At 35.9% G+C, this 72,089-nt stretch overlaps 11 non-coding genes across 11 annotated transcripts; all 11 read right to left on the bottom strand.

The window, feature by feature from the left end:
• Positions 1-26,387: 26,387 nt before the first annotated feature.
• Positions 26,388-26,461, bottom strand: TRNAN-AUU (transfer RNA asparagine (anticodon AUU)). Its single transcript has one exon. It is a non-coding gene; the product is annotated as a tRNA-Asn (tRNA).
• Positions 26,462-28,724: 2,263 nt separating this feature from the next.
• On the bottom strand, positions 28,725-28,798 carry TRNAN-AUU (transfer RNA asparagine (anticodon AUU)). Its single transcript has one exon. It is a non-coding gene; the product is annotated as a tRNA-Asn (tRNA).
• Positions 28,799-31,063: 2,265 nt separating this feature from the next.
• On the bottom strand, positions 31,064-31,137 carry TRNAN-AUU (transfer RNA asparagine (anticodon AUU)). The gene has a single exon. It is a non-coding gene; the product is annotated as a tRNA-Asn (tRNA).
• Positions 31,138-33,400: 2,263 nt separating this feature from the next.
• TRNAN-AUU (transfer RNA asparagine (anticodon AUU)) lies at positions 33,401-33,474 on the bottom strand. Its single transcript has one exon. It is a non-coding gene; the product is annotated as a tRNA-Asn (tRNA).
• Positions 33,475-39,248: 5,774 nt separating this feature from the next.
• Positions 39,249-39,322, bottom strand: TRNAN-AUU (transfer RNA asparagine (anticodon AUU)). The gene has a single exon. It is a non-coding gene; the product is annotated as a tRNA-Asn (tRNA).
• Positions 39,323-42,755: 3,433 nt separating this feature from the next.
• On the bottom strand, positions 42,756-42,829 carry TRNAN-AUU (transfer RNA asparagine (anticodon AUU)). Its single transcript has one exon. It is a non-coding gene; the product is annotated as a tRNA-Asn (tRNA).
• A 3,433-nt stretch (positions 42,830-46,262) lies between these two features.
• Positions 46,263-46,336, bottom strand: TRNAN-AUU (transfer RNA asparagine (anticodon AUU)). Its single transcript has one exon. It is a non-coding gene; the product is annotated as a tRNA-Asn (tRNA).
• A 12,788-nt stretch (positions 46,337-59,124) lies between these two features.
• On the bottom strand, positions 59,125-59,198 carry TRNAN-AUU (transfer RNA asparagine (anticodon AUU)). The gene has a single exon. It is a non-coding gene; the product is annotated as a tRNA-Asn (tRNA).
• A 2,265-nt stretch (positions 59,199-61,463) lies between these two features.
• Positions 61,464-61,537, bottom strand: TRNAN-AUU (transfer RNA asparagine (anticodon AUU)). The gene has a single exon. It is a non-coding gene; the product is annotated as a tRNA-Asn (tRNA).
• A 2,266-nt stretch (positions 61,538-63,803) lies between these two features.
• Positions 63,804-63,877, bottom strand: TRNAN-AUU (transfer RNA asparagine (anticodon AUU)). The gene has a single exon. It is a non-coding gene; the product is annotated as a tRNA-Asn (tRNA).
• Positions 63,878-67,313: 3,436 nt separating this feature from the next.
• Positions 67,314-67,387, bottom strand: TRNAN-AUU (transfer RNA asparagine (anticodon AUU)). The gene has a single exon. It is a non-coding gene; the product is annotated as a tRNA-Asn (tRNA).
• Positions 67,388-72,089: the final 4,702 nt, after the last annotated feature.

Here is a 72,089-nt window from a genome sequence, read left to right as displayed (position 1 = left end):
AAATGAGGATACATCTTGCTGCCTTTCCAATGAAGCAAGTTTAATTTAGTAATAGGTGAAAAACCATCCCTACAAAGGTGTTAATCAGAGACTTGGCTTTGTGGACACTTTTCAGAGAACAAATTTGTTAGCATAAAAATAAAGCCAGAAAATGAAGAGCTGTTTAATCACGCAATTTGATTTTTTTGCCAGCATATTTCTTTTTCTCTGCAACCCACTGCTAAATTGTGCTTCCTAGATGTTTTTATAAAATCACTGAATCAAATCTAACTCTGATTACATCAGAGAAGGCCAGGTACCCTACACCATAACAGGGGGTATGAAATTTGACTTGTCTACTTAAAGATCACCAAAATTGATAACAAGGTAAAATACGTCCCTGGGTGGGATTGAACCACCAACCTTTTGGTTAATAGCCGTACACACTAACTGATTGCACCACAGAGACACTTTACAAAAGTACATACTGACAAATGCTAATAAGCATTCATCTAAAACGTTTCCTAGAAAAACTTTAAAAAGTCAATAATCTGGAGAGTTTTTGTAAGATGTTTCTTCTATCAACCAACGAAGAAACACATTGGTACTTTCCCATGATGAGTGAGTGCTTCAGGATCTCTTGCACTTACATGTGCAGCAGAGTACAGCAATGGAAGCATGCTGGGCCCATAACCCAGAGGTAGGCAGATAGAAACTATCCTCTGCTATATGCATTTTTTTGTTTGTTAATTAAAGTAATCCAAAACTGGGATTGATATTTTGGCTCTTTTATTTTTACTTAAAGTACAATAACTTTTACCATTTTAATTTGTTTTAATAGTATATTGACAGTATTGTTTTCTTTCAAAAATCCACTTCATTTTCTTTACCCTATTATTAAAATGGTAATTGACAAAAACAAACTACATTGTCACCAGAAGAGCAATACAAAATGTACAAGTGATATATTAAAATCATCTTTCCAGCTTGAATTTCAATGATGCATTGGGGCAACGATTTTGTGAGAAACATCTTCACCCTTAAATAAAGATTTTCTTAATTCCTTACCTGTGTGCTAATTACATATCACCTTGTTTTCACATTAAACAGACTTCCACATGAGAAAGCAGCAAGGATGCAGTGGCGTTAATGTTTCCTGGTGTCAACCTGTATTATTTCAGTAGACATTGAAATGAGGATGCATCTTGCTGCCTTTCCAATGAAGCAAGTTTAATTTAATAATAGGTGAAAAACCATCCTTACAAAGGTGTTAATCAGAGACTTGGCTTTGTGGACACTTTTCAGAAAACAAATTTGTTAGCATAAAAATAAAGCCAGAAAAGAAAGAGCTTTTAATCACTCAATTGGATTTTTCTGCCAGCATATTTTTTTTTCTCTGCAACCCACTGCTAAATTGTGCTTCCTAGCTGTTTTTATAAAATCACTGAATCAAATCTAACTCTGATTACATCAGAGAAGGCCAGGTACCCTACACCATAACAGGGGGTTTGAAATTTTGACTTGTCTACTTAAAGATCACCAAAATCTGACAACAAGGTCAATTATGTCCCTTGGTGGGATTGAACCACCAACCTTTTGGTTAATAGCCGTACACACTAACTGATTGCGCCACAGAGACACTTTGCAAAAGTACATACTGACAAATGCTAATAAGCATTCATCTAAAACGTTTCCTAGAAAAACTTTAAAAAGTCAATAATCTGGAGAGTTTTTGTAAGATGTTTCTTCCATCAACCAACGAAGAAACACATTGGTACTTTCCCATGATGAGTGAGTGCTTCAGGATCTCTTGCACTTACATGTGCAGCAGAGTACTGCAATGGAAGCATGCTGGGCCCATAACCCAGAGGTAGGCAGATTGAAACTATCCTCTGCTATATGCATTTTTTTTGTTAATTAAAGTAATCCAAAACTGGGATTGATATTTTGTCTCTTTTATTTTTACTTAAAGTACAATAACTTTTACCATTTTAATTTGTTTTAATAGTATATTGACAGTATTGTTTTCTTTCAAAAATCCACTTCATTTTCTTTACCCTATTATTAAAATGGTAATTGACAAAAACAAACTACATTGTCACCAGAAGAGCAATACAAAATGTACAAGTGATATATTAAAATCATATTTCCAGCTTGAATTTCAATGATGCATTGGGGCAACGATTTTGTGAGAAACATCTTCACCCTTAAATAAAGATTTTCTTAATTCCTTACCTGTGTGCTAATTAGATATCACCTTGTTTTCATATTAAACAGACTACCACATGAGAAAGCAGCAAGGATGCAGTGGCGTTAATGTTTCCTGGTGTCAACTTGTATTATTTCAGTAGACATTGAAATGAGGATGCATCTTGCTGCCTTTCCAATGAAGCAAGTTTAATTTAGTAATAGGTGAAAAACCATCCTTACAAAGGTGTTAATCAGAGACTTGGCTTTGTGGACACTTTTCAGAGAACAAATTTGTTAGCATAAAAATAAAGCCAGAAATTGAAGAGCTGTTTAATCACTCAATTGGATTTTTCTGCCAGCATATTTTTTTTCTCTGCAACCCACTGCTAAATTGTGCTTCCTAGATGTTTTTATAAAATCACTGAATCAAATCTAACTCTGATTACATCAGAGAAGGCCAGGTACCCTACACCATAACAGGGGGTATGAAATTTGACTTGTCTACTTAAAGATCACCAAAATCTGATAACAAGGTCAGTTACGTCCCTGGGTGGGATTGAACCACCAACCTTTTGGTTAATAGCCGTACACACTAACTGATTGCGCCACAGAGACACTTTGCTAAAAGTACATACTGACAAATGCTAATAAGCATTCATCTAAAACGTTTCCTAGAAAAACTTAAAAAAGTCAATAATCTGGAGAGTTTTTGTAAGATGTTTCTTCTATCAACCAACGAAGAAACACATTGGTACTTTCCCATGATGAGTGAGTGCTTCAGGATCTCTTGCACTTACTTGTGCAGCAGAGTACAGCAATGGAAGCATGCTGGGCCCATAACCCAGAGGTAGGCAGATTGAAACTATCCTCTGCTATATGCATTTTTTTGTTTGTTAATTAAAGTAATCCAAAACTGGGATTGATATTTTGGCTCTTTTATTTTTACTTAAAGTACAATAACTTTTACCATTTTAATTTGTTTTAATAGTATATTGACAGTATTGTTTTCTTTCAAAAATCCACTTCATTTTCTTTACCTTATTATTAAAATGGTAATTGACAAAAACAAACTACATTGTCACCAGAAGAGCAATACAAAATGTACAAGTGATATATTAAAATCATCTTTCCAGCTTGAATTTCAATGATGCATTGGGGCAACGATTTTGTGAGAAACATCTTCACCCTTAAATAAAGATTTTCTTAATTCCTTACCTGTGTGCTAATTAGATATCACCTTGTTTTCATATTAAACAGACTTCCACATGAGAAAGCAGCAAGGATGCAGTGGCGTTAATGTTTCCTGGTGTCAACTTGTATTATTTTAGTAGACATTGAAATGAGGATGCATCTTGCTGCCTTTCCAATGAAGCAAGTTTAATTTAGTAATAGGTGAAAAACCATCCTTACAAAGGTGTTAATCAGAGACTTGGCTTTGTGGACACTTTTCAGAGAACAAATTTGTTAGCATAAAAATAAAGCCAGAAAATGAAGAGCTGTTTAATCACTCAATTGGATTTTTCTGCGAGCATATTTTTTTTCTCTGCAACCCACTGCTAAATTGTGCTTCCTAGCTGTTTTTATAAAATCACTGAATCAAATCTAACTCTGATTACATCAGAGAAGGCCAGGTACCCTACACCATAACAGGGGGTTTGAAATTTTGACTTGTCTACTTAAAGATCACCAAAATCTGATAACAAGGTCAATTAGGTCCCTGGGTGGGATTGAACCACCAACCTTATGGTTAATAGCCGTACATACTAACTGATTGCGCCACAGAGACACTTTGCAAAAGTCCATACTGACAAAGGCTAATAAGCATTCATCTAAAACGTTTCCTAGAAAAACTTTAAAAAGTCAATAATCTGGAGAGTTTTTGTAAGATGTTTCTTCCATCAACCAACGAAGAAACACATTGGTACTTTCCCATGATGAGTGAGTGCTTCAGGATCTCTTGCACTTACATGTGCAGCAGAGTACTGCAATGGAAGCATGCTGGGCCCATAACCCAGAGGTAGGCAGATTGAAACTATCCTCTGCTATATGCATTTTTTTTTGTTAATTAAAGTAATCCAAAACTGGGATTGATATTTTGTCTCTTTTATTTTTACTTAAAGTACAATAACTTTTACCATTTTAATTTGTTTTAATAGTATATTGACAGTATTGTTTTCTTTCAAAAATCCACTTCATTTTCTTTACCCTATTATTAAAATGGTAATTGACAAAAACAAACTACATTGTCACCAGAAGAGCAATACAAAATGTACAAGTGATATATTAAAATCATCTTTCCAGCTTGAATTTCAATGATGCATTGGGGCAACGATTTTGTGAGAAACATCTTCACCCTTAAATAAAGATTTTCTTAATTCCTTACCTGTGTGCTAATTAGATATCACCTTGTTTTCACATTAAACAGACTTCCACATGAGAAAGCAGCAAGGATGCAGTGGCGTTAATGTTTCCTGGTGTCAACCTGTATTATTTCAGTAGACATTGAAATGAGGATACATCTTGCTGCCTTTCCAATGAAGCAAGTTTAATTTAGTAATAGGTGAAAAACCATCCCTACAAAGGTGTTAATCAGAGACTTGGCTTTGTGGACACTTTTCAGAGAACAAATTTGTTAGCATAAAAATAAAGCCAGAAAATGAAGAGCTGTTTAATCACGCAATTTGGTTTTTTTTTTCCAGCATATTTCTTTTTCTCTGCAACCCACTGCTAAATTGTGCTTCCTAGATGTTTTTATAAAATCACTGAATCAAATCTAACTCTGATTACATCAGAGAAGGCCAGGTACCCTACACCATAACAGGGGGTATGAAATTTGACTTGTCTACTTAAAGATCACCAAAATCTGATAACAAGGTCAATTACGTCCCTGGGTGGGATTGAACCACCAACCTTTTGGTTAATAGCCGTACACACTAACTGATTGCGCCACAGAGACACTTTGCTAAAAGTACGTACTGACAAATGCTAATAAGCATTCATCTAAAACGTTTCCTAGAAAAACTTAAAAAAGTCAATAATCTGGAGAGTTTTTGTAAGATGTTTCTTCTATCAACCAACGAAGAAACACATTGGTACTTTCCCATGATGAGTGAGTGCTTCAGGATCTCTTGCACTTACATGTGCAGCAGAGTACAGCAATGGAAGCATGCTGGGCCCATAACCCAGAGGTAGGCAGATTGAAACTATCCTCTGCTATATGCATTTTTTTGTTTGTTAATTAAAGTAATCCAAAACTGGGATTGATATTTTGGCTCTTTTATTTTTACTTAAAGTACAATAACTTTTACCATTTTAATTTGTTTTAATAGTATATTGACAGTATTGTTTTCTTTCAAAAATCCACTTCATTTTCTTTACCCTATTATTAAAATGGTAATTGACAAAAACAAACTACATTGTCACCAGAAGAGCAATACAAAATGTACAAGTGATATATTAAAATCATCTTTCCAGCTTGAATTTCAATGATGCATTGGGGCAACGATTTTGTGAGAAACATCTTCACCCTTAAATAAAGATTTTCTTAATTCCTTACCTGTGTGCTAATTAGATATCACCTTGTTTTCACATTAAACAGACTTCCACATGAGAAAGCAGCAAGGATGCAGTGGCGTTAATGTTTCCTGGTGTCAACTTGTATTATTTCAGTAGACATTGAAATGAGGATGCATCTTGCTGCCTTTCCAATGAAGCAAGTTTAATTTAGTAATAGGTGAAAAACCATCCTTACAAAGGTGTTAATCAGAGACTTGGCTTTGTGGACACTTTTCAGAGAACAAATTTGTTAGCATAAAAATAAAGCCAGAAAATGAAGAGCTGTTTAATCACTCAATTGGATTTTTCTGCCAGCATATTTTTTTTCTCTGCAACCCACTGCTAAATTGTGCTTCCTAGCTGTTTTTATAAAATCACTGAATCAAATCTAACTCTGATTACATCAGAGAAGGCCAGGTACCCTACACCATAACAGGGGGTTTGAAATTTTGACTTGTCTACTTAAAGATCACCAAAATCTGATAACAAGGTCAATTAGGTCCCTGGGTGGGATTGAACCACCAACCTTTTGATTAATAGCCGTACATACTAACTGATTGCGCAACAGAGACACTTTGCAAAAGTCCATACTGACAAAGGCTAAAAAGCATTCATCTAAAACGTTTCCTAGAAAAACTTTATAAAGTCAATAATCTGGAGAGTTTTTGTAAGATGTTTCTTCTATCAACCAACGAAGAAACACATTGGTACTTTCCCATGATGAGTGAGTGCTTCAGGATCTCTTGCACTTACATGTGCAGCAGAGTACAGTAATGGAAGCATGCTGGGCCCATAACCCAGAGGTAGGCAGATTGAAACTATCCTCTGCTATATGCATTTTTTTGTTTGTTAATTAAAGTAATCCAAAACTGGGATTGATATTTTGGCTCTTTTATTTTTACTTAAAGTACAATAACTTTTACCATTTCAATTTGTTTTAATAGTATATTGACAGTATTGATTTCTTTCAAAAATCCACTTCATTTTCTTTACCCTATTATTAAAATGGTAAATGACAAAAACAAACTACATTATCACCAGAAGAGCAATACAAAATGTACAAGTGATATATTAAAATCATCTTTCCAGCTTGAATTTCAATGATGCATTGGGGCAACGATTTTGTGAGAAACATCTTCACCCTTAAATAAAGATTTTCTTAATTCCTTACCTGTGTGCTAATTACATATCACCTTGTTTTCACATTAAACAGACTTCCACATGAGAAAGCAGCAAGGATGCAGTGGCGTTAATGTTTCCTGGTGTCAACCTGTATTATTTCAGTAGACATTGAAATGAGGATGCATCTTGCTGCCTTTCCAATGAAGCAAGTTTAATTTAGTAATAGGTGAAAAACCATCCTTACAAAGGTGTTAATCAGAGACTTGGCTTTGTGGACACTTTTCAGAGAACAAATTTGTTAGCATAAAAATAAAGCCAGAAAATAAAGAGCTGTTTAATCACTCAATTGGATTTTTCTACCAGCATATTTTTTTTCTCTGCAACCCACTGCTAAATTGTGCTTCCTAGCTGTTTTTATAAAATCACTGAATCAAATCTAACTCTGATTACATCAGAGAAGGCCAGGTACCCTACACCATAACAGGGGGTTTGAAATTTTGACTTGTCTACTTAAAGATCACCAAAATCTGATAACATGGTCAATTAGGTCCCTGGGTGGGATTGAACCACCAACCTTTTGGTTAATAGCCGTACATACTAACTGATTGCGCCACAGAGACACTTTGCAAAATTCTATACTGACAAAGGCTAATAAGCATTCATCTAAAACGTTTCCGAGAAAAACTTAAAAAAGTCAATAATCTGGAGAGTTTTTGTAAGATGTTTCTTCTATCAACCAACGAAGAAACACATTGGTACTTTCCCATGATGAGTGAGTGCTTCAGGATCTCTTGCACTTACATGTGCAGCAGAGTACTGCAATGGAAGCATGGTGGGCCCATAACCCAGAGGTAGGCAGATTGAAACTATCCTCTGCTATATGCAATTTTTTTTTTGTAATTAAAGTAATCCAAAACTGGGATTGATATTTTGTCTCTTTTATTTTTACTTAAAGTACAATAACTTTTACCATTTTAATTTGTTTTAATAGTATATTGACAGTATTGTTTTCTTTCAAAAATCCACTTCATTTTCTTTACCCTATTATTAAAATGGTAATTGACAAAAACAAACTACATTGTTACCAGAAGAGCAATACAAAATGTACAAGTGATATATTAAAATCATATTTCCAGCTTGAATTTCAATGATGCATTGGGGCAACGATTTTGTGAGAAACATCTTCACCCTTAAATAAAGATTTTCTTAATTCCTTACCTGTGTGCTAATTAGATATCACCTTGTTTTCATATTAAACAGACTTCCACATGAGAAAGCAGCAAGGATGCAGTGGCGTTAATGTTTCCTGGTGTCAACTTGTATTATTTTAGTAGACATTGAAATGAGGATGCATCTTTCTGCCTTTCCAATGAAGCAAGTTTAATTTAGTAATAGGTGAAAAACCATCCTTACAAAGGTGTTAATCAGAGACTTGGCTTTGTGGATACTTTTCAGAGAACAAATTTGTTAGCATAAAAATAAAGCCAGAAAATGAAGAGCTGTTTAATCACTCAATTGGATTTTTCTGCCAGCATATTTTTTTTTCTCTGCAACCCACTGCTAAATTGTGCTTCCTAGCTGTTTTTATAAAATAACTGAATCAAATCTAACTCTGATTACATCAGAGAAGGCCAGGTACCCTACACCATAACAAGGGGTTTGAAATTTTGACTTGTCTACTTAAAGATCACCAAAATCTGATAACAAGGTCAATTAGGTCCCTGGGTGGGATTGAACCACCAACCTTATGGTTAATAGCCGTACATACTAACTGATTGCGCCACAGAGACACTTTGCAAAAGTCCATACTGACAAAGGCTAATAAGCATTCATCTAAAACGTTTCCTAGAAAAACTTTAAAAAGTCAATAATCTGGAGAGTTTTTGTAAGATGTTTCTTCCATCAACCAACGAAGAAACACATTGGTACTTTCCCATGATGAGTGAGTGCTTCAGGATCTCTTGCACTTACATGTGCAGCAGAGTACTGCAATGGAAGCATGCTGGGCCCATAACCCAGAGGTAGGCAGATTGAAACTATCCTCTGCTATATGCATTTTTTTTTGTTAATTAAAGTAATCCAAAACTGGGATTGATATTTTGTCTCTTTTATTTTTACTTAAAGTACAATAACTTTTACCATTTTAATTTGTTTTAATAGTATATTGACAGTATTGTCTTCTTTCAAAAATCCACTTCATTTTCTTTACCCTATTATTAAAATGGTAATTTACAAAAACAAACTACATTGTCACCAGAAGAGCAATACAAAATGTACAAGTGATATATTAAAATCATATTTCCAGCTTGAATTTCAATGATGCATTGGGGCAACGATTTTGTGAGAAACATCTTCACCCTTAAATAAAGATTTTCTTAATTCCTTACCTGTGTGCTAATTAGATATCACCTTGTTTTCATATTAAACAGACTTCCACATGAGAAAGCAGCAAGGATGCAGTGGCGTTAATGTTTCCTGGTGTCAACTTGTATTATTTTAGTAGACATTGAAATGAGGATGCATCTTGCTGCCTTTCCAATGAAGCAAGTTTAATTTAGTAATAGGTGAAAAACCATCCTTACAAAGGTGTTAATCAGAGACTTGGCTTTGTGGACACTTTTCAGAGAACAAATTTGTTAGCATAAAAATAAAGCCAGAAAATGAAGAGCTGTTTAATCACTCAATTGGATTTTTCTGCCAGCATATTTTTTTTCTCTGCAACCCACTGCTAAATTGTGCTTCCTAGCTGTTTTTATAAAATCACTGAATCAAATCTAACTCTGATTACATCAGAGAAGGCCAGGTACCCTACACCATAACAGGGGGTTTGAAATTTTGACTTGTCTACTTAAAGATCACCAAAATCTGATAACAAGGTCAATTAGGTCGCTGGGTGGGATTGAACCACCAACCTTATGGTTAATAGCCGTACACACTAACTGATTGCGCCACAGAGACACTTTGCGAAAGTACATACTTACAAATGCTAATAAGCATTCATCTAAAACGTTTCCTAGAAAAACTTAAAAAAGTCAATAATCTGGAGAGTTTTTGTAAGATGTTTCTTCTATCAACCAACGAAGAAACACATTGGTACTTTCCCATGATGAGTGAGTGCTTCAGGATCTCTGGAACTTACATGTGCAGCAGAGTACTGCAATGGAAGCATGGTGGGCCCATAACCCAGAGGTAGGCAGATTGAAACTATACTCTGCTATATGCAATTTTTTTTTGGTAATTAAAGTAATCCAAAACTGGGATTGATATTTTGTCTCTTTTATTTTTACTTAAAGTACAATAACTTTTACCATTTTAATTTGTTTTAATAGTATATTGACAGTATTGTTTTCTTTCAAAAATCCACTTCATTTTCTTTACCCTATTATTAAAATGGTAATTGACAAAAACAAACTACATTGTCACCAGAAGAGCAATACAAAATGTACAAGTGATATATTAAAATCATATTTCCAGCTTGAATTTCAATGATGCATTGGGGCAACGATTTTGTGAGAAACATCTTCACCCTTAAATAAAGATTTTCTTAATTCCTTACCTGTGTGCTAATTAGATATCACCTTGTTTTCATATTAAACAGACTTCCACATGAGAAAGCAGCAAGGATGCAGTGGCGTTAATGTTTCCTGGTGTCAACTTGTATTATTTTAGTAGACATTGAAATGAGGATGCATCTTTCTGCCTTTCCAATGAAGCAAGTTTAATTTAGTAATAGGTGAAAAACCATCCTTACAAAGGTGTTAATCAGAGACTTGGCTTTGTGGACACTTTTCAGAGAACAAATTTGTTAGCATAAAAATAAAGCCAGAAAATAAGAGCTGTTTAATCACTCAATTGGATTTTTCTGCCAGCATATTTTTTTCTCTGCAACCCACTGCCAAATTGTGCTTCCTAGCTGTTTTTATAAAATAACTGAATCAAATCTAACTCTGATTACATCAGAGAAGGCCAGGTACCCTACACCATAACAGGGGGTTTGAAATTTTGACTTGTCTACTTAAAGATCACCAAAATCTGATAACAAGGTCAATTAGGTCCCTGGGTGGGATTGAACCACCAACCTTATGGTTAATTGCCGTACATACTAACAGATTGCGCCACAGAGACACTTTGCAAAAGTCCATACTGACAAAGGCTAATAAGCATTCATCTAAAACGTTTCCTAGAAAAACTTTAAAAAGTCAATAATCTGGAGAGTTTTTGTAAGATGTTTCTTCCATCAACCAACGAAGAAACACATTGGTACTTTCCCATGATGAGTGAGTGCTTCAGGATCTCTTGCACTTACATGTGCAGCAGAGTACTGCAATGGAAGCATGCTGGGCCCATAACCCAGAGGTAGGCAGATTGAAACTATCCTCTGCTATATGCATTTTTTTTTGTTAAATAAAGTAATCCAAAACTGGGATTGATATTTTGTCTCTTTTATTTTTACTTAAAGTACAATAACTTTTACCATTTTAATTTGTTTTAATAGTATATTGACAGTATTGTTTTCTTTCAAAAATCCACTTCATTTTCTTTACCCTATTATTAAAATGGTAATTGACAAAAATAAACTACATTGTCACCAGAAGAGCAATACAAAATATACAAGTGATATATTAAAATCATATTTCCAGCTTGAATTTCAATGATGCATTGGGGCAACGATTTTGTGAGAAACATCTTCACCCTTAAATAAAGATTTTCTTAATTCCTTACCTGTGTGCTAATTAGATATCACCTTGTTTTCATATTAAACAGACTTCCACATGAGAAAGCAGCAAGGATGCAGTGGCGTTAATGTTTCCTGGTGTCAACTTGTATTATTTTAGTAGACATTGAAATGAGGATGCATCTTGCTGCCTTTCCAATGAAGCAAGTTTAATTTAGTAATAGGTGAAAAACCATCCTTACAAAGGTGTTAATCAGAGACTTGGCTTTGTGGACACTTTTCAGAGAACAAATTTGTTAGCATAAAAATAAAGCCAGAAAATGAAGAGCTGTTTAATCACTCAATTGGATTTTTCTGCCAGCATATTTTTTTTCTCTGCAACCCACTGCTAAATTGTGCTTCCTAGCTGTTTTTATAAAATCACTGAATCAAATCTAACTCTGATTACATCAGAGAAGGCCAGGTACCCTACACCATAACAGGGGGTTTGAAATTTTGACTTGTCTACTTAAAGATCACCAAAATCTGATAACAAGGTCAATTAGGTCGCTGGGTGGGATTGAACCACCAACCTTATGGTTAATAGCCGTACACACTAACTGATTGCGCCACAGAGACACTTTGCGAAAGTACATACTTACAAATGCTAATAAGCATTCATCTAAAACGTTTCCTAGAAAAACTTAAAAAAGTCAATAATCTGGAGAGTTTTTGTAAGATGTTTCTTCTATCAACCAACGAAGAAACACATTGGTACTTTCCCATGATGAGTGAGTGCTTCAGGATCTCTTGCACTTACATGTGCAGCAGAGTACTGCAATGGAAGCATGGTGGGCCCATAACCCAGAGGTAGGCAGATTGAAACTATCCTCTGCTATATGCAATTTTTTTTTGGTAATTAAAGTAATCCAAAACTGGGATTGATATTTTGTCTCTTTTATTTTTACTTAAAGTACAATAACTTTTACCATTTTAATTTGTTTTAATAGTATATTGACAGTATTGTTTTCTTTCAAAAATCCACTTCATTTTCTTTACCCTATTATTAAAATGGTAATTGACAAAAACAAACTACATTGTCACCAGAAGAGCAATACAAAATGTACAAGTGATATATTAAAATCATATTTCCAGCTTGAATTTCAATGATGCATTGGGGCAACGATTTTGTGAGAAACATCTTCACCCTTAAATAAAGATTTTCTTAATTCCTTACCTGTGTGCTAATTAGATATCACCTTGTTTTCATATTAAACAGACTTCCACATGAGAAAGCAGCAAGGATGCAGTGGCGTTAATGTTTCCTGGTGTCAACTTGTATTATTTTAGTAGACATTGAAATGAGGATGCATCTTTCTGCCTTTCCAATGAAGCAAGTTTAATTTAGTAATAGGTGAAAAACCATCCTTACAAAGGTGTTAATCAGAGACTTGGCTTCGTGGACACTTTTCAGAGAACAAATTTGTTAGCATAAAAATAAAGCCAGAAAATGAAGAGCTGTTTAATCACTCAATTGGATTTTTCTGCCAGCATATTTTTTTCTCTGCAACCCACTGCTAAATTGTGCTTCCTAGCTGTTTTTATAAAATAACTGAATCAAATCTAACTCTGATTACATCAGAGAAGGCCAGGTACCCTACACCATAACAGGGGGTTTGAAATTTTGACTTGTCTACTTAAAGATCACCAAAATCTGATAACAAGGTCAATTAGGTCCTGGGTGGGATTGAACCACCAACCTTATGGTTAATAGCCGTACATACTAACTGATTGCGCCACAGAGACACTTTGCAAAAGTCCATACTGACAAAGGCTAATAAGCATTCATCTAAAACGTTTCCTAGAAAAACTTTAAAAAGTCAATAATCTGGAGAGTTTTTGTAAGATGTTTCTTCCATCAACCAACGAAGAAACACATTGGTACTTTCCCATGATGAGTGAGTGCTTCAGGATCTCTTGCACTTACATGTGCAGCAGAGTACTGCAATGGAAGCATGCTGGGCCCATAACCCAGAGGTAGGCAGATTGAAACTATCCTCTGCTATATGCATTTTTTTTTGTTAATTAAAGTAATCCAAAACTGGGATTGATATTTTGTCTCTTTTATTTTTACTTAAAGTACAATAACTTTTACCATTTTAATTTGTTTTAATAGTATATTGACAGTATTGTTTTCTTTCAAAAATCCACTTCATTTTCTTTACCCTATTATTAAAATGGTAATTGACAAAAACAAACTACATTGTCACCAGAAGAGCAATACAAAATGTACAAGTGATATATTAAAATCATATTTCCAGCTTGAATTTCAATGATGCATTGGGGCAACGATTTTGTGAGAAACATCTTCACCCTTAAATAAAGATTTTCTTAATTCCTTACCTGTGTGCTAATTAGATATCACCTTGTTTTCATATTAAACAGACTTCCACATGAGAAAGCAGCAAGGATGCAGTGGCGTTAATGTTTCCTGGTGTCAACTTGTATTATTTTAGTAGACATTGAAATGAGGATGCATCTTTCTGCCTTTCCAATGAAGCAAGTTTAATTTAGTAATAGGTGAAAAACCATCCTTACAAAGGTGTTAATCAGAGACTTGGCTTTGTGGACACTTTTCAGAGAACAAATTTGTTAGCATAAAAATAAAGCCAGAAAATGAAGAGCTGTTTAATCACTCAATTGGATTTTTCTGCCAGCATATTTTTTTCTCTGCAACCCACTGCTAAATTGTGCTTCCTAGCTGTTTTTATAAAATAACTGAATCAAATCTAACTCTGATTACATCAGAGAAGGCCAGGTACCCTACACCATAACAGGGGGTTTGAAATTTTGACTTGTCTACTTAAAGATCACCAAAATCTGATAACAAGGTCAATTAGGTCCCTCGGTGGGATTGAACCACCAACCTTATGGTTAATAGCCGTACATACTAACTGATTGCGCCACAGAGACACTTTGCAAAAGTCCATACTGACAAAGGCTAATAAGCATTCATCTAAAACGTTTCCTAGAAAAACTTTAAAAAGTCAATAATCTGGAGAGTTTTTGTAAGATGTTTCTTCCATCAACCAACGAAGAAACACATTGGTACTTTCCCATGATGAGTGAGTGCTTCAGGATCTCTTGCACTTACATGTGCAGCAGAGTACTGCAATGGAAGCATGCTGGGCCTATAACCCAGAGGTAGGCAGATTGAAACTATCCTCTGCTATATGCATTTTTTTTTGTTAATTAAAGTAATCCAAAACTGGGATTGATATTTTGTCTCTTTTATTTTTACTTAAAGTACAATAACTTTTACCATTTTAATTTGTTTTAATAGTATATTGACAGTATTGTTTTCTTTCAAAAATCCACTTCATTTTCTTTACCCTATTATTAAAATGGTAATTGACAAAAACAAACTACATTGTCACCAGAAGAGCAATACAAAATGTACAAGTGATATATTAAAATCATATTTCCAGCTTGAATTTCAATGATGCATTGGGGCAACGATTTTGTGAGAAACATCTTCACCCTTAAATAAAGATTTTCTTAATTCCTTACCTGTGTGCTAATTAGATATCACCTTGTTTTCATATTAAACAGACTTCCACATGAGAAAGCAGCAAGGATGCAGTGGCGTTAATGTTTCCTGGTGTCAACTTGTATTATTTTAGTAGACATTGAAATGAGGATGCATCTTGCTGCCTTTCCAATGAAGCAAGTTTAATTTAGTAATAGGTGAAAAACCATCCTTACAAAGGTGTTGTCAGATTGTGTTTGGTCTGTGTCCCCGGAGGGGGCGCTAGTGGGTCAGTGGAGGTAGGAGGAAAGAGACGAGGAGGTTGTATCACGTTCTTGCGCATGAGCGCAATGGTATTTTATTAGCAGATAAGTTTTAAACAGAAATGCAGCAGAAATAATAATATCAGATGAGAAAGTCAAATACTTGGAATGATAACAAATAGTCTATGGCAATGGATGATAGATGACTTGAGAAATCATATCCGGTAATGTAAAACAACAGAATGAATGTTAATGAAATGATACTGGTTTGGAAACCAGAGCAGGGTTTTAAAACAGAGAACTAAGGCAGTAGATGGATATTGCAAACCTGAGCATAAGCAGGAGACCAACTCACAGTGCAGGTGATGAGGCACTGGCAGCAGCAAGCTGTGTCACAGGTGGAGGAATGAACACACCTGGAGTTTAGTCTTCAACTGCAGGCTGAAGCACACAAGGTGGTGATGAGTGTGAAGCCCAATGCAGGTTGCTGGTATTGCTGAGCCTTGAAGTTCCACGGGAGCAAAGCAGAATCACCAGGAGTATAAGTTCTTAGCAGAGAACCAGGAACTCAGGAGAAACAGGAGCCGATCCTTTCATGCAGGTTGTCAGAATGACACAAAGTCCAGGATGCCTGTGAGGTGAAACTGTAGCCTCCTATATACCCCATGGTGTGCAGGGATTGGATGGAGGAAAGGACAGTGGGTGCGGCCACGCACCGGATTGGCCGCAGCATACTAGCTGTTTGGAAACTGTCATGGCGGCGCCCACGCCGCGGCCCAGCGGGGACGCGGCGCGCACACGCCCGCTGGCTCAGGAGTGTTCCCAGGACCTTGATGATGTCCCATGGCAGGGGCATAGGCGACAGGTGACCGCAGGGAGCCAGGACGGAGTCCGCAGCGGCGGACGGATGCCAGTCTGGTAAGTCGATTCCTGACAGTACCCCCTCCTTTAGGGGTGGACACCGAACACCCACGTGGTTTGGAGGGATGAGTGCTGTGGAAGACACGGACCAACCTAGGAGCATGGACATCAGATGAATTCACCCAGCTTCTCTCCTCTGGGCCATAACCGAACCAATCGACCAGGTACTGGAGACGTCCATACCGGCAACGAGAGTCCAGAATCTTGTTGATCTCAAATTCCACGCCCCGCTGAGTTCGAACCTTGGGACCTGCTGGAAGAGTATTCTGAAAGCGGTTTAGGACTAGAGGTCTGAGGAGAGAAATGTGAAAGGCATTAGGAATACGAAGTGAAGGTGGTAATTTCAACTTGTAAGCCACTGGGTTGATGACACTCTCAATAGGGTATGGACCAATGAAGCGTGGTGCAAACTTCATGGATGGGACCCTGAGACGAAGGTTGCGGGTTGATAACCAAACCCTGTCCCCCGGTTTCAAATGGGGAACCGCACGTCTCTTGCGGTCGGCGTAGATCTTGTATCGACTGGAGGCTTTTTTGAGGGAAACATGAATTCTTTTCCAAATGGAGGAAAACTGAGTCAGAGCAGTAGTGGCAGCAGGGACATCCATGTGAGGGAGTTCTTGGAATTCAGGTACCCGGGGATGTTGCCCATAGACTGCAAAGAAAGGTGTCGTGTCTGTAGCAGTGTGGTAACGAAAGTTATGGGCAAACTCGGCCCATGGGAGCAGATTGAACCAATCATCCTGGGAGGATGTTACATATAGCCTTAGGAAAGTCTCAAGTTCTTGATTGACTCTCTCTGTCTGCCCGTTCGTCTGAGGATGGTATGATGACGAGAATTTCAATTTTATCTGCATGGCAGAACAGAGGGCCCTCCAAAACCTTGCTACAAACTGTACCCCCCGATCAGATATTATTTCGGAGGGTAAACCGTGTAAACGGAAGATCTCCTGTAGGAAGATCTGGGCAAGTTTCGGGGCTGAAGGGAGACCCTGGAGAGGAACGAAATGAGCCATCTTGGAAAATCTGTCCACTACAACCCAAATAGTGTTATGTCCCTGAGAAGGTGGAAGATCAGTGATAAAATCCATTGATAGGTGAGACCAAGGACGATTAGGGACAGGTAAGGGTTGTAACTGACCTGCTGGAGACTGACGAGGAGTCTTGTGCTGCACACATTTAGGACAGGATGCCACGAAATCCTGGATGTCCACTTTCATCTTCGGCCACCAATATGACGCAGAAAGGAACTTGAATGTCTTCAGGACACCAGGATGACCAGTGAACTTGGATTGGTGGGCCCAAGCTAGCAACTTGGGACGGAGTTCTGGGGAAACAAAAGTCTTACCCGGAGGTGGAGCTGGAGAGACTTGAGAGGCAGCGAAAACCACGGGACTCAGGATGGAATGTGGCACAGAGTCAGATGTTCCCTCTTCTGATTCCATGGACCGGGATAATGCGTCGGCTTTCACATTCTGTGAACCTGGGCGGAAATGAAGCCTAAAATTAAAACGTGAGAAAAACATAGCCCACCTGGACTGGCGAGGGTTAAGGCACTGAGCTGCTTTTAGGTATAGCAGGTTTTTATGATCCGTGAAGATGTTAAACGGATGTTTAGCCCGTTCTAGGAGATATCTCCATTCCTCGAGAGCCAGTTTGATTGCCAGTAACTCTTGATCTCCCACGGAGTAGTTAGCTTCTGCGGGAAGAAACTTGCGAGAAAAGAATCCACAAGGGTGAACTTTCCCATCAGATCCCTTCTGGGAGAGAACAGCTCCAACCCCAACTGTAGAGGCATCTACCTCCAACTCGAACGGCCTGTTGACATCTGGCTGTGACAGCACTGGAGCAGACATAAAGGCTAGCTTGATCTTCCGGAAGGCTGCCAAGGCTTCTTCTGACCAGTTGGAATGATCTGCCCCTTTCCGAGTCAGGTTGGTAATAGGAGCGATGAGAGTGGAGAATCCTCGAATAAATTTTCTATAATAGTTGGCAAAACCCAGGAACCGCTGGATAGATTTGAGGGAGTTTGGAATGGACCAATTGGCAATGGCTTCCAATTTTGCCGGGTCCATCTGAAGATCCGATCCGGAAATTATATACCCCAGGAAGGGTATAGAGGGAACTTCGAAGGTACATTTAGATAATTTCCCGTAGAGACGGTTCTCACGAAGACGTCGGAGAACTTCACAGACTTGTAGAAGATGAGATGGAAGGTCTTGAGAAAAGATAAGAATATCATCTAAGTAAACAACAAGGTACTTATACAGGACATCACGAAAGATCTCGTTCACGAAGTGTTGGAATACCGCTGGAGCATTACTTAACCCAAATGGCATTACCAGGTATTCATAATGGCCATCTCGAGTGTTGAAGGCTGTCTTCCACTCGTCACCACTCCGGATTCTGATGAGATTATAGGCACCGCGGAGATCTAACTTGGTAAAGATGCGAGCCCCCTTAACTCTATCAAAAAGTTCGGTAATAAGTGGTAGAGGATAACTATTCTTGATGGTAATGTCATTGAGACCCCGATAGTCAATGCATGGACGTAGTCCACCATCCTTCTTTTTGACGAAGAAGAAACCTGCACCAGCGGGTGATGATGACGGACGGATGAATCCTTTCTGAAGATTCTCTCTGATGTAATTACTCATCGCCTCTGTTTCAGGAACAGACAAAGGGTAGGTGCGCCCCCTGGGTGGCTTCTTGCCAGGAAGGAGATCGATGGGACAATCCCATTCCCTATGGGGCGGCAGGATATCAGCAGCCTTTTCACAGAAGACGTCTGCGAAGTCTTGATAAGCTGCTGGGAGTGTTAGCTGTGACTTTACTTCGGTAGACTTGATGGGACACACTCGGGCTAAGCAGGAATGATGACAGTGTGAACTCCATGAGGTAAGCTGCAACGTTGTCCAGTCGAACTGTGGGTTATGTAGTTGAAGCCAAGGCATGCCCAAGACAATCTCCTGGGTGGCTTGAGGGATGACCAGGAACTTGATCACTTCTGAATGGAGAAATCCAACTCCCAGAACCACTGGGGTAGTTTGATGTGAAATGTTCCCTTTAGAGATTCTACTACCATCCACAGCAGTAATGTATACAGGATAAGAGAGTTCACAGGTAGACAAGCAAAATTTGTTTACCGCAGCTTGGGTGATAAAATTTCCTGCAGCACCGCAGTCCACTAATGCTGACGCAGACTGGAGCCCAACGGAAGTTTCTAGCGTCACTGGAAGAATGAGATCTTGTTGAGAAGGAGCTTGACTGAATGATCCTAACTTGACTCCTCCCTTACAAGTCAGGATCTGGCGTTTCCCGAACGCATCGTGCAGGAGTTAATTTGATGACCCGCAGCAGCACAGTATAGGCAAAGCCTCTCTCGTAATCTTCTTGCCCGCTCCTCAGGGGTTAGGCGGGACCTATTTACCTGCATAGGCTCGTCAGAAGAAGGAGGCTGAAACTGTACAGAAGGTATGAACCTTACTCTGCGAGGTTCACTCCGAGCGCGTTCATTATTGCGTTCGCGGATGCGAGAGTCCAGCTTTATACACAGGGAGATCAAGTCAGACAGTTGAACAGGGATGTCACGGGTTGCCAGTTCGTCCTTGATCCGATCCGAAAGTCCGTGCCAGAAGGTTGCTACCAGAGCTTGGTTGTTCCATTGGACTTCTGCAGCCAACGTCTGGAACTGGATGACATATTGTCCCATGCTTCGGTTACCTTGACGAAGTTGGATCAGGTCTGCCGAAGCTGATGTTGCACGACCAGGCTCGTCAAAGATCCGTCTAAAGGTTGACACGAAGTCTGAGTAGTTATTGATCAGAGGGTCAGCACGTTCCCACAGAGGAGACACCCAATTCAGAGCAGATCCAGAGAGTAAGGAAATGATGTAGGCAACCTTGGACCTTGGTGTAGGAAAGTTATGTGGCAATAACTCAAACTGTATTTCGCACTGATTAAGAAACCCGCGACATAATTTAGGACTGCCATCATAGACACTGGAGCTGATGCAGCCGACATAGAAGAACTTACAGCACTGGCAGGTGCTGGGGTAACAGTAGGTGAGAGTACACTTGGCAGGGATTGCTGCAGTGTATCCAATCGGGAGGACATCCCTTGTAGAAAGTGAAGCATCTGCTGCTGCGCAACCTCTTGACCATCCAGACGGGAGACCAGTTTTTGCAAGGCCTCTGACCCCACACTCCGTCCACCATCCGAGTCCATCGATCCTGGACTTACTGTCAGATTGTGTTTGGTCTGTGTCCCCGGAGGGGGCGCTAGTGGGTCAGTGGAGGTAGGAGGAAAGAGACGAGGAGGTTGTATCACGTTCTTGCGCATGAGCGCAATGGTATTTTATTAGCAGATAAGTTTTAAACAGAAATGCAGCAGAAATAATAATATCAGATGAGAAAGTCAAATACTTGGAATGATAACAAATAGTCTATGGCAATGGATGATAGATGACTTGAGAAATCATATCCGGTAATGTAAAACAACAGAATGAATGTTAATGAAATGATACTGGTTTGGAAACCAGAGCAGGGTTTTAAAACAGAGAACTAAAGCAGTAGATGGATATTGCAAACCTGAGCATAAGCAGGAGACCAACTCACAGTGCAGGTGATGAGGCACTGGCAGCAGCAAGCTGTGTCACAGGTGGAGGAATGAACACACCTGGAGTTTAGTCTTCAACTGCAGGCTGAAGCACACAAGGTGGTGATGAGTGTGAAGCCCAATGCAGGTTGCTGGTATTGCTGAGCCTTGAAGTTCCACGGGAGCAAAGCAGAATCACCAGGAGTATAAGTTCTTAGCAGAGAACCAGGAACTCAGGAGAAACAGGAGCCGATCCTTTCATGCAGGTTGTCAGAATGACACAAAGTCCAGGATGCCTGTGAGGTGAAACTGTAGCCTCCTATATACCCCATGGTGTGCAGGGATTGGATGGAGGAAAGGACAGTGGGTGCGGCCACGCACCGGATTGGCCGCAGCATACTAGCTGTTTGGAAACTGTCATGGCGGCGCCCACGCCGCGGCCCAGCGGGGACGCGGCGCGCACACGCCCGCTGGCTCAGGAGTGTTCCCAGGACCTTGATGATGTCCCATGGCAGGGGCATAGGCGACAGGTGACCGCAGGGAGCCAGGACGGAGTCCGCAGCGGCGGACGGATGCCAGTCTGGTAAGTCGATTCCTGACAGGTGTTAATCAGAGACTTGGCTTTGTGGACACTTTTCAGAGAACAAATTTGTTAGCATAAAAATAAAGCCAGAAAATGAAGAGCTGTTTAATCACTCAATTGGATTTTTCTGCCAGCATATTTTTTTTCTCTGCAACCCACTGCTAAATTGTGCTTCCTAGCTGTTTTTATAAAATCACTGAATCAAATCTAACTCTGATTACATCAGAGAAGGCCAGGTACCCTACACCATAACAGGGGGTTTGAAATTTTGACTTGTCTACTTAAAGATCACCAAAACCTGATAACAAGGTCAATTAGGTCCCTGGGTGGGATTGAACCACCAACCTTATGGTTAATAGCCGTACATACTAACTGATTGCGCCACAGAGACACTTTGCGAAAGTCCATACTGACAAAGGCTAATAAGCATTCATCTAAAACGTTTCCTAGAAAAACTTTAAAAAGTCAATAATCTGGAGAGTTTTTGTAAGATGTTTCTTACATCAACCAACGAAGAAACACATTGGTACTTTCCCATGATGAGTGAGTGCTTCAGGATCTCTTGCACTTACATGTGCAGCAGAGTACTGCAATGGAAGCATGCTGGGCCCATAACCCAGAGGTAGGCAGATTGAAACTATCCTCTGCTATATGCATTTTTTTTTGTTAATTAAAGTAATCCAAAACTGGGATTGATATTTTGTCTCTTTTATTTTTACTTAAAGTACAATAACTTTTACCAATTTAATTTGTTTTAATAGTATATTGACAGTATTGTTTTCTTTCAAAAATCCACTTCATTTTCTTTACCCTATTATTAAAATGGTAATTGACAAAAACAAACTACATTGTCACCAGAAGAGCAATACAAAATGTACAAGTGATATATTAAAATCATCTTTCCAGCTTGAATTTCAATGATGCATTGGGGCAACGATTTTGTGAGAAACATCTTCACCCTTAAATAAAGATTTTCTTAATTCCTTACCTGTGTGCTAATTAGATATCACCTTGTTTTCACATTAAACAGACTTCCACATGAGAAAGCAGCAAGGATGCAGTGGCGTTAATGTTTCCTGGTGTCAACCTGTATTATTTCAGTAGACATTGAAATGAGGATGCATCTTGCTGCCTTTCCAATGAAGCAAGTTTAATTTAGTAATAGGTGAAAAACCATCCTTACAAAGGTGTTAATCAGAGACTTGGCTTTGTGGACACTTTTCAGAGAACAAATTTGTTAGCATAAAAATAAAGCCAGAAAATAAAGAGCTGTTTAATCACTCAATTGGATTTTTCTGCCAGCATATTTTTTTTCTCTGCAACCCACTGCTAAATTGTGCTTCCTAGCTGTTTTTATAAAATCACTGAATCAAATCTAACTCTGATTACATCAGAGAAGGCCAGGTACCCTACACCATAACAGGGGGTTTGAAATTTTGACTTGTCTACTTAAAGATCACCAAAATCTGATAACAAGGTCAATTAGGTCCCTGGGTGGGATTGAACCACCAACCTTTTGGTTAATAGCCGTACATACTAACTGATTGCGCCACAGAGACACTTTACAAAAGTCCATACTGACAAAGGCTAATAAGCATTCATCTAAAACGTTTCCTGGAAAAACTTTAAAAAGTCAATAATCTGGAGAGTTTTTGTAAGATGTTTCTTCTATCAACCAACGAAGAAACACATTGGTACTTTCCCATGATGAGTGAGTGCTTCAGGATCTCTTGCACTTACATGTGCAGCAGAGTACTGCAATGGAAGCATGCTGGGCCCATAACCCAGAGGTAGGCAGATTGAAACTATCCTCAGCTATATGCATTTTTTTTTGTTAATTAAAGTAATCCAAAACTGGGATTGATATTTTGTCTCTTTTATTTTTACTTAAAGTACAATAACTTTTACCATTTTAATTTGTTTTAATAGTATATTGACAGTATTGTTTTCTTTCAAAAATCCACTTCATTTTCTTTACCCTATTATTAAAATGGTAATTGACAAAAACAAACTACATTGTCACCAGAAGAGCAATACAAAATGTACAAGTGATATATTAAAATCATCTTTCCAGCTTGAATTTCAATGATGCATTGGGGCAACGATTTTGTGAGAAACATCTTCACCCTTAAATAAAGATTTTCTTAATTCCTTACCTGTGTGCTAATTAGATATCACCTTGTTTTCACATTAAACAGACTTCCACATGAGAAAGCAGCAAGGATGCAGTGGCGTTAATGTTTCCTGGTGTCAACCTGTATTATTTCAGTAGACATTGAAATGAGGATGCATCTTGCTGCCTTTCCAATGAAGCAAGTTTAATTTAGTAATAGGTGAAAAACCATCCCTACAAAGGTGTTAATCAGAGACTTGGCTTTGTGGACACTTTTCAGAGAACAAATTTGTTAGCATAAAAATAAAGCCAGAAAATGAAGAGCTGTTTAATCACTCAATTGGATTTTTCTGCCAGCATATTTTTTTTCTCTGCAACCCACTGCTAAATTGTGCTTCCTAGCTGTTTTTATAAAATCACTGAATCAAATCTAACTCTGATTACATCAGAGAAGGCCAGGTACCCTACACCATAACAGGGGGTTTGAAATTTTGACTTGTCTACTTAAAGATCACCAAAATCTGATAACAAGGTCAATTAAGTCCCTGGGTGGGATTGAACCACCAACCTTATGGTTAATAGCCGTACATACTAACTGATTGCGCCACAGAGACACTTGGCAAAAGTCCATACTGACAAAGGCTAATAAGCATTCATCTAAAACGTTTCCTAGAAAAACTTAAAAAAGTCAATAATCTGGAGAGTTTTTGTAAGATGTTTCTTCTATCAACCAACGAAGAAACACATTGGTACTATCCCATGATGAGTGAGTGCTTCAGGATCTCTTGCACTTACATGTGCAGCAGAGTACAGCAATGGAAGCATGCTGGGCCCATAACCCAGAGGTAGGCAGATTGAAACTATCCTCTGCTATATGCATTTTTTTGTTTGTTAATTAAAGTAATCCAAAACTGGGATTGATATTTTGGCTCTATTATTTTTACTTAAAGTACAATAACTTTTACCATTTTAATTTGTTTTAATAGTATATTGACAGTATTGTTTTCTTTCAAAAATCCACTTAATTTTCTTTACCCTATTATTAAAATGGTAATTGACAAAAACAAACTACATTGTCACCAGAAGAGCAATACAAAATGTACAAGTGATATATTAAAATCATCTTTCCAGCTTGAATTTCAATGATGCATTGGGGCAACGATTTTGTGAGAAACATCTTCACCCTTAAATAAAGATTTTCTTAATTCCTTACCTGTGTGCTAATTAGATATCACCTTGTTTTCACATTAAACAGACTTCCACATGAGAAAGCAGCAAGGATGCAGTGGCGTTAATGTTTCCTGGTGTCAACCTGTATTATTTCAGTAGACATTGAAATGAGGATGCATCTTGCTGCCTTTCCAATGAAGCAAGTTTAATTTAGTAATAGGTGAAAAACCATCCTTACAAAGGTGTTAATCAGAGACTTGGCTTTGTGGACACTTTTCAGAGAACAAATTTGTTAGCATAAAAATAAAGCCAGAAAATAAAGAGCTGTTTAATCACTCAATTGGATTTTTCTGCCAGCATATTTTTTTTTCTCTGCAACCCACTGCTAAATTGTGCTTCCTAGCTGTTTTTATAAAATCACTGAATCAAATCTAACTCTGATTACGTCAGAGAAGGCCAGGTACCCTACACCATAACAGGGGGTTTGAAATTTTGACTTGTCTACTTAAAGATCACCAAAATCTGATAACAAGGTCAATTAGGTCCCTGGGTGGGATTGAACCACCAACCTTTTGGTTAATAGCCGTACATACTAACTGATTGCGCCACAGAGACACTTTGCAAAAGTCCATACTGACAAAGGCTAATAAGCATTCATCTAAAATGTTTCCTAGAAAAACTTTAAAAAGTCAATAATCTGGAGAGTTTTTGTAAGATGTTTCTTCCATCAACCAACGAAGAAACACATTGGTACTTTCCCATGATGAGTGAGTGCTTCAGGATCTCTTGCACTTACATGTGCAGCAGAGTACAGCAATGGAAGCATGCTGGGCCCATAACCCAGAGGTAGGCAGATTGAAACTATCCTCTGCTATATGCATTTTTTTGTTTGTTAATTAAAGTAATCCAAAACTGGGATTGATATTTTGGCTCTATTATTTTTACTTAAAGTACAATAACTTTTACCATTTTAATTTGTTTTAATAGTATATTGACAGTATTGTTTTCTTTCAAAAATCCACTTCATTTTCTTTACCCTATTATTAAAATGGTAATTGACAAAAACAAACTACATTGTCACCAGAAGAGCAATACAAAATGTACAAGTGATATATTAAAATCATCTTTCCAGCTTGAATTTCAATGTTGCATTGGGTCAACAATTTTGTGAGAAACATCTTCACCCTTAAATAAAGATTTTCTTAATTCCTTACCTGTGTGCTAATTAGATATCACCTTGTTTTCACATTAAACAGACTTCCACATGAGAAAGCAGCAAGGATGCAGTGGCGTTAATGTTTCCTGGTGTCAATTTGTATTATTTCAGTAGACATTGAAATGAGGATGCATCTTGCTGCCTTTCCAATGAAGCAAGTTTAATTTAGTAATAGGTGAAAAACCATCCTTACAAAGGTGTTAATCAGAGACTTGGCTTTGTGGACACTTTTCAGAGAACAAATTTGTTAGCATAAAAATAAAGCCAGAAAATGAAGAGCTGTTTAATCACTCGATTGGATTTTTCTGCCAGCATATTTTTTTTCTCTGCAACCCACTGCTAAATTGTGCTTCCTAGCTGTTTTTTATAAAATCACTGAATCAAATCTAACTCTGATTACATCAGAGAAGGCCATGTACCCTACACCATAAGAGGAGGTTTGAAATTTTGACTTGTCTACTTAAATATCACCAAAATCTGATCACAAGGTTAATTACGTCCCTGGGTGGGATTGAACCACCAACCTTTTGGTTAATAGCCAAACACACTAACCGATTGCGCCACAGAGACACTTTGCAAAAGTCCATACTGACAAAGGCTAATAAGCATTAATCTAAAACATTTCCTAGAAAAACTTTAAAAAGTCAATAATCTGGAGAGTTTTTGTAAGATGTTTCTTCCATCAACCAACGAAGAAACACATTGGTACTTTCCCATGATGAGTGAGTGCTTCAGGATCTCTTGCACTTACATGTGCAGCAGAGTACTGCAATGGAAGCATGCTGGGCCCATAACCCAGAGGTAGGCAGATTGAAACTATCCTCTGCTATATGCATTTTTTTTGTTAATTAAAGTAATCCAAAACTGGGATTGATATTTTGTCTCTTTTATTTTTACTTAAAGTACAATAACTTTTACCATTTTAATTTGTTTTAATAGTATATTGACAGTATTGTTTTCTTTCAAAAATCCACTTCATTTTCTTTACCCTATTATTAAAATGGTAATTGACAAAAACAAACTACATTGTCACCAGAAGAGCAATACAAAATGTACAAGTGATATATTAAAATCATCTTTCCAGCTTGAATTTCAATGATGCATTGGGGCAACGATTTTGTGAGAAACATCTTCACCCTTAAATAAAGATTTTCTTAATTCCTTACCTGTGCGCTAATTAGATATCACCTTGTTTTCACATTAAACAGACTTCCACATGAGAAAGCAGCAAGGATGCAGTGGCGTTAATGTTTCCTGGTGTCAACCTGTATTATTTCAGTAGACATTGAAATGAGGATGCATCTTGCTGCCTTTCCAATGAAGCAAGTTTAATTTAGTAATAGGTGAAAAACCATCCTTACAAAGGTGTTAATCAGAGACTTGGCTTTGTGGACACTTTTCAGAGAACAAATTTGTTAGCATAAAAATAAAGCCAGAAAATAAAGAGCTGTTTAATCACTCAATTGGATTTTTCTGCCAGCATATTTTTTTTCTCTGCAACCCACTGCTAAATTGTGCTTCCTAGCTGTTTTTATAAAATCACTGAATCAAATCTAACTCTGATTACATCAGAGAAGGCCAGGTACCCTACACCATAACAGGGGGTTTGAAATTTTGACTTGTCTACTTAAAGATCACCAAAATCTGATAACAAGGTCAATTAGGTCCCTGGGTAGGATTGAACCACCAACCTTTTGGTTAATAGCCGTACATACTAACTGATTGTGCCACAGAGACACTTTGCAAAAGTCCATACTGACAAAGGCTAATAAGCATTCATCTAAAACGTTTCCTAGAAAAACTTTAAAAAGTCAATAATCTGGAGAGTTTTTGTAAGATGTTTCTTCCATCAACCAACGAAGAAACACATTGGTACTTTCCCATGATGATTGAGTGCTTCAGGATCTCTTGAACTTACATGTGCAGCAGAGTACTGCAATGGAAGCATGCTGGGCCCATAACCCAGAGGTAAGCAGATTGAAACTATCCTCTGCTATATGCATTTTTTTTTTGTTAATTAAAGTAATCCAAAACTGGGATTGATATTTTGTCTCTTTTATTTTTACTTAAAGTACTATAACTTTTACCATTTTAATTTGTTTTAATAGTATATTGACAGTATTGTTTTCTTTCAAAAATCCACTTCATTTTCTTTACCCTATTATTAAAATGGTAATTGACAAAAACAAACTACATTGTCACCAGAAGAGCAATACAAAATGTACAAGTGATATATTAAAATCATCTTTCCAGCTTGAATTTCAATGTTGCATTGGGTCAACAATTTTGTGAGAAACATCTTCACCCTTAAATAAAGATTTTCTTAATTCCTTACCTGTGTGCTAATTAGATATCACCTTGTTTTCACATTAAACAGACTTCCACATGAGAAAGTAGCAAGGATGCAGTGGCTTTAATGTTTCCTGGTGTCAATTTGTATTATTTCAGTAGACATTGAAATGAGGATGCATCTTGCTGCCTTTCCAATGAAGCAAGTTTAATTTAGTAATAGGTGAAAAACCATGCTTACAAAGGTGTTAATCAGAGACTTGGCTTTGTGGACACTTTTCAGAGAACAAATTTGTTAGCATAAAAATAAAGCCAGAAAATGAAGAGCTGTTTAATCACTCGATTGGATTTTTCTGCCAGCATATTTTTTTTCTCTGCAACCCACTGCTAAATTGTGCTTCCTAGCTGTTTTTTATAAAATCACTGAATCAAATCTAACTCTGATTACATCAGAGAAGGCCATGTACCCTACACCATAAGAGGAGGTTTGAAATTTTGACTTGTCTACTTAAATATCACCAAAATCTGATCACAAGGTTAATTATGTCCCTGGGTGGGATTGAACCACCAACCTTTTGGTTAATAGCCAAACACACTAACCGATTGCGCCACAGAGACACTTTGCAAAAGTCCATACTGACAAAGGCTAATAAGCATTAATCTAAAACGTTTCCTAGAAAAACTTTAAAAAGTCAATAATCTGGAGAGTTTTTGTAAGATGTTTCTTCCATCAACCAACGAAGAAACACATTGGTACTTTCCCATGATGAGTGAGTGCTTCAGGATCTCTTGCACTTACATGTGCAGCAGAGTACTGCAATGGAAGCATGCTGGGCCCATAACCCAGAGGTAGGCAGATTGAAACTATCCTCTGCTATATGCATTTTTTTTGTTAATTAAAGTAATCCAAAACTGGGATTGATATTTTGTCTCTTTTATTTTTACTTAAAGTACAATAACTTTTACCATTTTAATTTGTTTTAATAGTATATTGACAGTATTGTTTTCTTTCAAAAATCCACTTCATTTTCTTTACCCTATTATTAAAATGGTAATTGACAAAAACAAACTACATTGTCACCAGAAGAGCAATACAAAATGTACAAGTGATATATTAAAATCATCTTTCCAGCTTGAATTTCAATGATGCATTGGGGCAACGATTTTGTGAGAAACATCTTCACCCTTAAATAAAGATTTTCTTAATTCCTTACCTGTGTGCTAATTAGATATCACCTTGTTTTCACATTAAACAGACTTCCACATTAGAAAGCAGCAAGGATGCAGTGGCGTTAATGTTTCCTGGTGTCAACTAGTATTATTTCAGTAGACTTTGAAATGAGGATACATCTTGCTGCCTTTCCAATGAAGCAAGTTTAATTTAGTAATAGGTGAAAAACCATCCCTACAAAGGTGTTAATCAGAGACTTGGCTTTGTGGACACTTTTCAGAGAACAAATTTGTTAGCATAAAAATAAAGCCAGAAAATGAAGAGCTGTTTAATCACGCAATTTGTTTTTTTTGCCAGCATATTTCTTTTTCTCTGCAACCCACTGCTAAATTGTGCTTCCTAGATGTTTTTATAAAATCACTGAATCAAATCTAACTCTGATTACATCAGAGAAGGCCAGGTACCCTACACCATAACAGGGGGTATGAAATTTGACTTGTCTACTTAAAGATCACCAAAATCTGATAACAAGGTCAATTACATCCCTGGGTGGGATTGAACCACCAACCTTTTGGTTAATAGCCGTACACACTAACTGATTGCGCCACAGAGACACTTTGCTAAAAGTACATACTGACAAATGCTAATAAGCATTCATCTAAAACGTTTCCAAGATAAACTTAAAAAAGTCAATAATCTGGAGAGTTTTTGTAAGATGTTTCTTCTATCAACCAACGAAGAAACACATTGGTACTTTCCCATGATGAGTGAGTGCTTCAGGATCTCTTGCACTTACATGTGCAGCAGAGTACAGCAATGGAAGCATGCTGGGCCCATAACCCAGAGGTAGGCAGATTGAAACTATCCTCTGCTATATGCATTTTTTTGTTTGTTAATTAAAGTAATCCAAAACTGGGATTGATATTTTGGCTCTATTATTTTTACTTAAAGTACAATAACTTTTACCATTTTAATTTGTTTTAATAGTATATTGACAGTATTGTTTTCTTTCAAAAATCCACTTCATTTTCTTTACCCTATTATTAAAATGGTAATTGACAAAAACAAACTACATTGTCACCAGAAGAGCAATACAAAATGTACAAGTGATATATTAAAATCATCTTTCCAGCTTGAATTTCAATGTTGCATTGGGTCAACAATTTTGTGAGAAACATCTTCACCCTTAAATAAAGATTTTCTTAATTCCTTACCTGTGTGCTAATTAGATATCACCTTGTTTTCACATTAAACAGACTTCCACATGAGAAAGCAGCAAGGATGCAGTGGCGTTAATGTTTCCTGGTGTCAATTTGTATTATTTCAGTAGACATTGAAATGAGGATGCATCTTGCTGCCTTTCCAATGAAGCAAGTTTAATTTAGTAATAGGTGAAAAACCATCCTTACAAAGGTGTTAATCAGAGACTTGGCTTTGTGGACACTTTTCAGAGAACAAATTTGTTAGCATAAAAATAAAGCCAGAAAATGAAGAGCTGTTTAATCACTCGATTGGATTTTTCTGCCAGCATATTTTTTTTCTCTGCAACCCACTGCTAAATTGTGCTTCCTAGCTGTTTTTTATAAAATCACTGAATCAAATCTAACTCTGATTACATCAGAGAAGGCCATGTACCCTACACCATAAGAGGAGGTTTGAAATTTTGACTTGTCTACTTAAATATCACCAAAATCTGATCACAAGGTTAATTACGTCCCTGGGTGGGATTGAACCACCAACCTTTTGGTTAATAGCCAAACACACTAACCAATTGCGCCACAGAGACACTTTGCAAAAGTGCATACTGACAAAGGCTAATAAGCATTAATCTAAAACGTTTCCTAGAAAAACTTTAAAAAGTCAATAATCTGGAGAGTTTTTGTAAGATGTTTCTTCCATCAACCAACGAAGAAACACATTGGTACTTTCCCATGATGAGTGAGTGCTTCAGGATCTCTTGCACTTACATGTGCAGCAGAGTACTGCAATGGAAGCATGCTGGGCCCATAACCCAGAGGTAGGCAGATTGAAACTATCCTCTGCTATATGCATTTTTTTTGTTAATTAAAGTAATCCAAAACTGGGATTGATATTTTGTCTCTTTTATTTTTACTTAAAGTACAATAACTTTTACCATTTTAATTTGTTTTAATAGTATATTGACAGTATTGTTTTCTTTCAAAAATCCACTTCATTTTCTTTACCCTATTATTAAAATGGTAATTGACAAAAACAAACTACATTGTCACCAGAAGAGCAATACAAAATGTACAAGTGATATATTAAAATCATCTTTCCAGCTTGAATTTCAATGATGTATTGGGGCAACGATTTTGTGAGAAACATCTTCACCCTTAAATAAAGATTTTCTTAATTCCTTACCTGTGTGCTAATTAGATATCACCTTGTTTTCACATTAAACAGACTTCCACATGAGAAAGCAGCAAGGATGCAGTGGCGTTAATGTTTCCTGGTGTCAACCTGTATTATTTCAGTAGACATTGAAATGAGGATGCATCTTGCTGCCTTTCCAATGAAGCAAGTTTAATTTAGTAATAGGTGAAAAACCATCCTTACAAAGGTGTTAATCAGAGACTTGGCTTTGTGGACACTTTTCAGAGAACAAATTTGTTAGCATAAAAATAAAGCCAGAAAATAAAGAGCTGTTTAATCACTCAATTGGATTTTTCTGCCAGCATATTTTTTTTCTCTGCAACCCACTGCTAAATTGTGCTTCCTAGCTGTTTTTATAAAATCACTGAATCAAATCTAACTCTGATTACATCAGAGAAGGCCAGGTACCCTACACCATAACAGGGGGTTTGAAATTTTGACTTGTCTACTTAAAGATCACCAAAATCTGATAACAAGGTCAATTAGGTCCCTGGGTAGGATTGAACCACCAACCTTTTGGTTAATAGCCGTACATACTAACTGATTGCGCCACAGAGACACTTTGCAAAAGTCCATACTGACAAAGGCTAATAAGCATTCATCTAAAACGTTTCCTAGAAAAACTTTAAAAAGTCAATAATCTGGAGAGTTTTTGTAAGATGTTTCTTCCATCAACCAACGAAGAAACACATTGGTACTTTCCCATGATGAGTGAGTGCTTCAGGATCTCTTGAACTTACATGTGCAGCAGAGTACTGCAATGGAAGCATGCTGGGCCCATAACCCAGAGGTAAGCAGATTGAAACTATCCTCTGCTATATGCATTTTTTTTTTGTTAATTAAAGTAATCCAAAACTGGGATTGATATTTTGTCTCTTTTATTTTTACTTAAAGTACTATAACTTTTACCATTTTAATTTGTTTTAATAGTATATTGACAGTATTGTTTTCTTTCAAAAATCCACTTCATTTTCTTTACCCTATTATTAAAATGGTAATTGACAAAAACAAACTACATTGTCACCAGAAGAGCAATACAAAATGTACAAGTGATATATTAAAATCATCTTTCCAGCTTGAATTTCAATGTTGCATTGGGTCAACAATTTTGTGAGAAACATCTTCACCCTTAAATAAAGATTTTCTTAATTCCTTACCTGTGTGCTAATTAGATATCACCTTGTTTTCACATTAAACAGACTTCCACATGAGAAAGTAGCAAGGATGCAGTGGCTTTAATGTTTCCTGGTGTCAATTTGTATTATTTCAGTAGACATTGAAATGAGGATGCATCTTGCTGCCTTTCCAATGAAGCAAGTTTAATTTAGTAATAGGTGAAAAACCATCCTTACAAAGGTGTTAATCAGAGACTTGGCTTTGTGGACACTTTTCAGAGAACAAATTTGTTAGCATAAAAATAAAGCCAGAAAATGAAGAGCTGTTTAATCACTCGATTGGATTTTTCTGCCAGCATATTTTTTTTCTCTGCAACCCACTGCTAAATTGTGCTTCCTAGCTGTTTTTTATAAAATCACTGAATCAAATCTAACTCTGATTACATCAGAGAAGGCCATGTACCCTACACCATAAGAGGAGGTTTGAAATTTTGACTTGTCTACTTAAATATCACCAAAATCTGATCACAAGGTTAATTATGTCCCTGGGTGGGATTGAACCACCAACCTTTTGGTTAATAGCCAAACACACTAACCGATTGCACCACAGAGACACTTTGCAAAAGTCCATACTGACAAAGGCTAATAAGCATTAATCTAAAACGTTTCCTAGAAAAACTTTAAAAAGTCAATAATCTGGAGAGTTTTTGTAAGATGTTTCTTCCATCAACCAACGAAGAAACACATTGGTACTTTCCCATGATGAGTGAGTGCTTCAGGATCTCTTGCACTTACATGTGCAGCAGAGTACTGCAATGGAAGCATGCTGGGCCCATAACCCAGAGGTAGGCAGATTGAAACTATCCTCTGCTATATGCATTTTTTTTGTTAATTAAAGTAATCCAAAACTGGGATTGATATTTTGTCTCTTTTATTTTTACTTAAAGTACAATAACTTTTACCATTTTAATTTGTTTTAATAGTATATTGACAGTATTGTTTTCTTTCAAAAATCCACTTCATTTTCTTTACCCTATTATTAAAATGGTAATTGACAAAAACAAACTACATTGTCACCAGAAGAGCAATACAAAATGTACAAGTGATATATTAAAATCATCTTTCCAGCTTGAATTTCAATGATGCATTGGGGCAACGATTTTGTGAGAAACATCTTCACCCTTAAATAAAGATTTTCTTAATTCCTTACCTGTGTGCTAATTAGATATCACCTTGTTTTCATATTAAACAGACTTCCACATGAGAAAGCAGCAAGGATGCAGTGGCGTTAATGTTTCCTGGTGTCAACTTGTATTATTTCAGTAGACATTGAAATGAGGATGCATCTTGCTGCCTTTCCAATGAAGCAAGTTTAATTTAGTAATAGGTGAAAAACCATCCTTACAAAGGTGTTAATCAGAGACTTGGCTTTGTGGACACTTTTCAGAGAACAAATTTGTTAGCATAAAAATAAATCCAGAAAATGAAGAGCTGTTTAATCACTCAATTGGATTTTTCTGCCAGCATATTTTTTTTCTTTGCAACCCACTGCTGCTAAATTGTGCTTCCTAGCTGTTTTTATAAAATCACTGAATCAAATCTAACTCTGATTACATCAGAGAAGGCCAGGTACCCTACACCATAACAGGGGGTTTGAAATTTTGACTTGTCTACTTAAAGATCACCAAAATCTGATAACAAGGTCAATTAGGTCCCTGGGTGGGATTGAACCACCAATCTTATGGTTAACAGCCGTACATACTAACTGATTGCGCCACAGAGACACTTTGCAAAAGTCCATACTGACAAAGGCTAATAAGCATTCATCTAAAACGTTTCCTAGAAAAACTTAAAAAAGTCTATAATCTGGAGAGTTTTTGTAAGATGTTTCTTCTATCAACCAACGAAGAAACACATTGGTACTTTCCCATGATGAGTGAGTGCTTCAGGATCTCTTGCACTTACATGTGCAGCAGAGTACAGCAATGGAAGCATGCTGGGCCCATAACCCAGAGGTAGGCAGATTGAAACTATCCTCTCCTATATGCATTTTTTTGTTTGTTAATTAAAGTAATCCAAAACTGGGATTGATATTTTGGCTCTTTTATTTTTACTTAAAGTACAATAACTTTTACCATTTTAATTTGTTTTAATAGTATATTGACAGTATTGTTTTCTTTCAAAAATCCACTTAATTTTCTTTACCCTATTATTAAAATGGTAATTGACAAAAACAAACTACATTGTCACCAGAAGAGCAATACAAAATGTACAAGTGATATATTAAAATCATCTTTCCAGCTTGAATTTCAATGATGCATTGGGGCAACGATTTTGTGAGAAACATCTTCACCCTTAAATAAAGATTTTCTTAATTCCTTACCTGTGTGCTAATTAGATATCACCTTGTTTTCACATTAAACAGACTTCCACATGAGAAAGCAGCAAGGATGCAGTGGCGTTAATGTTTCCTGGTGTCAACCTGTATTATTTCAGTAGACATTGAAATGAGGATGCATCTTGCTGCCTTTCCAATGAAGCAAGTTTAATTTAGTAATAGGTGAAAAACCATCCCTACAAATGTGTTAATCAGAGACTTGGCTTAGTGGACACTTTTCAGAGAACAAATTTGTTAGCATAAAAATAAAGCCAGAAAATGAAGAGCTGTTTATTCACGCAATTTGATTTTTTTGCCAGCATATTTCTTTTTCTCTGCAACCCACTGCTAAATTGTGCTTCCTAGATGTTTTTATAAAATCACTGAATCAAATCTAACTCTGATTACATCAGAGAAGGCCAGGTACCCTACACCATAACAGGGGGTATGAAATTTGACTTGTCTACTTAAAGATCACCAAAATCGGATAACAAGGTCAATTACGTCCCTGGGTGGGATTGAACCACCAACCTTTTGGTTAATAGCCGTACACACTAACTGATTGCGCCACAGAGACACTTTGGAAAAGTACATACTGACAAATGCTAATAAGCATTCATCTAAAACGTTTCCTAGAAAAACTTAAAAAAGTCAATAATCTGGAGAGTTTTTGTAAGATGTTTCTTCTATCAACCAACGAAGAAACACATTGGTACTTTCCCATGATGAGTGAGTGCTTCAGGATCTCTTGCACTTACATGTGCAGCAGAGTACAGCAATGGAAGAATGCTGGGCCCATAACCCAGAGGTAGGCAGATTGAAACTATCCTCTGCTATATGCATTTTTTTGTTTGTTAATTAAAGTAATCCAAAACTGGGATTGATATTTTGGCTCTTTTATTTTTACTTAAAGTACAATAACTTTTACCATTTTAATTTGTTTTAATAGTATATTGACAGTATTGTTTTCTTTCAAAAATCCACTTAATTTTCTTTACCCTATTATTAAAATGGTAATTGACAAAAACAAACTACATTGTTACCAGAAGAGCAATACAAAATGTACAAGTGATATATTAAAATCATCTTTCCAGCTTGAATTTCAATGATGCATTGGGGCAACGATTTTGTGAGAAACATCTTCACCCTTAAATAAAGATTTTCTTAATTCCTTACCTGTGTGCTAATTAGATATCACCTTGTTTTCACATTAAACAGACTTCCACATGAGAAAGCAGCAAGGATGCAGTGGCGTTAATGTTTCCTGGTGTCAACCTGTATTATTTCAGTAGACATTGAAATGAGGATGCATCTTGCTGCCTTTCCAATGAAGCAAGTTTAATTTAGTAATAGGTGAAAAACCATCCTTACAAAGGTGTTAATCAGAGACTTGGCTTTGTGGACACTTTTCAGAGAACAAATTTGTTAGCATAAAAATAAAGCCAGAAAATAAAGAGCTGTTTAATCACTCAATTGGATTTTTCTGCCAGCATATTTTTTTTCTCTGCAACCCACTGCTAAATTGTGCTTCCTAGCTGTTTTTATAAAATCACTGAATCAAATCTAACTCTGATTACATCAGAGAAGGCCAGGTACCCTACACCATAACAGGGGGTTTGAAATTTTTACTTGTCTACTTAAAGATCACCAAAATCTGATAACAAGGTCAATTAGGTCCCTGGGTGGGATTGAACCACCAACCTTTTGGTTAATAGCCATACATACTAACTGATTGCGCCACAGAGACACTTTGCAAAAGTCCATACTGACAAAGGCTAATAAGCATTCATCTAAAACGTTTCCGAGAAAAACTTTAAAAAGTCAATAATCTGGAGAGTTTTTGTAAGATGTTTCTTCCATCAACCAACGAAGAAACACATTGGTACTTTCCCATGATGAGTGAGTGCTTCAGGATCTCTTGAACTTACATGTGCAGCAGAGTACTGCAATGGAAGCATGCTGGGCCCATAACCCAGAGGTAGGCAGATTGAAACAATCCTCTGCTATATGCATTTTTTTTTGTTAATTAAAGTAATCCAAAACTGGGATTGATATTTTGTCTCTTTTATTTTTACTTAAAGTACAATAACTTTTACCATTTTAATTTGTTTTAATAGTTAATTGACAGTATTGTTTTCTTTCAAAAATCCACTTCATTTTCTTTACCCTATTATTAAAATGGTAATTGACAAAAACAAACTACATTGTCACCAGAAGAGCAATACAAAATGTACAAGTGATATATTAAAATCATCTTTCCAGCTTGAATTTCAATGATGCATTGGGTCAACAATTTTGTGAGAAACATCTTCACCCTTAAATAAAGATTTTCTTAATTCCTTACGTGTGTGCTAATTATATATCACCTTGTTTTCACATTAAACAGACTTCCACATGAGAAAGCTGCAAGGATGCAGTGGCGTTAATGTTTCCTGGTGTCAACTTGTATTATTTCAGTAGACATTGAAATGAGGATGCATCTTGCTGCCTTTCCAATGAAGCAAGTCTAATTTAGTAATAGGTGAAAAACCATCCTTACAAAGGTGTTAATCAGAGACTTGGCTTTGTGGACACTTTTCAGAGAACAAATTTGTTAGCATAAAAATAAAGCCAGAAAATAAAGAGCTGTTTAATCACTCAATTGGATTTTTCTGCCAGCATATTTTTTTTCTCTGCAACCCACTGCTAAATTGTGCTTCCTAGCTGTTTTTATAAAATCACTGAATCAAATCTAACTCTGATTACATCAGAGAAGGCCAGGTACCCTACACCATAACAGGGGGTTTGAAATTTTGACTTGTCTACTTAAAGATCACCAAAATCTGATAACAAGGTCAATTAGGTCCCTGGGTAGGATTGAACCACCAACCTTTTGGTTAATAGCCGTACATACTAACTGATTGCGCCACAGAGACACTTTGCAAAAGTCCATACTGACAAAGGCTAATAAGCATTCATCTAAAACGTTTCCTAGAAAAACTTTAAAAAGTCAATAATCTGGAGAGTTTTTGTAAGATGTTTCTTCCATCAACCAACGAAGAAACACATTGGTACTTTCCCATGATGAGTGAGTGCTTCAGGATCTCTTGAACTTACATGTGCAGCAGAGTACTGCAATGGAAGCATGCTGGGCCCATAACCCAGAGGTAAGCAGATTGAAACTATCCTCTGCTATATGCATTTTTTTTTTGTTAATTAAAGTAATCCAAAACTGGGATTGATATTTTGTCTCTTTTATTTTTACTTAAAGTACTATAACTTTTACCATTTTAATTTGTTTTAATAGTATATTGACAGTATTGTTTTCTTTCAAAAATCCACTTCATTTTCTTTACCCTATTATTAAAATGGTAATTGACAAAAACAAACTACATTGTCACCAGAAGAGCAATACAAAATGTACAAGTGATATATTAAAATCATCTTTCCAGCTTGAATTTCAATGTTGCATTGGGTCAACAATTTTGTGAGAAACATCTTCACCCTTAAATAAAGATTTTCTTAATTCCTTACCTGTGTGCTAATTAGATATCACCTTGTTTTCACATTAAACAGACTTCCACATGAGAAAGTAGCAAGGATGCAGTGGCTTTAATGTTTCCTGGTGTCAATTTGTATTATTTCAGTAGACATTGAAATGAGGATGCATCTTGCTGCCTTTCCAATGAAGCAAGTTTAATTTAGTAATAGGTGAAAAACCATCCTTACAAAGGTGTTAATCAGAGACTTGGCTTTGTGGACACTTTTCAGAGAACAAATTTGTTAGCATAAAAATAAAGCCAGAAAATGAAGAGCTGTTTAATCACTCGATTGGATTTTTCTGCCAGCATATTTTTTTTCTCTGCAACCCACTGCTAAATTGTGCTTCCTAGCTGTTTTTTATAAAATCACTGAATCAAATCTAACTCTGATTACATCAGAGAAGGCCATGTACCCTACACCATAAGAGGAGGTTTGAAATTTTGACTTGTCTACTTAAATATCACCAAAATCTGATCACAAAGTTAATTATGTCCCTGGGTGGGATTGAACCACCAACCTTTTGGTTAATAGCCAAACACACTAACCGATTGCGCCACAGAGACACTTTGCAAAAGTCCATACTGACAAAGGCTAATAAGCATTAATCTAAAACGTTTCCTAGAAAAACTTTAAAAAGTCAATAATCTGGAGAGTTTTTGTAAGATGTTTCTTCCATCAACCAACGAAGAAACACATTGGTACTTTCCCATGATGAGTGAGTGCTTCAGGATCTCTTGCACTTACATGTGCAGCAGAGTACTGCAATGGAAGCATGCTGGGCCCATAACCCAGAGGTAGGCAGATTGAAACTATCCTCTGCTATATGCATTTTTTTTGTTAATTAAAGTAATCCAAAACTGGGATTGATATTTTGTCTCTTTTATTTTTACTTAAAGTACAATAACTTTTACCATTTTAATTTGTTTTAATAGTATATTGACAGTATTGTTTTCTTTCAAAAATCCACTTCATTTTCTTTACCCTATTATTAAAATGGTAATTGACAAAAACAAACTACATTGTCACCAGAAGAGCAATACAAAATGTACAAGTGATATATTAAAATCATCTTTCCAGCTTGAATTTCAATGATGCATTGGGGCAACGATTTTGTGAGAAACATCTTCACCCTTAAATAAAGATTTTCTTAATTCCTTACCTGTGTGCTAATTAGATATCACCTTGTTTTCACATTAAACAGACTTCCACATTAGAAAGCAGCAAGGATGCAGTGGCGTTAATGTTTCCTGGTGTCAACTAGTATTATTTCAGTAGACTTTGAAATGAGGATACATCTTGCTGCCTTTCCAATGAAGCAAGTTTAATTTAGTAATAGGTGAAAAACCATCCCTACAAAGGTGTTAATCAGAGAATTGGCTTTGTGGACACTTTTCAGAGAACAAATTTGTTAGCATAAAAATAAAGCCAGAAAATGAAGAGCTGTTTAATCACGCAATTTGTTTTTTTTGCCAGCATATTTCTTTTTCTCTGCAACCCACTGCTAAATTGTGCTTCCTAGATGTTTTTATAAAATCACTGAATCAAATCTAACTCTGATTACATCAGAGAAGGCCAGGTACCCTACACCATAACAGGGGGTATGAAATTTGACTTGTCTACTTAAAGATCACCAAAATCTGATAACAAGGTCAATTACATCCCTGGGTGGGATTGAACCACCAACCTTTTGGTTAATAGCCGTACACACTAACTGATTGCGCCACAGAGACACTTTGCTAAAAGTACATACTGACAAATGCTAATAAGCATTCATCTAAAACGTTTCCTAGATAAACTTAAAAAAGTCAATAATCTGGAGAGTTTTTGTAAGATGTTTCTTCTATCAACCAACGAAGAAACACATTGGTACTTTCCCATGATGAGTGAGTGCTTCAGGATCTCTTGCACTTACATGTGCAGCAGAGTACAGCAATGGAAGCATGCTGGGCCCATAACCCAGAGGTAGGCAGATTGAAACTATCCTCTGCTATATGCATTTTTTTGTTTGTTAATTAAAGTAATCCAAAACTGGGATTGATATTTTGGCTCTATTATTTTTACTTAAAGTACAATAACTTTTACCATTTTAATTTGTTTTAATAGTATATTGACAGTATTGTTTTCTTTCAAAAATCCACTTAATTTTCTTTACCCTATTATTAAAATGGTAATTGACAAAAACAAACTACATTGTCACCAGAAGAGCAATACAAAATGTACAAGTGATATATTAAAATCATCTTTCCAGCTTGAATTTCAATGATGCATTGGGGCAACGATTTTGTGAGAAACATCTTCACCCTTAAATAAAGATTTTCTTAATTCCTTACCTGTGTGCTAATTAGATATCACCTTGTTTTCACATTAAACAGACTTCCACATGAGAAAGCAGCAAGGATGCAGTGGCGTTAATGTTTCCTGGTGTCAACCTGTATTATTTCAGTAGACATTGAAATGAGGATGCATCTTGCTGCCTTTCCAATGAAGCAAGTTTAATTTAGTAATAGGTGAAAAACCATCCTTACAAAGGTGTTAATCAGAGACTTGGCTTTGTGGACACTTTTCAGAGAACAAATTTGTTAGCATAAAAATAAATCCAGAAAATGAAGAGCTGTTTAATCACTCAATTGGATTTTTCTGCCAGCATATTTTTTTTCTCTGCAACCCACTGCTAAATTGTGCTTCCTAGCTGTTTTTATAAAATCACTGAATCAAATCTAACTCTGATTACATCAGAGAAGGCCAGGTACCCTACACCATAACAGGGGGTTTGAAATTTTGACTTGTCTACTTAAAGATCACCAAAATCTGATAACAAGGTCAATTAGGTCCCTGGGTGGGATTGAACCACCAACCTTTTGGTTAATAGCCATACATACTAACTGATTGCGCCACAGAGACACTTTGCAAAAGTCCATACTGACAAAGGCTAATAAGCATTCATCTAAAACGTTTCCTAGAAAAACTTTAAAAAGTCAATAATCTGGAGAGTTTTTGTAAGATGTTTCTTCCATCAACCAACGAAGAAACACATTGGTACTTTCCCATGATGAGTGAGTGCTTCAGGATCTCTTGAACTTACATGTGCAGCAGAGTACTGCAATGGAAGCATGCTGGGCCCATAACCCAGAGGTAGGCAGATTGAAACTATCCTCTGCTATATGCATTTTTTTTTGTTAATTAAAGTAATCCAAAACTGGGATTGATATTTTGTCTCTTTTATTTTTACTTAAAGTACTATAACTTTTACCATTGTAATTTGTTTTAATAGTATATTGACAGTATTGTTTTCTTTCAAAAATCCACTTCATTTTCTTTACCCTATTATTAAAATGGTAATTGACAAAAACAAACTACATTGTCACCAGAAGAGCAATACAAAATGTACAAGTGATATATTAAAATCATCTTTCCAGCTTGAATTTCAATGTTGCATTGGGTCAACAATTTTGTGAGAAACATCTTCACCCTTAAATAAAGATTTTCTTAATTCCTTACCTGTGTGCTAATTAGATATCACCTTGTTTTCACATTAAACAGACTTCCACATGAGAAAGCAGCAAGGATGCAGTGGCGTTAATGTTTCCTGGTGTCAATTTGTATTATTTCAGTAGACATTGAAATGAGGATGCATCTTGCTGCCTTTCCAATGAAGCAAGTTTAATTTAGTAATAGGTGAAAAACCATCCTTACAAAGGTGTTAATCAGAGACTTGGCTTTGTGGACACTTTTCAGAGAACAAATTTGTTAGCATAAAAATAAAGCCAGAAAATGAAGAGCTGTTTAATCACTCGATTGGATTTTTCTGCCAGCATATTTTTTTTCTCTGCAACCCACTGCTAAATTGTGCTTCCTAGCTGTTTTTTATAAAATCACTGAATCAAATCTAACTCTGATTACATCAGAGAAGGCCATGTACCCTACACCATAAGAGGAGGTTTGAAATTTTGACTTGTCTACTTAAATATCACCAAAATCTGATCACAAGGTTAATTACGTCCCTGGGTGGGATTGAACCACCAACCTTTTGGTTAATAGCCAAACACACTAACCGATTGCGCCACAGAGACACTTTGCAAAAGTCCATCCTGACAAAGGCTAATAAGCATTAATCTAAAACGTTTCCTAGAAAAACTTTAAAAAGTCAATAATCTGGAGAGTTTTTGTAAGATGTTTCTTCCATCAACCAACGAAGAAACACATTGGTACTTTCCCATGATGAGTGAGTGCTTCAGGATCTCTTGCACTTACATGTGCAGCAGAGTACTGCAATGGAAGCATGCTGGGCCCATAACCCAGAGGTAGGCAGATTGAAACTATCCTCTGCTATATGCATTTTTTTTGTTAATTAAAGTAATCCAAAACTGGGATTGATATTTTGTCTCTTTTATTTTTACTTAAAGTACAATAACTTTTACCATTTTAATTTGTTTTAATAGTATATTGACAGTATTGTTTTCTTTCAAAAATCCACTTCATTTTCTTTACCCTATTATTAAAATGGTAATTGACAAAAACAAACTACATTGTCACCAGAAGAGCAATACAAAATGTACAAGTGATATATTAAAATCATCTTTCCAGCTTGAATTTCAATGATGCATTGGGGCAACGATTTTGTGAGAAACATCTTCACCCTTAAATAAAGATTTTCTTAATTCCTTACCTGTGTGCTAATTAGATATCACCTTGTTTTCACATTAAACAGACTTCCACATTAGAAAGCAGCAAGGATGCAGTGGCGTTAATGTTTCCTGGTGTCAACTAGTATTATTTCAGTAGACTTTGAAATGAGGATACATCTTGCTGCCTTTCCAATGAAGCAAGTTTAATTTAGTAATAGGTGAAAAACCATCCCTACAAAGGTGTTAATCAGAGAATTGGCTTTGTGGACACTTTTCAGAGAACAAATTTGTTAGCATAAAAATAAAGCCAGAAAATGAAGAGCTGTTTAATCACGCAATTTGTTTTTTTTGCCAGCATATTTCTTTTTCTCTGCAACCCACTGCTAAATTGTGCTTCCTAGATGTTTTTATAAAATCACTGAATCAAATCTAACTCTGATTACATCAGAGAAGGCCAGGTACCCTACACCATAACAGGGGGTATGAAATTTGACTTGTCTACTTAAAGATCACCAAAATCTGATAACAAGGTCAATTACATCCCTGGGTGGGATTGAACCACCAACCTTTTGGTTAATAGCCGTACACACTAACTGATTGCGCCACAGAGACACTTTGCTAAAAGTACATACTGACAAATGCTAATAAGCATTCATCTAAAACGTTTCCTAGATAAACTTAAAAAAGTCAATAATCTGGAGAGTTTTTGTAAGATGTTTCTTCTATCAACCAACGAAGAAACACATTGGTACTTTCCCATGATGAGTGAGTGCTTCAGGATCTCTTGCACTTACATGTGCAGCAGAGTACAGCAATGGAAGCATGCTGGGCCCATAACCCAGAGGTAGGCAGATTGAAACTATCCTCTGCTATATGCATTTTTTTGTTTGTTAATTAAAGTAATCCAAAACTGGGATTGATATTTTGGCTCTATTATTTTTACTTAAAGTACAATAACTTTTACCATTTTAATTTGTTTTAATAGTATATTGACAGTATTGTTTTCTTTCAAAAATCCACTTAATTTTCTTTACCCTATTATTAAAATGGTAATTGACAAAAACAAACTACATTGTCACCAGAAGAGCAATACAAAATGTACAAGTGATATATTAAAATCATCTTTCCAGCTTGAATTTCAATGATGCATTGGGGCAACGATTTTGTGAGAAACATCTTCACCCTTAAATAAAGATTTTCTTAATTCCTTACCTGTGTGCTAATTAGATATCACCTTGTTTTCACATTAAACAGACTTCCACATGAGAAAGCAGCAAGGATGCAGTGGCGTTAATGTTTCCTGGTGTCAACCTGTATTATTTCAGTAGACATTGAAATGAGGATGCATCTTGCTGCCTTTCCAATGAAGCAAGTTTAATTTAGTAATAGGTGAAAAACCATCCTTACAAAGGTGTTAATCAGAGACTTGGCTTTGTGGACACTTTTCAGAGAACAAATTTGTTAGCATAAAAATAAATCCAGAAAATGAAGAGCTGTTTAATCACTCAATTGGATTTTTCTGCCAGCATATTTTTTTTCTCTGCAACCCACTGCTAAATTGTGCTTCCTAGCTGTTTTTATAAAATCACTGAATCAAATCTAACTCTGATTACATCAGAGAAGGCCAGGTACCCTACACCATAACAGGGGGTTTGAAATTTTGACTTGTCTACTTAAAGATCACCAAAATCTGATAACAAGGTCAATTAGGTCCCTGGGTGGGATTGAACCACCAACCTTTTGGTTAATAGCCATACATACTAACTGATTGCGCCACAGAGACACTTTGCAAAAGTCCATACTGACAAAGGCTAATAAGCATTCATCTAAAACGTTTCCTAGAAAAACTTTAAAAAGTCAATAATCTGGAGAGTTTTTGTAAGATGTTTCTTCCATCAACCAACGAAGAAACACATTGGTACTTTCCCATGATGAGTGAGTGCTTCAGGATCTCTTGAACTTACATGTGCAGCAGAGTACTGCAATGGAAGCATGCTGGGCCCATAACCCAGAGGTAGGCAGATTGAAACTATCCTCTGCTATATGCATTTTTTTTTGTTAATTAAAGTAATCCAAAACTGGGATTGATATTTTGTCTCTTTTATTTTTACTTAAAGTACTATAACTTTTACCATTGTAATTTGTTTTAATAGTATATTGACAGTATTGTTTTCTTTCAAAAATCCACTTCATTTTCTTTACCCTATTATTAAAATGGTAATTGACAAAAACAAACTACATTGTCACCAGAAGAGCAATACAAAATGTACAAGTGATATATTAAAATCATCTTTCCAGCTTGAATTTCAATGTTGCATTGGGTCAACAATTTTGTGAGAAACATCTTCACCCTTAAATAAAGATTTTCTTAATTCCTTACCTGTGTGCTAATTAGATATCACCTTGTTTTCACATTAAACAGACTTCCACATGAGAAAGCAGCAAGGATGCAGTGGCGTTAATGTTTCCTGGTGTCAATTTGTATTATTTCAGTAGACATTGAAATGAGGATGCATCTTGCTGCCTTTCCAATGAAGCAAGTTTAATTTAGTAATAGGTGAAAAACCATCCTTACAAAGGTGTTAATCAGAGACTTGGCTTTGTGGACACTTTTCAGAGAACAAATTTGTTAGCATAAAAATAAAGCCAGAAAATGAAGAGCTGTTTAATCACTCGATTGGATTTTTCTGCCAGCATATTTTTTTTCTCTGCAACCCACTGCTAAATTGTGCTTCCTAGCTGTTTTTTATAAAATCACTGAATCAAATCTAACTCTGATTACATCAGAGAAGGCCATGTACCCTACACCATAAGAGGAGGTTTGAAATTTTGACTTGTCTACTTAAATATCACCAAAATCTGATCACAAGGTTAATTACGTCCCTGGGTGGGATTGAACCACCAACCTTTTGGTTAATAGCCAAACACACTAACCGATTGCGCCACAGAGACACTTTGCAAAAGTCCATCCTGACAAAGGCTAATAAGCATTAATCTAAAACGTTTCCTAGAAAAACTTTAAAAAGTCAATAATCTGGAGAGTTTTTGTAAGATGTTTCTTCCATCAACCAACGAAGAAACACATTGGTACTTTCCCATGATGAGTGAGTGCTTCAGGATCTCTTGCACTTACATGTGCAGCAGAGTACTGCAATGGAAGCATGCTGGGCCCATAACCCAGAGGTAGGCAGATTGAAACTATCCTCTGCTATATGCATTTTTTTTGTTAATTAAAGTAATCCAAAACTGGGATTGATATTTTGTCTCTTTTATTTTTACTTAAAGTACAATAACTTTTACCATTTTAATTTGTTTTAATAGTATATTGACAGTATTGTTTTCTTTCAAAAATCCACTTCATTTTCTTTACCCTATTATTAAAATGGTAATTGACAAAAACAAACTACATTGTCACCAGAAGAGCAATACAAAATGTACAAGTGATATATTAAAATCATCTTTCCAGCTTGAATTTCAATGATGCATTGGGGCAACGATTTTGTGAGAAACATCTTCACCCTTAAATAAAGATTTTCTTAATTCCTTACCTGTGTGCTAATTAGATATCACCTTGTTTTCATATTAAACAGACTTCCACATGAGAAAGCAGCAAGGATGCAGTGGCGTTAATGTTTCCTGGTGTCAACTTGTATTATTTCAGTAGACATTGAAATGAGGATGCATCTTGCTGCCTTTCCAATGAAGCAAGTTTAATTTAGTAATAGGTGAAAAACCATCCTTACAAAGGTGTTAATCAGAGACTTGGCTTTGTGGACACTTTTCAGAGAACAAATTTGTTAGCATAAAAATAAATCCAGAAAATGAAGAGCTGTTTAATCACTCAATTGGATTTTTCTGCCAGCATATTTTTTTTCTTTGCAACCCACTGCTGCTAAATTGTGCTTCCTAGCTGTTTTTATAAAATCACTGAATCAAATCTAACTCTGATTACATCAGAGAAGGCCAGGTACCCTACACCATAACAGGGGGTTTGAAATTTTGACTTGTCTACTTAAAGATCACCAAAATCTGATAACAAGGTCAATTAGGTCCCTGGGTGGGATTGAACCACCAATCTTATGGTTAACAGCCGTACATACTAACTGATTGCGCCACAGAGACACTTTGCAAAAGTCCATACTGACAAAGGCTAATAAGCATTCATCTAAAACGTTTCCTAGAAAAACTTAAAAAAGTCTATAATCTGGAGAGTTTTTGTAAGATGTTTCTTCTATCAACCAACGAAGAAACACATTGGTACTTTCCCATGATGAGTGAGTGCTTCAGGATCTCTTGCACTTACATGTGCAGCAGAGTACAGCAATGGAAGCATGCTGGGCCCATAACCCAGAGGTAGGCAGATTGAAACTATCCTCTCCTATATGCATTTTTTTGTTTGTTAATTAAAGTAATCCAAAACTGGGATTGATATTTTGGCTCTTTTATTTTTACTTAAAGTACAATAACTTTTACCATTTTAATTTGTTTTAATAGTATATTGACAGTATTGTTTTCTTTCAAAAATCCACTTAATTTTCTTTACCCTATTATTAAAATGGTAATTGACAAAAACAAACTACATTGTCACCAGAAGAGCAATACAAAATGTACAAGTGATATATTAAAATCATCTTTCCAGCTTGAATTTCAATGATGCATTGGGGCAACGATTTTGTGAGAAACATCTTCACCCTTAAATAAAGATTTTCTTAATTCCTTACCTGTGTGCTAATTAGATATCACCTTGTTTTCACATTAAACAGACTTCCACATGAGAAAGCAGCAAGGATGCAGTGGCGTTAATGTTTCCTGGTGTCAACCTGTATTATTTCAGTAGACATTGAAATGAGGATGCATCTTGCTGCCTTTCCAATGAAGCAAGTTTAATTTAGTAATAGGTGAAAAACCATCCCTACAAAGGTGTTAATCAGAGACTTGGCTTAGTGGACACTTTTCAGAGAACAAATTTGTTAGCATAAAAATAAAGCCAGAAAATGAAGAGCTGTTTATTCACGCAATTTGATTTTTTTGCCAGCATATTTCTTTTTCTCTGCAACCCACTGCTAAATTGTGCTTCCTAGATGTTTTTATAAAATCACTGAATCAAATCTAACTCTGATTACATCAGAGAAGGCCAGGTACCCTACACCATAACAGGGGGTATGAAATTTGACTTGTCTACTTAAAGATCACCAAAATCGGATAACAAGGTCAATTACGTCCCTGGGTGGGATTGAACCACCAACCTTTTAGTTAATAGCCGTACACACTAACTGATTGCGCCACAGAGACACTTTGGAAAAGTACATACTGACAAATGCTAATAAGCATTCATCTAAAACGTTTCCTAGAAAAACTTAAAAAAGTCAATAATCTGGAGAGTTTTTGTAAGATGTTTCTTCTATCAACCAACGAAGAAACACATTGGTACTTTCCCATGATGAGTGAGTGCTTCAGGATCTCTTGCACTTACATGTGCAGCAGAGTACAGCAATGGAAGAATGCTGGGCCCATAACCCAGAGGTAGGCAGATTGAAACTATCCTCTGCTATATGCATTTTTTTGTTTGTTAATTAAAGTAATCCAAAACTGGGATTGATATTTTGGCTCTTTTATTTTTACTTAAAGTACAATAACTTTTACCATTTTAATTTGTTTTAATAGTATATTGACAGTATTGTTTTCTTTCAAAAATCCACTTAATTTTCTTTACCCTATTATTAAAATGGTAATTGACAAAAACAAACTACATTGTTACCAGAAGAGCAATACAAAATGTACAAGTGATATATTAAAATCATCTTTCCAGCTTGAATTTCAATGATGCATTGGGGCAACGATTTTGTGAGAAACATCTTCACCCTTAAATAAAGATTTTCTTAATTCCTTACCTGTGTGCTAATTAGATATCACCTTGTTTTCACATTAAACAGACTTCCACATGAGAAAGCAGCAAGGATGCAGTGGCGTTAATGTTTCCTGGTGTCAACCTGTATTATTTCAGTAGACATTGAAATGAGGATGCATCTTGCTGCCTTTCCAATGAAGCAAGTTTAATTTAGTAATAGGTGAAAAACCATCCTTACAAAGGTATTAATCAGAGACTTGGCTTTGTGGACACTTTTCAGAGAACAAATTTGTTAGCATAAAAATAAAGCCAGAAAATAAAGAGCTGTTTAATCACTCAATTGGATTTTTCTGCCAGCATATTTTTTTTCTCTGCAACCCACTGCTAAATTGTGCTTCCTAGCTGTTTTTATAAAATCACTGAATCAAATCTAACTCTGATTACATCAGAGAAGGCCAGGTACCCTACACCATAACAGGGGGTTTGAAATTTTTACTTGTCTACTTAAAGATCACCAAAATCTGATAACAAGGTCAATTAGGTCCCTGGGTGGGATTGAACCACCAACCTTTTGGTTAATAGCCATACATACTAACTGATTGCGCCACAGAGACACTTTGCAAAAGTCCATACTGACAAAGGCTAATAAGCATTCATCTAAAACGTTTCCGAGAAAAACTTTAAAAAGTCAATAATCTGGAGAGTTTTTGTAAGATGTTTCTTCCATCAACCAACGAAGAAACACATTGGTACTTTCCCATGATGAGTGAGTGCTTCAGGATCTCTTGAACTTACATGTGCAGCAGAGTACTGCAATGGAAGCATGCTGGGCCCATAACCCAGAGGTAGGCAGATTGAAACAATCCTCTGCTATATGCATTTTTTTTTGTTAATTAAAGTAATCCAAAACTGGGATTGATATTTTGTCTCTTTTATTTTTACTTAAAGTACAATAACTTTTACCATTTTAATTTGTTTTAATAGTTAATTGACAGTATTGTTTTCTTTCAAAAATCCACTTCATTTTCTTTACCCTATTATTAAAATGGTAATTGACAAAAACAAACTACATTGTCACCAGAAGAGCAATACAAAATGTACAAGTGATATATTAAAATCATCTTTCCAGCTTGAATTTCAATGATGCATTGGGTCAACAATTTTGTGAGAAACATCTTCACCCTTAAATAAAGATTTTCTTAATTCCTTACCTGTGTGCTAATTATATATCACCTTGTTTTCACATTAAACAGACTTCCACATGAGAAAGCTGCAAGGATGCAGTGGCGTTAATGTTTCCTGGTGTCAACTTGTATTATTTCAGTAGACATTGAAATGAGGATGCATCTTGCTGCCTTTCCAATGAAGCAAGTATAATTTAGTAATAGGTGAAAAACCATCCTTACAAAGGTGTTAATCAGAGACTTGGCTTTGTGGACACTTTTCAGAGAACAAATTTGTTAGCATAAAAATAAATCCAGAAAATGAAGAGCTGTTTAATCACTCAATTGGATTTTTCTGCCAGCATATTTTTTTTCTTTGCAACCCACTGCTGCTAAATTGTGCTTCCTAGCTGTTTTTATAAAATCACTGAATCAAATCTAACTCTGATTACATCAGAGAAGGCCAGGTACCCTACACCATAACAGGGGGTTTGAAATTTTGACTTGTCTACTTAAAGATCACCAAAATCTGATAACAAGGTCAATTAGGTCCCTGGGTGGGATTGAACCACCAATCTTATGGTTAACAGCCGTACATACTAACTGATTGCGCCACAGAGACACTTTGCAAAAGTCCATACTGACAAAGGCTAATAAGCATTCATCTAAAACGTTTCCTAGAAAAACTTAAAAAAGTCTATAATCTGGAGAGTTTTTGTAAGATGTTTCTTCTATCAACCAACGAAGAAACACATTGGTACTTTCCCATGATGAGTGAGTGCTTCAGGATCTCTTGCACTTACATGTGCAGCAGAGTACAGCAATGGAAGCATGCTGGGCCCATAACCCAGAGGTAGGCAGATTGAAACTATCCTCTCCTATATGCATTTTTTTGTTTGTTAATTAAAGTAATCCAAAACTGGGATTGATATTTTGGCTCTTTTATTTTTACTTAAAGTACAATAACTTTTACCATTTTAATTTGTTTTAATAGTATATTGACAGTATTGTTTTCTTTCAAAAATCCACTTAATTTTCTTTACCCTATTATTAAAATGGTAATTGACAAAAACAAACTACATTGTCACCAGAAGAGCAATACAAAATGTACAAGTGATATATTAAAATCATCTTTCCAGCTTGAATTTCAATGATGCATTGGGGCAACGATTTTGTGAGAAACATCTTCACCCTTAAATAAAGATTTTCTTAATTCCTTACCTGTGTGCTAATTAGATATCACCTTGTTTTCACATTAAACAGACTTCCACATGAGAAAGCAGCAAGGATGCAGTGGCGTTAATGTTTCCTGGTGTCAACCTGTATTATTTCAGTAGACATTGAAATGAGGATGCATCTTGCTGCCTTTCCAATGAAGCAAGTTTAATTTAGTAATAGGTGAAAAACCATCCCTACAAAGGTGTTAATCAGAGACTTGGCTTAGTGGACACTTTTCAGAGAACAAATTTGTTAGCATAAAAATAAAGCCAGAAAATGAAGAGCTGTTTATTCACGCAATTTGATTTTTTTGCCAGCATATTTCTTTTTCTCTGCAACCCACTGCTAAATTGTGCTTCCTAGATGTTTTTATAAAATCACTGAATCAAATCTAACTCTGATTACATCAGAGAAGGCCAGGTACCCTACACCATAACAGGGGGTATGAAATTTGACTTGTCTACTTAAAGATCACCAAAATCGGATAACAAGGTCAATTACGTCCCTGGGTGGGATTGAACCACCAACCTTTTAGTTAATAGCCGTACACACTAACTGATTGCGCCACAGAGACACTTTGGAAAAGTACATACTGACAAATGCTAATAAGCATTCATCTAAAACGTTTCCTAGAAAAACTTAAAAAAGTCAATAATCTGGAGAGTTTTTGTAAGATGTTTCTTCTATCAACCAACGAAGAAACACATTGGTACTTTCCCATGATGAGTGAGTGCTTCAGGATCTCTTGCACTTACATGTGCAGCAGAGTACAGCAATGGAAGAATGCTGGGCCCATAACCCAGAGGTAGGCAGATTGAAACTATCCTCTGCTATATGCATTTTTTTGTTTGTTAATTAAAGTAATCCAAAACTGGGATTGATATTTTGGCTCTTTTATTTTTACTTAAAGTACAATAACTTTTACCATTTTAATTTGTTTTAATAGTATATTGACAGTATTGTTTTCTTTCAAAAATCCACTTAATTTTCTTTACCCTATTATTAAAATGGTAATTGACAAAAACAAACTACATTGTTACCAGAAGAGCAATACAAAATGTACAAGTGATATATTAAAATCATCTTTCCAGCTTGAATTTCAATGATGCATTGGGGCAACGATTTTGTGAGAAACATCTTCACCCTTAAATAAAGATTTTCTTAATTCCTTACCTGTGTGCTAATTAGATATCACCTTGTTTTCACATTAAACAGACTTCCACATGAGAAAGCAGCAAGGATGCAGTGGCGTTAATGTTTCCTGGTGTCAACCTGTATTATTTCAGTAGACATTGAAATGAGGATGCATCTTGCTGCCTTTCCAATGAAGCAAGTTTAATTTAGTAATAGGTGAAAAACCATCCTTACAAAGGTATTAATCAGAGACTTGGCTTTGTGGACACTTTTCAGAGAACAAATTTGTTAGCATAAAAATAAAGCCAGAAAATAAAGAGCTGTTTAATCACTCAATTGGATTTTTCTGCCAGCATATTTTTTTTCTCTGCAACCCACTGCTAAATTGTGCTTCCTAGCTGTTTTTATAAAATCACTGAATCAAATCTAACTCTGATTACATCAGAGAAGGCCAGGTACCCTACACCATAACAGGGGGTTTGAAATTTTTACTTGTCTACTTAAAGATCACCAAAATCTGATAACAAGGTCAATTAGGTCCCTGGGTGGGATTGAACCACCAACCTTTTGGTTAATAGCCATACATACTAACTGATTGCGCCACAGAGACACTTTGCAAAAGTCCATACTGACAAAGGCTAATAAGCATTCATCTAAAACGTTTCCGAGAAAAACTTTAAAAAGTCAATAATCTGGAGAGTTTTTGTAAGATGTTTCTTCCATCAACCAACGAAGAAACACATTGGTACTTTCCCATGATGAGTGAGTGCTTCAGGATCTCTTGAACTTACATGTGCAGCAGAGTACTGCAATGGAAGCATGCTGGGCCCATAACCCAGAGGTAGGCAGATTGAAACAATCCTCTGCTATATGCATTTTTTTTTGTTAATTAAAGTAATCCAAAACTGGGATTGATATTTTGTCTCTTTTATTTTTACTTAAAGTACAATAACTTTTACCATTTTAATTTGTTTTAATAGTTAATTGACAGTATTGTTTTCTTTCAAAAATCCACTTCATTTTCTTTACCCTATTATTAAAATGGTAATTGACAAAAACAAACTACATTGTCACCAGAAGAGCAATACAAAATGTACAAGTGATATATTAAAATCATCTTTCCAGCTTGAATTTCAATGATGCATTGGGTCAACAATTTTGTGAGAAACATCTTCACCCTTAAATAAAGATTTTCTTAATTCCTTACCTGTGTGCTAATTATATATCACCTTGTTTTCACATTAAACAGACTTCCACATGAGAAAGCTGCAAGGATGCAGTGGCGTTAATGTTTCCTGGTGTCAACTTGTATTATTTCAGTAGACATTGAAATGAGGATGCATCTTGCTGCCTTTCCAATGAAGCAAGTATAATTTAGTAATAGGTGAAAAACCATCCTTACAAAGGTGTTAATCAGAGACTTGGCTTTGTGGACACTTTTCAGAGAACAAATTTGTTAGCATAAAAATAAAGCCAGAAAATGAAGAGCTGTTTAATCACTCGATTGGATTTTTCTGCCAGCATATTTTTTTTCTCTGCAACCCACTGCTAAATTGTGCTTCCTAGCTGTTTTTCATAAAATCACTGAATCAAATCTAACTCTGATTACATCAGAGAAGGCCATGTACCCTACACCATAAGAGGAGGTTTGAAATTTTGACTTGTCTACTTAAAGATCACCAAAATCTGATCACAAGGTTAATTACGTCCCTGGGTGGGATTGAACCATCAACCTTTTGGTTAATAGCCAAACACACTAACCGATTGCGCCACAGAGACACTTTGCAAAAAGTACATACTGACAAAGGCTGATAAGCATACATCTAGAACGTTTCCTAGAAAAACATTAAAAAATCAATAATCTGGAGAGTTTTTGTAAGATGTTTCTTCCATCAACCAACGAATAAACACATTGGTACTTTCCCATGATGAGTGAGTGCTTCAGGATCTCTTGCACTTACATGGGCAGCAGAGTACTGCAATGGAAGCATGCTGGACCCATAACCCAGAGGTAGGCAGATTGAAACTATCCTTTGCTATATGCATTTTTTTTGTTAATTTAAGTAATCAGAACTGGGATTGATATTTTTGCTCTTTTATTTTTACTTAAAGTACAATAACTTTTACCATTTTAATTTGTTTTAATAGTATATTGACAGTATAGTTTTCTTTCAAAAATCCACTTAATTTTCTTTACCCTGTTATTAAAATGGTAATTGACAAAAAAACTACATTGTCACCAGAAGAGCAATACAAAATGTACAAGTGATATATTAAAATCATCTTTCCAGCTTGAATTTCAATGATGCATTGGGGCAACAATTTTGTGAGAAACATCTTCACCCTTAAATAAAGATTTTCGTAATTCCTTACCTGTGTGCTAATTAGATATCACCTTGTTTTCACATTAAACAGACTTCCACATGAGAAAGCAGCAAGGATGCAGTGGCGTTAATGTTTCCTGGTGTCAACCTGTATTATTTCAGTAGACATTGAAATGACGATGCATCTTGCTGCCTTTCCAATGAAGCAAGTTTAATTTAGTAATAGGTGAAAAACCATACTTACAAAGGTGTTAATCAGAGACTTGGCTTTGTGGACACTTTTCAGAGAACAAATTTGTTAGCATAAAAATAAAGCCAGAAAATGAAGAGCTGTTTAATCACTCAATTGGATTTTTCTGCCAGCATATTTTTTTTCTCTGCAACCCACTGCTAAATTGTGCTTCCTAGCTGTTTTTTATAAAATCACTGAATCAAATCTAACTCTGATTACATCAGAGAAGGCCAGGTACACTACACAATAAGAGGGGGTTTGAAATTTTGACTTGTCTACTTAAATATCACCAAAATGTGATCACAAGGTCAATTACGTCCCTGGGTGGGATTGAACCACCAACCTTTTGGTTAATAGCCGAACATACTAACCGATTGCGCCACCGAGACACTTTGCAAACAGTACATACTGACAAAGGCTAATAAGCATACATCTAGAACGTTTCCTAGAAAAACATTAAAAAATCAATAATCTGGAGAGTTTTTGTAAGATGTTTCTTCCATCAACCAATGAATATACACATTGGTACTTTCCCATGATGAGTGAGTGCTTCAGGATCTCTTGCACTTACATGTGCAGCAGAGTACTGCAATGGAAGCATGCTGGACCCATAACCCAGAGGTAGGCAGATTGAAACTATCCTTTGCTATATGCATTTTTTTTGTTAATTTAAGTAATCAAAACTGGGATTGATATTTTTGCTCTTTTATTTTTACTTAAAGTACAATAACTTTTACCATTTTAATTTGTTTTAATAGTATATTGACAGTATAGTTTTCTTTCAAAAATCCACTTAATTTTCTTTACCCTATTATTAAAATGGTAATTGACAAAAACAAACTACATTGTCACCAGAAGAGCAATACAAAATGTACAAGTGATATATTAAAATCATCTTTCCAGCTTGAATTTCAATGATGCATTGGGGCAACGATTTTGTGAGAAACATCTTCACCCTTAAATAAAGATTTTCTTAATTCCTTACCTGTGTGCTAATTAGATATCACCTTGTTTTCACATTAAACAGACTTCCACATGAGAAAGCAGCAAGGATGCAGTGGCGTTAATGTTTCCTGGTGTCAACCTGTATTATTTCAGTAGACATTGAAATGAGGATGCATCTTGCTGCCTTTCCAATGAAGCAAGTTTAATTTAGTAATAGGTGAAAAACCATCCTTACAAAGGTGTTAATCAGAGACTTGGCTTTGTGGACACTTTTCAGAGAACAAATTTGTTAGCATAAAAATAAAGCCAGAAAATAAAGAGCTGTTTAATCACTCAATTGGATTTTTCTGCCAGCATATTTTTTTCTCTGCAACCCACTGCTAAATTGTGCTTCCTAGCTGTTTTTATAAAATCACTGAATCAAATCTAACTCTGATTACATCAGAGAAGGCCAGGTACCCTACACCATAACAGGGGGTTTGAAATTTTGACTTGTCTACTTAAAGATCACCAAAATCTGATAACAAGGTCAATTAAGTCCCTGGGTGGGATTGAACCACCAACCTTATGGTTAATAGCCGTACATACTAACTGATTGCGCCACAGAGACACTTGGCAAAAGTCCATACTGACAAAGGCTAATAAGCATTCATCTAAAACGTTTCCTAGAAAAACTTAAAAAAGTCAATAATCTGGAGAGTTTTTGTAAGATGTTTCTTCTATCAACCAACGAAGAAACACATTGGTACTTTCCCATGATGAGTGAGTGCTTCAGGATCTCTTGCACTTACATGTGCAGCAGAGTACAGCAATGGAAGCATGCTGGGCCCATAACCCAGAGGTAGGCAGATTGAAACTATCCTCTGCTATATGCATTTTTTTGTTTGTTAATTAAAGTAATCCAAAACTGGGATTGATATTTTGGCTCTATTATTTTTACTTAAAGTACAATAACTTTTACCATTTTAATTTGTTTTAATAGTATATTGACAGTATTGTTTTCTTTCAAAAATCCACTTAATTTTCTTTACCCTATTATTAAAATGGTAATTGACAAAAACAAACTACATTGTCACCAGAAGAGCAATACAAAATGTACAAGTGATATATTAAAATCATCTTTCCAGCTTGAATTTCAATGATGCATTGGGGCAACGATTTTGTGAGAAACATCTTCACCCTTAAATAAAGATTTTCTTAATTCCTTACCTGTGTGCTAATTAGATATCACCTTGTTTTCACATTAAACAGACTTCCACATGAGAAAGCAGCAAGGATGCAGTGGCGTTAATGTTTCCTGGTGTCAATTTGTATTATTTCAGTAGACATTGAAATGAGGATGCATCTTGCTGCCTTTCCAATGAAGCAAGTTTAATTTAGTAATAGGTGAAAAACCATCCTTACAAAGGTGTTAATCAGAGACTTGGCTTTGTGGACACTTTTCAGAGAACAAATTTGTTAGCATAAAAATAAAGCCAGAAAATGAAGAGCTGTTTAATCACTCGATTGGATTTTTCTGCCAGCATATTTTTTTTCTCTGCAACCCACTGCTAAATTGTGCTTCCTAGCTGTTTTTTATAAAATCACTGAATCAAATCTAACTCTGATTACATCAGAGAAGGCCATGTACCCTACACCATAAGAGGAGGTTTGAAATTTTGACTTGTCTACTTAAATATCACCAAAATCTGATCACAAGGTTAATTACGTCCCTGGGTGGGATTGAACCACCAACCTTTTGGTAATAGCCAAACACACTAACCGATTGCGCCACAGAGACACTTTGCAAAAGTCCATACTGACAAAGGCTAATAAGCATTAATCTAAAACGTTTCCTAGAAAAACTTTAAAAAGTCAATAATCTGGAGAGTTTTTGTAAGATGTTTCTTCCATCAACCAACGAAGAAACACATTGGTACTTTCCCATGATGATTGAGTGCTTCAGGATCTCTTGAACTTACATGTGCAGCAGAGTACTGCAATGGAAGCATGCTGGGCCCATAACCCAGAGGTAAGCAGATTGAAACTATCCTCTGCTATATGCATTTTTTTTTTGTTAATTAAAGTAATCCAAAACTGGGATTGATATTTTGTCTCTTTTATTTTTACTTAAAGTACTATAACTTTTACCATTTTAATTTGTTTTAATAGTATATTGACAGTATTGTTTTCTTTCAAAAATCCACTTCATTTTCTTTACCCTATTATTAAAATGGTAATTGACAAAAACAAACTACATTGTCACCAGAAGAGCAATACAAAATGTACAAGTGATATATTAAAATCATCTTTCCAGCTTGAATTTCAATGTTGCATTGGGTCAACAATTTTGTGAGAAACATCTTCACCCTTAAATAAAGATTTTCTTAATTCCTTACCTGTGTGCTAATTAGATATCACCTTGTTTTCACATTAAACAGACTTCCACATGAGAAAGTAGCAAGGATGCAGTGGCTTTAATGTTTCCTGGTGTCAATTTGTATTATTTCAGTAGACATTGAAATGAGGATGCATCTTGCTGCCTTTCCAATGAAGCAAGTTTAATTTAGTAATAGGTGAAAAACCATCCTTACAAAGGTGTTAATCAGAGACTTGGCTTTGTGGACACTTTTCAGAGAACAAATTTGTTAGCATAAAAATAAAGCCAGAAAATGAAGAGCTGTTTAATCACTCGATTGGATTTTTCTGCCAGCATATTTTTTTTCTCTGCAACCCACTGCTAAATTGTGCTTCCTAGCTGTTTTTTATAAAATCACTGAATCAAATCTAACTCTGATTACATCAGAGAAGGCCATGTACCCTACACCATAAGAGGAGGTTTGAAATTTTGACTTGTCTACTTAAATATCACCAAAATCTGATCACAAGGTTAATTATGTCCCTGGGTGGGATTGAACCACCAACCTTTTGGTTAATAGCCAAACACACTAACCGATTGCGCCACAGAGACACTTTGCAAAAGTCCATACTGACAAAGGCTAATAAGCATTAATCTAAAACGTTTCCTAGAAAAACTTTAAAAAGTCAATAATCTGGAGAGTTTTTGTAAGATGTTTCTTCCATCAACCAACGAAGAAACACATTGGTACTTTCCCATGATGAGTGAGTGCTTCAGGATCTCTTGCACTTACATGTGCAGCAGAGTACTGCAATGGAAGCATGCTGGGCCCATAACCCAGAGGTAGGCAGATTGAAACTATCCTCTGCTATATGCATTTTTTTTGTTAATTAAAGTAATCCAAAACTGGGATTGATATTTTGTCTCTTTTATTTTTACTTAAAGTACAATAACTTTTACCATTTTAATTTGTTTTAATAGTATATTGACAGTATTGTTTTCTTTCAAAAATCCACTTCATTTTCTTTACCCTATTATTAAAATGGTAATTGACAAAAACAAACTACATTGTCACCAGAAGAGCAATACAAAATGTACAAGTGATATATTAAAATCATCTTTCCAGCTTGAATTTCAATGATGCATTGGGGCAACGATTTTGTGAGAAACATCTTCACCCTTAAATAAAGATTTTCTTAATTCCTTACCTGTGTGCTAATTAGATATCACCTTGTTTTCACATTAAACAGACTTCCACATTAGAAAGCAGCAAGGATGCAGTGGCGTTAATGTTTCCTGGTGTCAACTAGTATTATTTCAGTAGACTTTGAAATGAGGATACATCTTGCTGCCTTTCCAATGAAGCAAGTTTAATTTAGTAATAGGTGAAAAACCATCCCTACAAAGGTGTTAATCAGAGACTTGGCTTTGTGGACACTTTTCAGAGAACAAATTTGTTAGCATAAAAATAAAGCCAGAAAATGAAGAGCTGTTTAATCACGCAATTTGTTTTTTTTGCCAGCATATTTCTTTTTCTCTGCAACCCACTGCTAAATTGTGCTTCCTAGATGTTTTTATAAAATCACTGAATCAAATCTAACTCTGATTACATCAGAGAAGGCCAGGTACCCTACACCATAACAGGGGGTATGAAATTTGACTTGTCTACTTAAAGATCACCAAAATCTGATAACAAGGTCAATTACATCCCTGGGTGGGATTGAACCACCAACCTTTTGGTTAATAGCCGTACACACTAACTGATTGCGCCACAGAGACACTTTGCTAAAAGTACATACTGACAAATGCTAATAAGCATTCATCTAAAACGTTTCCTAGATAAACTTAAAAAAGTCAATAATCTGGAGAGTTTTTGTAAGATGTTTCTTCTATCAACCAACGAAGAAACACATTGGTACTTTCCCATGATGAGTGAGTGCTTCAGGATCTCTTGCACTTACATGTGCAGCAGAGTACAGCAATGGAAGCATGCTGGGCCCATAACCCAGAGGTAGGCAGATTGAAACTATCCTCTGCTATATGCATTTTTTTGTTTGTTAATTAAAGTAATCCAAAACTGGGATTGATATTTTGGCTCTATTATTTTTACTTAAAGTACAATAACTTTTACCATTTTAATTTGTTTTAATAGTATATTGACAGTATTGTTTTCTTTCAAAAATCCACTTCATTTTCTTTACCCTATTATTAAAATGGTAATTGACAAAAACAAACTACATTGTCACCAGAAGAGCAATACAAAATGTACAAGTGATATATTAAAATCATCTTTCCAGCTTGAATTTCAATGTTGCATTGGGTCAACAATTTTGTGAGAAACATCTTCACCCTTAAATAAAGATTTTCTTAATTCCTTACCTGTGTGCTAATTAGATATCACCTTGTTTTCACATTAAACAGACTTCCACATGAGAAAGCAGCAAGGATGCAGTGGCGTTAATGTTTCCTGGTGTCAATTTGTATTATTTCAGTAGACATTGAAATGAGGATGCATCTTGCTGCCTTTCCAATGAAGCAAGTTTAATTTAGTAATAGGTGAAAAACCATCCTTACAAAGGTGTTAATCAGAGACTTGGCTTTGTGGACACTTTTCAGAGAACAAATTTGTTAGCATAAAAATAAAGCCAGAAAATGAAGAGCTGTTTAATCACTCGATTGGATTTTTCTGCCAGCATATTTTTTTTCTCTGCAACCCACTGCTAAATTGTGCTTCCTAGCTGTTTTTTATAAAATCACTGAATCAAATCTAACTCTGATTACATCAGAGAAGGCCATGTACCCTACACCATAAGAGGAGGTTTGAAATTTTGACTTGTCTACTTAAATATCACCAAAATCTGATCACAAGGTTAATTACGTCCCTGGGTGGGATTGAACCACCAACCTTTTGGTTAATAGCCAAACACACTAACCGATTGCGCCACAGAGACACTTTGCAAAAGTGCATACTGACAAAGGCTAATAAGCATTAATCTAAAACGTTTCCTAGAAAAACTTTAAAAAGTCAATAATCTGGAGAGTTTTTGTAAGATGTTTCTTCCATCAACCAACGAAGAAACACATTGGTACTTTCCCATGATGAGTGAGTGCTTCAGGATCTCTTGCACTTACATGTGCAGCAGAGTACAGCAATGGAAGCATGCTGGGCCCATAACCCAGAGGTAGGCAGATTGAAACTATCCTCTGCTATATGCATTTTTTTGTTTGTTAATTAAAGTAATCCAAAACTGGGATTGATATTTTGGCTCTATTATTTTTACTTAAAGTACAATAACTTTTACCATTTTAATTTGTTTTAATAGTATATTGACAGTATTGTTTTCTTTCAAAAATCCACTTAATTTTCTTTACCCTATTATTAAAATGGTAATTGACAAAAACAAACTACATTGTCACCAGAAGAGCAATACAAAATGTACAAGTGATATATTAAAATCATCTTTCCAGCTTGAATTTCAATGATGCATTGGGGCAACGATTTTGTGAGAAACATCTTCACCCTTAAATAAAGATTTTCTTAATTCCTTACCTGTGTGCTAATTAGATATCACCTTGTTTTCACATTAAACAGACTTCCACATGAGAAAGCAGCAAGGATGCAGTGGCGTTAATGTTTCCTGGTGTCAACCTGTATTATTTCAGTAGACATTGAAATGAGGATGCATCTTGCTGCCTTTCCAATGAAGCAAGTTTAATTTAGTAATAGGTGAAAAACCATCCTTACAAAGGTGTTAATCAGAGACTTGGCTTTGTGGACACTTTTCAGAGAACAAATTTGTTAGCATAAAAATAAAGCCAGAAAATAAAGAGCTGTTTAATCACTCAATTGGATTTTTCTGCCAGCATATTTTTTTTCTCTGCAACCCACTGCTAAATTGTGCTTCCTAGCTGTTTTTATAAAATCACTGAATCAAATCTAACTCTGATTACATCAGAGAAGGCCAGGTACCCTACACCATAACAGGGGGTTTGAAATTTTGACTTGTCTACTTAAAGATCACCAAAATCTGATAACAAGGTCAATTAGGTCCCTGGGTAGGATTGAACCACCAACCTTTTGGTTAATAGCCGTACATACTAACTGATTGCGCCACAGAGACACTTTGCAAAAGTCCATACTGACAAAGGCTAATAAGCATTCATCTAAAACGTTTCCTAGAAAAACTTTAAAAAGTCAATAATCTGGAGAGTTTTTGTAAGATGTTTCTTCCATCAACCAACGAAGAAACACATTGGTACTTTCCCATGATGAGTAAGTGCTTCAGGATCTCTTGAACTTACATGTGCAGCAGAGTACTGCAATGGAAGCATGCTGGGCCCATAACCCAGAGGTAAGCAGATTGAAACTATCCTCTGCTATATGCATTTTTTTTTTGTTAATTAAAGTAATCCAAAACTGGGATTGATATTTTGTCTCTTTTATTTTTACTTAAAGTACTATAACTTTTACCATTTTAATTTGTTTTAATAGTATATTGACAGTATTGTTTTCTTTCAAAAATCCACTTCATTTTCTTTACCCTATTATTAAAATGGTAATTGACAAAAACAAACTACATTGTCACCAGAAGAGCAATACAAAATGTACAAGTGATATATTAAAATCATCTTTCCAGCTTGAATTTCAATGTTGCATTGGGTCAACAATTTTGTGAGAAACATCTTCACCCTTAAATAAAGATTTTCTTAATTCCTTACCTGTGTGCTAATTAGATATCACCTTGTTTTCACATTAAACAGACTTCCACATGAGAAAGTAGCAAGGATGCAGTGGCTTTAATGTTTCCTGGTGTCAATTTGTATTATTTCAGTAGACATTGAAATGAGGATGCATCTTGCTGCCTTTCCAATGAAGCAAGTTTAATTTAGTAATAGGTGAAAAACCATCCTTACAAAGGTGTTAATCAGAGACTTGGCTTTGTGGACACTTTTCAGAGAACAAATTTGTTAGCATAAAAATAAAGCCAGAAAATGAAGAGCTGTTTAATCACTCGATTGGATTTTTCTGCCAGCATATTTTTTTTCTCTGCAACCCACTGCTAAATTGTGCTTCCTAGCTGTTTTTTATAAAATCACTGAATCAAATCTAACTCTGATTACATCAGAGAAGGCCATGTACCCTACACCATAAGAGGAGGTTTGAAATTTTGACTTGTCTACTTAAATATCACCAAAATCTGATCACAAGGTTAATTATGTCCCTGGGTGGGATTGAACCACCAACCTTTTGGTTAATAGCCAAACACACTAACCGATTGCGCCACAGAGACACTTTGCAAAAGTCCATACTGACAAAGGCTAATAAGCATTAATCTAAAACGTTTCCTAGAAAAACTTTAAAAAGTCAATAATCTGGAGAGTTTTTGTAAGATGTTTCTTCCATCAACCAACGAAGAAACACATTGGTACTTTCCCATGATGAGTGAGTGCTTCAGGATCTCTTGCACTTACATGTGCAGCAGAGTACTGCAATGGAAGCATGCTGGGCCCATAACCCAGAGGTAGGCAGATTGAAACTATCCTCTGCTATATGCATTTTTTTTTTGTTAATTAAAGTAATCCAAAACTGGGATTGATATTTTGTCTCTTTTATTTTTACTTAAAGTACAATAACTTTTACCATTTTAATTTGTTTTAATAGTATATTGACAGTATTGTTTTCTTTCAAAAATCCACTTCATTTTCTTTACCCTATTATTAAAATGGTAATTGACAAAAACAAACTACATTGTCACCAGAAGAGCAATACAAAATGTACAAGTGATATATTAAAATCATCTTTCCAGCTTGAATTTCAATGATGCATTGGGGCAACGATTTTGTGAGAAACATCTTCACCCTTAAATAAAGATTTTCTTAATTCCTTACCTGTGTGCTAATTAGATATCACCTTGTTTTCACATTAAACAGACTTCCACATTAGAAAGCAGCAAGGATGCAGTGGCGTTAATGTTTCCTGGTGTCAACTAGTATTATTTCAGTAGACTTTGAAATGAGGATACATCTTGCTGCCTTTCCAATGAAGCAAGTTTAATTTAGTAATAGGTGAAAAACCATCCCTACAAAGGTGTTAATCAGAGACTTGGCTTTGTGGACACTTTTCAGAGAACAAATTTGTTAGCATAAAAATAAAGCCAGAAAATGAAGAGCTGTTTAATCACGCAATTTGTTTTTTTTGCCAGCATATTTCTTTTTCTCTGCAACCCACTGCTAAATTGTGCTTCCTAGATGTTTTTATAAAATCACTGAATCAAATCTAACTCTGATTACATCAGAGAAGGCCAGGTACCCTACACCATAACAGGGGGTATGAAATTTGACTTGTCTACTTAAAGATCACCAAAATCTGATAACAAGGTCAATTACATCCCTGGGTGGGATTGAACCACCAACCTTTTGGTTAATAGCCGTACACACTAACTGATTGCGCCACAGAGACACTTTGCTAAAAGTACATACTGACAAATGCTAATAAGCATTCATCTAAAACGTTTCCTAGATAAACTTAAAAAAGTCAATAATCTGGAGAGTTTTTGTAAGATGTTTCTTCTATCAACCAACGAAGAAACACATTGGTACTTTCCCATGATGAGTGAGTGCTTCAGGATCTCTTGCACTTACATGTGCAGCAGAGTACTGCAATGGAAGCATGCTGGGCCCATAACCCAGAGGTAGGCAGATTGAAACTATCCTCTGCTATATGCATTTTTTTGTTTGTTAATTAAAGTAATCCAAAACTGGGATTGATATTTTGGCTCTATTATTTTTACTTAAAGTACAATAACTTTTACCATTTTAATTTGTTTTAATAGTATATTGACAGTATTGTTTTCTTTCAAAAATCCACTTAATTTTCTTTACCCTATTATTAAAATGGTAATTGACAAAAACAAACTACATTGTCACCAGAAGAGCAATACAAAATGTACAAGTGATATATTAAAATCATCTTTCCAGCTTGAATTTCAATGATGCATTGGGGCAACGATTTTGTGAGAAACATCTTCACCCTTAAATAAAGATTTTCTTAATTCCTTACCTGTGTGCTAATTAGATATCACCTTGTTTTCACATTAAACAGACTTCCACATGAGAAAGCAGCAAGGATGCAGTGGCGTTAATGTTTCCTGGTGTCAACCTGTATTATTTCAGTAGACATTGAAATGAGGATGCATCTTGCTGCCTTTCCAATGAAGCAAGTTTAATTTAGTAATAGGTGAAAAACCATCCTTACAAAGGTGTTAATCAGAGACTTGGCTTTGTGGACACTTTTCAGAGAACAAATTTGTTAGCATAAAAATAAAGCCAGAAAATAAAGAGCTGTTTAATCACTCAATTGGATTTTTCTGCCAGCATATTTTTTTTCTCTGCAACCCACTGCTAAATTGTGCTTCCTAGCTGTTTTTATAAAATCACTGAATCAAATCTAACTCTGATTACATCAGAGAAGGCCAGGTACCCTACACCATAACAGGGGGTTTGAAATTTTGACTTGTCTACTTAAAGATCACCAAAATCTGATAACAAGGTCAATTAGGTCCCTGGGTGGGATTGAACCACCAACCTTTTGGTTAATAGCCATACATACTAACTGATTGCGCCACAGAGACACTTTGCAAAAGTCCATACTGACAAAGGCTAATAAGCATTCATCTAAAACGTTTCCTAGAAAAACTTTAAAAAGTCAATAATCTGGAGAGTTTTTGTAAGATGTTTCTTCCATCAACCAACGAAGAAACACATTGGTACTTTCCCATGATGAGTGAGTGCTTCAGGATCTCTTGAACTTACATGTGCAGCAGAGTACTGCAATGGAAGCATGCTGGGCCCATAACCCAGAGGTAGGCAGATTGAAACTATCCTCTGCTATATGCATTTTTTTTTTGTTAATTAAAGTAATCCAAAACTGGGATTGATATTTTGTCTCTTTTATTTTTACTTAAAGTACTATAACTTTTACCATTGTAATTTGTTTTAATAGTATATTGACAGTATTGTTTTCTTTCAAAAATCCACTTCATTTTCTTTACCCTATTATTAAAATGGTAATTGACAAAAACAAACTACATTGTCACCAGAAGAGCAATACAAAATGTACAAGTGATATATTAAAATCATCTTTCCAGCTTGAATTTCAATGTTGCATTGGGTCAACAATTTTGTGAGAAACATCTTCACCCTTAAATAAAGATTTTCTTAATTCCTTACCTGTGTGCTAATTAGATATCACCTTGTTTTCACATTAAACAGACTTCCACATGAGAAAGCAGCAAGGATGCAGTGGCGTTAATGTTTCCTGGTGTCAATTTGTATTATTTCAGTAGACATTGAAATGAGGATGCATCTTGCTGCCTTTCCAATGAAGCAAGTTTAATTTAGTAATAGGTGAAAAACCATCCTTACAAAGGTGTTAATCAGAGACTTGGCTTTGTGGACACTTTTCAGAGAACAAATTTGTTAGCATAAAAATAAAGCCAGAAAATGAAGAGCTGTTTAATCACTCGATTGGATTTTTCTGCCAGCATATTTTTTTTCTCTGCAACCCACTGCTAAATTGTGCTTCCTAGCTGTTTTTTATAAAATCACTGAATCAAATCTAACTCTGATTACATCAGAGAAGGCCATGTACCCTACACCATAAGAGGAGGTTTGAAATTTTGACTTGTCTACTTAAATATCACCAAAATCTGATCACAAGGTTAATTATGTCCCTGGGTGGGATTGAACCACCAACCTTTTGGTTAATAGCCAAACACACTAACCGATTGCGCCACAGAGACACTTTGCAAAAGTCCATACTGACAAAGGCTAATAAGCATTAATCTAAAACGTTTCCTAGAAAAACTTTAAAAAGTCAATAATCTGGAGAGTTTTTGTAAGATGTTTCTTCCATCAACCAACGAAGAAACACATTGGTACTTTCCCATGATGAGTGAGTGCTTCAGGATCTCTTGCACTTACATGTGCAGCAGAGTACTGCAACGGAAGCATGCTGGGCCCATAACCCAGAGGTAGGCAGATTGAAACTATCCTCTGCTATATGCATTTTTTTTGTTAATTAAAGTAATCCAAAACTGGGATTGATATTTTGTCTCTTTTATTTTTACTTAAAGTACAATAACTTTTACCATTTTAATTTGTTTTAATAGTATATTGACAGTATTGTTTTCTTTCAAAAATCCACTTCATTTTCTTTACCCTATTATTAAAATGGTAATTGACAAAAACAAACTACATTGTCACCAGAAGAGCAATACAAAATGTACAAGTGATATATGAAAATCATCTTTCCAGCTTGAATTTCAATGATGCATTGGGGAAACGATTTTGTGAGAAACATCTTCACCCTTAAATAAAGATTTTCTTAATTCCTTACCTGTGTGCTAATTAGATATCACCTTGTTTTCATATTAAACAGACTTCCACATGAGAAAGCAGCAAGGATGCAGTGGCGTTAATGTTTCCTGGTGTCAACTTGTATTATTTCAGTAGACATTGAAATGAGGATGCATCTTGCTGCCTTTCCAATGAAGCAAGTTTAATTTAGTAATAGGTGAAAAACCATCCTTACAAAGGTGTTAATCAGAGACTTGGCTTTGTGGACACTTTTCAGAGAACAAATTTGTTAGCATAAAAATAAATCCAGAAAATGAAGAGCTGTTTAATCACTCAATTGGATTTTTCTGCCAGCATATTTTTTTTCTTTGCAACCCACTGCTGCTAAATTGTGCTTCCTAGCTGTTTTTATAAAATCACTGAATCAAATCTAACTCTGATTACATCAGAGAAGGCCAGGTACCCTACACCATAACAGGGGGTTTGAAATTTTGACTTGTCTACTTAAAGAACACCAAAATCTGATAACAAGGTCAATTAGGTCCCTGGGTGGGATTGAACCACCAATCTTATGGTTAACAGCCGTACATACTAACTGATTGCGCCACAGAGACACTTTGCAAAAGTCCATACTGACAAAGGCTAATAAGCATTCATCTAAAACGTTTCCTAGAAAAACTTAAAAAAGTCAATAATCTGGAGAGTTTTTGTAAGATGTTTCTTCTATCAACCAACGAAGAAACACATTGGTACTTTCCCATGATGAGTGAGTGCTTCAGGATCTCTTGCACTTACATGTGCAGCAGAGTACAGCAATGGAAGCATGCTGGGCCCATAACCCAGAGGTAGGCAGATTGAAACTATCCTCTCCTATATGCATTTTTTTGTTTGTTAATTAAAGTAATCCAAAACTGGGATTGATATTTTGGCTCTTTTATTTTTACTTAAAGTACAATAACTTTTACCATTTTAATTTGTTTTAATAGTATATTGACAGTATTGTTTTCTTTCAAAAATCCACTTAATTTTCTTTACCCTATTATTAAAATGGTAATTGACAAAAACAAACTACATTGTCACCAGAAGAGCAATACAAAATGTACAAGTGATATATTAAAATCATCTTTCCAGCTTGAATTTCAATGATGCATTGGGGCAACGATTTTGTGAGAAACATCTTCACCCTTAAATAAAGATTTTCTTAATTCCTTACCTGTGTGCTAATTAGATATCACCTTGTTTTCACATTAAACAGACTTCCACATGAGAAAGCAGCAAGGATGCAGTGGCGTTAATGTTTCCTGGTGTCAACCTGTATTATTTCAGTAGACATTGAAATGAGGATGCATCTTGCTGCCTTTCCAATGAAGCAAGTTTAATTTAGTAATAGGTGAAAAACCATCCTTACAAAGGTGTTAATCAGAGACTTGGCTTAGTGGACACTTTTCAGAGAACAAATTTGTTAGCATAAAAATAAAGCCAGAAAATGAAGAGCTGTTTATTCACGCAATTTGATTTTTTTGCCAGCATATTTCTTTTTCTCTGCAACCCACTGCTAAATTGTGCTTCCTAGATGTTTTTATAAAATCACTGAATCAAATCTAACTCTGATTACATCAGAGAAGGCCAGGTACCCTACACCATAACAGGGGGTATGAAATTTGACTTGTCTACTTAAAGATCACCAAAATCGGATAACAAGGTCAATTACGTCCCTGGGTGGGATTGAACCACCAACCTTTTGGTTAATAGCCGTACACACTAACTGATTGCGCCACAGAGACACTTTGGAAAAGTACATACTGACAAATGCTAATAAGCATTCATCTAAAACGTTTCCTAGAAAAACTTAAAAAAGTCAATAATCTGGAGAGTTTTTGTAAGATGTTTCTTCTATCAACCAACGAAGAAACACATTGGTACTTTCCCATGATGAGTGAGTGCTTCAGGATCTCTTGCACTTACATGTGCAGCAGAGTACAGCAATGGAAGAATGCTGGGCCCATAACCCAGAGGTAGGCAGATTGAAACTATCCTCTGCTATATGCATTTTTTTGTTTGTTAATTAAAGTAATCCAAAACTGGGATTGATATTTTGGCTCTTTTATTTTTACTTAAAGTACAATAACTTTTACCATTTTAATTTGTTTTAATAGTATATTGACAGTATTGTTTTCTTTCAAAAATCCACTTAATTTTCTTTACCCTATTATTAAAATGGTAATTGACAAAAACAAACTACATTGTTACCAGAAGAGCAATACAAAATGTACAAGTGATATATTAAAATCATCTTTCCAGCTTGAATTTCAATGATGCATTGGGGCAACGATTTTGTGAGAAACATCTTCACCCTTAAATAAAGATTTTCTTAATTCCTTACCTGTGTGCTAATTAGATATCACCTTGTTTTCACATTAAACAGACTTCCACATGAGAAAGCAGCAAGGATGCAGTGGCGTTAATGTTTCCTGGTGTCAACCTGTATTATTTCAGTAGACATTGAAATGAGGATGCATCTTGCTGCCTTTCCAATGAAGCAAGTTTAATTTAGTAATAGGTGAAAAACCATCCTTACAAAGGTATTAATCAGAGACTTGGCTTTGTGGACACTTTTCAGAGAACAAATTTGTTAGCATAAAAATAAAGCCAGAAAATAAAGAGCTGTTTAATCACTCAATTGGATTTTTCTGCCAGCATATTTTTTTTCTCTGCAACCCACTGCTAAATTGTGCTTCCTAGCTGTTTTTATAAAATCACTGAATCAAATCTAACTCTGATTACATCAGAGAAGGCCAGGTACCCTACACCATAACAGGGGGTTTGAAATTTTTACTTGTCTACTTAAAGATCACCAAAATCTGATAACAAGGTCAATTAGGTCCCTGGGTGGGATTGAACCACCAACCTTTTGGTTAATAGCCATACATACTAACTGATTGCGCCACAGAGACACTTTGCAAAAGTCCATACTGACAAAGGCTAATAAGCATTCATCTAAAACGTTTCCGAGAAAAACTTTAAAAAGTCAATAATCTGGAGAGTTTTTGTAAGATGTTTCTTCCATCAACCAACGAAGAAACACATTGGTACTTTCCCATGATGAGTGAGTGCTTCAGGATCTCTTGAACTTACATGTGCAGCAGAGTACTGCAATGGAAGCATGCTGGGCCCATAACCCAGAGGTAGGCAGATTGAAACAATCCTCTGCTATATGCATTTTTTTTTGTTAATTAAAGTAATCCAAAACTGGGATTGATATTTTGTCTCTTTTATTTTTACTTAAAGTACAATAACTTTTACCATTTTAATTTGTTTTAATAGTTAATTGACAGTATTGTTTTCTTTCAAAAATCCACTTCATTTTCTTTACCCTATTATTAAAATGGTAATTGACAAAAACAAACTACATTGTCACCAGAAGAGCAATACAAAATGTACAAGTGATATATTAAAATCATCTTTCCAGCTTGAATTTCAATGATGCATTGGGTCAACAATTTTGTGAGAAACATCTTCACCCTTAAATAAAGATTTTCTTAATTCCTTACCTGTGTGCTAATTATATATCACCTTGTTTTCACATTAAACAGACTTCCACATGAGAAAGCTGCAAGGATGCAGTGGCGTTAATGTTTCCTGGTGTCAACTTGTATTATTTCAGTAGACATTGAAATGAGGATGCATCTTGCTGCCTTTCCAATGAAGCAAGTTTAATTTAGTAATAGGTGAAAAACCATCCTTACAAAGGTGTTAATCAGAGACTTGGCTTTGTGGACACTTTTCAGAGAACAAATTTGTTAGCATAAAAATAAAGCCAGAAAATGAAGAGCTGTTTAATCACTCGATTGGATTTTTCTGCCAGCATATTTTTTTTCTCTGCAACCCACTGCTAAATTGTGCTTCCTAGCTGTTTTTCACAAAATCACTGAATCAAATCTAACTCTGATTACATCAGAGAAGGCCATGTACCCTACACCATAAGAGGAGGTTTGAAATTTTGACTTGTCTACTTAAAGATCACCAAAATCTGATCACAAGGTTAATTACGTCCCTGGGTGGGATTGAACCATCAACCTTTTGGTTAATAGCCAAACACACTAACCGATTGCGCCACAGAGACACTTTGCAAAAAGTACATACTGA

The sequence above is a fragment of the Pseudophryne corroboree genome, unplaced genomic scaffold (assembly GCF_028390025.1).
Source record: "Pseudophryne corroboree isolate aPseCor3 unplaced genomic scaffold, aPseCor3.hap2 scaffold_462, whole genome shotgun sequence".
Taxonomy (NCBI): domain Eukaryota; kingdom Metazoa; phylum Chordata; class Amphibia; order Anura; family Myobatrachidae; genus Pseudophryne; species Pseudophryne corroboree.
The sequence above is the reverse complement of the archived record's forward strand: the minus strand, read 5'-3'. Positions and strand labels throughout refer to the sequence as shown.